Below are 72,089 nucleotides of genomic sequence, written 5' to 3' on the forward strand. Positions count from 1 at the left end.
TGTCCACATGTCTCCAAACTTAGAGTACATTGCAAGAAGAGAATTAGCCACATAAATGTCCGAGTCAAACCCAGAATGGACCGCCTCACCATGAATTCTCCTACCCATTTCCACATTCAAGAAATCACCACACGCCTTAATCACAAAAGGATACGTAAACTTATCCGCCTTCTGTCCAAAACACGACATTTGTTGATACAAAACAAGAGCTTTAACTGGAAGACCGTTGCAAGCATAGCCTCTAATCATAAAATTCCACAGGAAAGAATTTTTCAAGACGATCCCATCAAAGATCACCTGAGCGTCAGTCATATGACCACAATTTGCATAGAAAGCTGCGAGTTTGGTGGTTAGATAAGTATTATTTTGGATATTGCCAGAAACAATAATATAGGCGTGGAGTTGCTGGCCTTTAGTAAGCCATTTGATGTTGGTAAGTGATTGTAAAATAGCTCCACATTGAAGGGAAGAGAGTGGTTGTAATAGAGATTTGTCTACAAAATGAGCGTGGGTAGTGAACGGCGTTTTATTGAGAAAAGGTGGCCAGTGATGTTTGAAGAGCTTGCGATTGAGGCTAAGAACGCCATCCATCAATGAGAAGTTGAGCCCTTGGCCTGCTTCTTGAAGAGAATGCTAGAGTACACAGTGGAGGGTATTCCAGTTAAAAGATCACCTTTATGCACTCACACAGAAAGTTATGGGCTCTGCTTTGCCAAATTTCATTACTACCGTGGATAACTTAATAATAATTATTATGAGTAGGAAATTCAAAGGGAAAGAAAAGGAGAAGTGAGGAGAGAAAGAAAGAAAGAAATTTGAAGAATTTTGAAGATCTAAGGTTTGTGATCAATTTTTTCAAATAATTTTTAATTAGTTAATTATGTTGATTTAATTTTTTATTATATTGGAGAAATTGAATCAAGTAAATAATATTTGAAATACAGTGAATATTTAAAGTTAGAATAAATGAAGAAAATAATAGAAATAAAATTTTTGGTATCAATAGGAAATTTGTCCAAAATTCAAGTTAAGGATTAAAATGAAATTTTATTATTTCTATACGTTAAAATTGTAATTTAGACTAGATTAAGGATATTGAAATTCTTTTGAATTAAGGTGAAAATTTTAAATGAAAAAAAAATAGAGATGGCTGAAATTATATAGATTAAAATGAAAATTTAATAGATGTATATTAAGTTGAAATTATAAAATTTATAAGAAATTTGAAAAAAAAATATAGAGGGATTAAATTGAAATTTTAAGGACAAAAAGAAATATATTAGGATAGACATGAAGTATGGAGAAATCATTATAGAATACTTGGTGAATTTTAAACGGAGGATAAAGTAATTGGGTAATTATTAATCAATTGGTTTATAAATAAAATGCGAGAAGTAGAATTATTCAATTAAATAAAATTTAACAAGTTGTAAAAAATTGAAATTATAAATTTATAAAGTTAACTATAGTAATTATCACAGTAAAATGTGAGTTATATGAAATTTTAATAAATTTATAGAGTGAAAAAAAATTTGAAAAAAGTAAAAATCAATTATTTTCATATTGTTAGGTACCGTGTTAAATAAATTAATTAAATGATTTGGTATATGAAAATTATATATGAGATAGTTTTTTTTAGATTTATGAACAATTGTTTATTACTGTATGGATAGGAACTTATGAAATATATAAAAATTTCTTAAATATATATATGACCATGTAGATGAAATGGATACAATATGTGAATAGCGTGAGTAATAACTAATTTTCACCTCTAATTTATTTGATAAAAATTATGGGTTAATATAAGGTATAACATATCATATTTATATTTTGAAATATTACACTACAGTTATACTGATTTTTAAAATATAATAAGGTACTAATAGGTACGCCTGATAAGCCCCACTGTTACCATTATAGATTCGGCTTTTGAACCTGTAATATCCGGCTAAACCCCGGCACCGAAATTCCTACCTCCGGCGGAATCTCCGTTGGAATCTGGAATTTCTCGGATGTCGAAATTTTCTAGAAGGGTAAAATAAAGGTTTTTCAAAAATGTTTTTACATATTTTATGGTTTGATTTAGAAAGAAAATTGAGTTTTGAAAGAAAAGAAAGTTTTGAAGGGAAATGCCAGGTTCGGCCGTCGAAAGTGGCTCCCTTTTGCTGCCGCCGAATGTCAAGTTCGGCCGCCGAACGTGGTGGAGTTGTGGAAGCACATTTGGCCTCTGAAGGTGGTCTGGCCAGCCACCTATAAAAGGCCCAATGTCCGAAAATGGGCGAGTTTTATCTCCCTATTTTCAGGCAAAGGTGAGTTCTTGACCCTCCATGGTTGATTTTATGTTTTCCTTCAAATCTCCCAGAGTTTTTATGAGTTTTTACCGTGTTCTGAAGATTTTAAAGCTAAGATCAAGGTTTTAGAAGCTTGGAAACCTCAGGAGCTTGTTTCTCTACATCTCCAAATTTGGATCGCCTCTCCTCTCGATCTTCAAGAGGTAAGAGTAGATCCTTACCCTCTCTTATGTTTTAAGTAAGTAGTGTGGGGTTTTGATGTATTCAGTTTCAATGCATGCACAGGTCGAGTTTGGTATATGAAAAGTTTAAAATTGTATGTAAATGTATGATCATGTATGGGATTTATCAGGTGTGACAGGTTGTATGTTAGGCTTGTTACGGGTCCCGGCGACCTTAAGTCAATCTGGATCCTAGCGCCGGTAGCGGTCCGATTTCGGGTCGTTACAGAACCATACCGTTATTTAGTATTTCTGCCCTATCACCTGATCTAATTTAATAGTTCCAATTAAATTTACAGGGCCAAAATAATTTTAAATAAAAAAATAAAATAAGAAAAGATTAAAGAAAATAATAACAATAAAATTGTATCCATATAAATAAATATTATAAGAGTTACATATGCATAATTAAAGTGTTTTCATGGTTATTTTGATTCATTTATTTATATAAATTATTTATATTTTATTTGAATCATCTGTTTCACTTGAATTTTGTTTAAATGATTTAATTGAAAAAATTTGAGTACCACTAAACAAATTGTTTAGCGCATAGGAATTTATTATTTCTCACTCAGATTGTAGTTCCAAGGAGCAGAAGATCAAGATCTGTATTAATCCAACTAGTGTTACATCATATTTTGCAAATTTTGTTTAAAGTTGATTTTGAAAATATGACATATACATAAAGTTTTAGATATAAAATTGTATATGGTTGTGAATTAAATATATTTGAAGATTTTAATTTTGGTGTAAATATATGGTTATTGGTATAAGTTTTTGAGTTGAAATTAATAAGAAAGTATATGAAGTGTTTGATTTGAGTTGAAATTATATTGGTATTGAAAGAAGTTTGGGGGTTAAAGTTAGAGTTTATAGAAATGTGATTTTCCCATTCACAGGTGGAATTAAATCCATATTATAAGGAAAACTCTGTCGAATTTTTGATAAAAATATTTTTAAAAAAATTGCCATGCATTCATGATGTTGATTAAAATTATAATAAGAGAACCTCCACAGAATGTAACGTCTCCAACTCGGCTAATTAAATAGCCGGGTAAGGAGTGTTATACTTAGTGGTATCAGAGCCAAAGTTTTGTCTACTATAGGCAATATGTGGGTAAAGAGTTAGGTATAAGAAAATGTATGTGTCGTATATATTAAAGATATGATATAACTCTAATACAGATCTATTTTGTGGATTTTAATATTATAGGATGACTGAAAAACAAAGAAAATTTCTTCAAGTCGGAGAAGAGGTAGAAAGTCATGCTCCGACTGAGGCCATTAGCCACGCATTACCACAGGCTCCTCCTGGTGCTAAAAGGCCAGAGCAAGAGATTTTATTAGAGCAATTAACGGAGATTTTCAAACAGGTGGCCAGAGCAGTTAAGCCAGTTGTAGTTCCACCACCGGCTCCTACACCAGCAGCAACTAGGCTGCCTATTAATAAATTGAGGAAGTGTGATGCTACAAAAATTTAAAGGTGAAAGGAAGATGATGCATCTGCAACAGATTATTGGTTGTAAAGTATAGACAAGGTTCTTCAACAGTTACAATATTGTCAAGAAGATAGTCTAGTAAGTGCAGTATCACTACTAAAAGAAGAAGCACATCAATGGTGGGACACTGTAGCGCAGACGGTGCAACCAATATAGAGGACATGAGAGTTTTTCTTGAATGAATTCAGAAAGAGATATGTGGGAGACATTTATATGGAGGAGAGGAAAAGGGAGTTTATCTATCTGAGGCAGGGACGTATGACAGTAGCTGAATATGAAAGAGAGTTTATTAGACTGAGCAGATATGCCAGAGAGATGACTCCCACAGAGGAGGCAAAATGTAAAAGGTTTGAGCAAGGTTTAAACACTGAGATCAGGATGCTTCTAGTTGCCCTTCAGATTAGAAATTTTTCAACACTTGTGAATGCAGCCTTAAATGTAGAGAAAGTGAGGAAAGAAGACCAAAGTAGAAGGCAGAGGAGTCAACAAAAAAGAATTCACAGTCAGAATCAAAGTCAAGGACAGATGACAGCTTCACAGGGCTCTAGTAAGAGACAGAAAAGTTTTCAGCTTGCTAGGTCAAGCCAGTCTCAAAGGCAGAACCAAAAATCAGCTCAGAGTTTAGCAAGTAGGTTTGTTCAACAGACTACTTTTGTGGCCAATTCAAGGGGCTTAGGAAGAAGTCTTCCACCAGAGTGCAACCACTACAGAATGAGATATACTGATACTTGCAAACTGTTGACGGGTGCTTGTTTCATATGTGGCTCTATAGATCACATTATGAAGGATTGTCCTAAGAAGCAAACAGCATCAGCACCAGCAATAGAAAGAACTGCACCAATAACTCAAAAGATTAGAAGCAAAGGTAGGAGTGAGCTGACAAGTACCTCTAGTCAAAGAGTGTTAGAAACTGTGGATAGACCAGAATCTAGAGCACCTTCCAAATCCTATGCCATCAAAGCCAGAGAGAATCAGGATGCCCTAGATGCTATCATGGGTATATTTTCTATCTTTGGCCGATCTGTTCATCCTTTAATAGATCCTGGTTCTACACACTCTTATTTGCATGCCTATTACAAATAAAAAAGAACTAACATACTAGACCAGGATATAGTAGTAATCAATCCTCTTAGGCACAGTGTAGTTATCAGTAAAGTATTTAAAGATTGCCCCATTTTGATTTACAGTCACATTTTTCATGGAGATTTTATTGAATTACCTTTTCGGGAGTTTGATGTGATTCTAGGAATAGACTAATTATTTAGACACCGGGTTATAGTTGATTGTAGAAAGAAGAGAATCACACTAAAGACACAGGAAGGTGAAGAAATAATAGTTGTGGGCGAGAGATCAAATTTTCTCTCCAATGTTATTTCTACTATTGTAGCCATAACAATGATAAGAAAGGGTTGTGAGGCCTATTTACCCTGTGTTTTGGAGGCTAAGAAGGAGAAACCTACTATGCAAGACATATCTACTATTTGCGACTTCTCTAATGTCTTTCCAGATGAACCAACAGAATTACCGCCGGAAAGAGAAGTAGAATTTGCCATAGAAATTGTTCCAAGAACTACACCCATATCAATTGCTCCTTATAGGATGACTCCAACAGAATTAAAGGTGCAGTTGTAAGAATTACTCAATAAGGGTTTCATATGCCTCAGTATCTCTACCTGGGGTGCACTAGTGCTCTTTGTTAAGAAGAAGGATGGTTCATTAAGATTGTATGTAGATTACAAACAACTCAACAAACTGACCATCAAAAATAAATATCCATTGCCTCATATAGATGATTTGTTTAATTAGTTAAAGGGAGCGGGTGTCTTTTCTAAAATTAACCTAAGATTGTGTTATTATCAGCTCATAGTAAAGGAAGCAGATATTCCAAAGACTGCGTTTAGGACTTGATATGGGCATTATAAATTCCTTGTCATGCCATTCGGATTGACTAGTGCTCCAGCTGCATTTATGAACCTGATGAACTGTATCTTTCACCCTTACTTGGATCAGTTTGTTGTTATGTCCATAGATGAGATTCTGGTCCAAAGACAAAAGAAGAGCATGATAGGTACTTTAGGATTGTGTTGCAGACGCTGAGGGAGAAACAACTTTATGCTAAATTCAATAAATATGAATTTTGGCTTAATGAAATATCTTTTATGGGACATGTAGTATCTGTGGAAGGCATAAAGGTTGATTCTAGAAAGATAGAGACTGTCCTTACATGGAAGTCACTCAAGAATGTTACAGAAGTCAGAAGCTTATTGGGGTTAGCTGGTTATTATAGAAGATTTGTAAAAGGATTCTCTCAAATAGCTGCTCCACTGACAAGGTTGTTGCAGAAAAATGTCAAGTTCAAATAAAATGACAAGTGCTATGCTAGTTTTGATCAATTAAAGGCTATGCTCATAGATGCACCCATCCTTACACAACGAGTGTTAGGTAAGGACTTTGTGATTTATAGTGATGCTCTTAGTTGTGTGTTGATGCAAGATGGGAAAGTTGTTGCAAGATGGGAAAGTTGTTGCTTATGCTTCCAGACAATTAAAGCCACATGAAAGAAATTATCCCACCCATGATTTGGAATTAGCAACCATAGTCTTTGCATTAAAGATCTGGAGGCATTATTTATATGGTGAAATTGTTATATTTATATGGATTATAAAAGCCTAAAGTACTTACCAACTCAACAAGAGTTGAATTTGAGACAAAGGAGATGGATGGAGCTATTAAAAGACTATGATTGTATTATTGACTTATCACCCTGGCAAAGTAAATATGGTGGCAGATGCTCTTAGCATAAAACATTTAGATGCTCTTAGCATAAAACATTTACTTGCACTCAAAGCTATGAATGCTCACTTGACATTAGCTAGAGATGGAGTTATTATTGCAGAATTGAAAGTTACGCCCAGTTTGCTTCAACAAGTCCAAAAAGCTCAGAAAGAAGATAAAGATATTGCAGTGAAGGTAAGACAAATACAGGAAGGGAAAGACTGGGTTTGAAATTAAAGCCGATGGTTGCTTATATTACCAAAATAGAATATGTGGTCCAGTATTAACTGAGTTGAGGAAGAGTATACTTGAATAGGCTTATGTGGACTTATTTGATATTAATGGTGAAAACCTTAATGAAAAATTAATTTGTGGACTTATTTGATATTAGTGGAAAAGTTTGAAATTAAATAGAAAAATGTTATGGTTTGACTTTAGTCAAAATTGATAAAGGTAAACTTGGGTTTATGAATAAAGATAAGAGGCAAATGATCTTTTGTCTAAAGTGTAAAATAAAAAAAAAAAAAGAAGAAGAAAAGAAAAAATAAAAATAAAAATTTAATTTAAAGACATATGGCTCAATACTGGCCACTTCACCAAATGAGTTTTGTAAAAAAAAAAGAAAAAAAATAGAAGAAACCATCTTCTTTCCTAAAAAGAGGTGCCCTTCATACATCCACAGATAAAATTTCGAAGACGAAATTTTTATAAGAGGGATAGAGTTGTAACACACGAAAATTAAGCCGTAAATAGTAATACTCTCAGAAAGTGAATAGTACCACACAAAAGCTTCCGGTACTTTTACACACCAGTGAATAATACTATTCAAACAATGATCAAATAATTAATTTAGAATTAAAATAAGTCCATTAAGATGGTGAAAAACCTTAACGAAAAATTAATTTATGGACTTATTTGATATTATTTAAAAAGTTTGAAATTAAATAGAAAGTTGCCATGGTTTGACTTTAATCAAAATTAACAAGGATAAGTTTGGATATATGAATAAAGATAAGGGACAAATAATTTTTGGCCTAAAGTGTAAAATAAAAGAAGGAAAGAGAAAAGAGAAATTAAATTTTAATTAAATTTGATATTATTAAAAAAGTTTAAAATTAAATAGAAAGTTGTCATGGTTTGACTTTAATCAAAATTAACAATGATAAATTTGGGTATATGAATAAAGATAAAGGACAAATAATTTTTGGCCTAAAGTGTAAAATAAAAAAAGAAAAGAGAAAAGAGAAATTAAATTTTAATTTAAAGACATGCGGCTCAATGCTGACTATTTAACTAAATGAGTGTTGTAAATAATAAAAAAAAGAAGAAAAAGAATAGAAAAACCATCTTTTTCTCCAAAAGAAGTGCCCTTCATCAATCTTTTTGGTAAAATTTTGAAAACAAAATTTTTATAAGACGGGTAGAGTTGTAATACCCTGAAAATTGAGTTGTAAATAGTAATACTCTCGTAGAGTGAATAGTATCATCCGAAAGGCGTCCGGTATTTTTACCACCTGTAAATAATACTATTCAAATTACAATTAAATTAATTTAGAATTAAAATAACTACATTAAGATGGTGAAAAATCTTAATGAAAAATTAATTTATGGACTTATTTGATATTAGTGGAAAAGTTCGAAATTAAATAGAAAAATGTTATGGTTTGACTTTAGTCAAAATTAATAAAGGTAAATTTGGGTATATGAATTAAGATAAAGTGTAACGACCCGAAAACCGGACCGCTACCGGCACTAGGATTCAGATCGACTTAAGGCCACCGGAACCCGTAGTAAGCCTACTAAGTATCCTGTGTACCTGATAAAATCTCATACATGAACATATATTTTCATAAATATTTAAACTTTTCATATACCAAACTTGACCTGTACATTCATCATAAACTGTAAACATAAAACTCACACTAGAGCCCTCATCAAATGCTTTATTATGGTCAATATCACATACATCAAGTTTGGTTCAACATAACTCATTATGAAACCTTTTACATAGAAACATGTTCATTGGGATTTACAATATAAACTAGCCAAAGCACAAAACTAAACCATTATATGATACATGTCCACTACTATTCTATTACATAACATATACCATCAACCTTGGTGACTTCCCCGCTCTAACTCTGATCCTGCAAACCTGGGGGTTAGGGGAAAGGGGTAAGCTATAAGAGCCTAGTGAGCAGAACCATAAAAAAACAGTTTAAATAAACATATGCTCGCATGAAATGCATCACAACACAAACAATTCACATCAAGGATGGACTTGTCATCAGTAACCCTCTACATATCCAAATAATGCCCGGCCCTCGACGGAGCTTCTCAGGACTTCCTCTTAAACATAACATAACATGTCCAACTGTGCCAAGGGCGTAGAATGGGCAAGCCCTGGTCTTTCCCTTACATCGTGCCAGGGGCGTAGAATGGGCAAGTCCTGGACTTCCATATCATATCATATCATATCATATCATATCGTATCATATCGAAGGCTAGTGGGTCATCCAATATCCATCCACACCAACAGTAAATTATGCCATGCATCATATTCGTGAATTCTAATGCAAACATCTTATAAACATGGCAATCGTGATGCATGAACATTCTCAAAAGTTTGATTACTTAAAAACAGTAGATTAGTTTAGTTCTACTCACCTCTGGCTGACGCTTTAGCTAATACTGGAGCAGTTACCTCACTGCTGATCTCTTCGGTCTCTCAGGTCCGATCCTACACAGGTGGACTCAAATAAGGAACCAAACATACTCTAACAAAACTCTAAACATCTCCCCAAAAATCCCCCTAAAACTTCACAAAACATGCATATAAAACAAGCAAAGGAAGGCTGGGCAGGGGACTTTCGGCGGCAAGTTCGGCGGCCTAAGGTCCTTTACAGATCCGAAAGTCGGGGTCCTTCTGGGGCAGGTTCGGCGGCCGAAAGTTCTCCACAGATCCGAAAGTCAGGGACTTTCGGGGGCTGGTTCAGCGGCCGAAACTCCCTTCCAGATCCGAAAGTCCATTCTTTCGGGGGCAAGTTAGGCGGCCAAAGACTGCCTCCACAGGCAGGTTCGGCGGTCGAACCTTGCTTCGGCGGCAGAACCCGATTCTGCCCTATGCATTTCAGCCTCCAAAACTTTTCAAACTCTCACATCCTTTCCTCAAACATGCATACTTACTCCAACATGCATAAGGGGCATAAAAACTAACTTAAGCCCCAACAAACAACAACAAAAACATCACATAAGCATACATTAAACAAAAACCCAACTCAAACCCTATTGCTCTAGATCCAACCATATCATGCATTACTAACCCTTAACCCCTTTATAAAACTTAATTAAAAACATAAGAGAGGCAAGGATCTAGGCTTACCTCTTGGAGATCTAGGAGTGACAACAACTCCAACTTGGAGATGAGTCAAACGGTCTCCAAGGCTTCAAAACTCGGGTTTAAGCTTAGATCTTCAAAAACAAGATAAAAACTCATAAAAACATTGAAGGATTTGAAAGAAAATCATAAAATCAACAAAGGGAGGGCGTGAACTCACCCTTGCCTGAAAATGAGGAGAAAACACGCCCGCTTTTTGGACTGGGGGCCTCTTATAGGTGGCTGGCCAGACCACCTTCGGGGGCCGAAGAGCTCCCGTGGCAGCACCACTTTCGGCAGCCGAACCTGGGCTTGTCCCTCAAAACGTTTTCTTTTCATTTTTAAAACTTTAACTCAAAAACTTAACATTAACCATGAAAAATATTTGGTAAAAACATATTTTACCCTTCCAGAGGTTCCGATATCCGAGATTCTGGATTCTAACGGAGATTCCGTCGGAAGATTGAAATTCCGATGCCGGAGTCTAGCCGGATATTACATAAAAGGCAAATAATTTTTTGTCTAAAGTGTAAAATATAAAAAAAAAAAAAGAAAAAAAGAAAAAAAAAGAGAAATTAAAATTTAATTTAAAGACATGTGGTTTAATGCTGGCCACTTAATCAAATGAGTTTTGTAATAAAAAAAAAAAAGAAAAAAAATAGAAGAAACCATCTTCTTCCCTAAAAATAGGTGCTCTTCATACATCCTCCCAGGTAAAATTTCAACCAGGAAATTTTTATAGGAAGGTTAGAGTAGTAACACCCTGAAAATTGAGCCGTAAATAGTAATACTTTTCAGAAAGTGAAGAGTACCACACAAAAAGCTTTCGATACTTTTACTATCGCTTAATAATACTATTTAAATAACGATTAAATAATCAATTTAGAATTAAAATAAGTCCATTAAGATGGTGAAAAATCTTAACGAAAAATTAATTTATAGACTTATTTGATATTATTGGAAAAGTTTGAAATTAAATAGAAAGATGTCATGGTTTGACTTTAATCAAAATTAACAAGGATAAATTTGGGTCTATGAATAAAGATAAGGGACAAATGATTTTTGGCCTAAAGTGCAAAATAAAAGGAGAAAAGAGAAAAGAGAAATTAAAATTTAATTTAAAGACATGTGGCTCAATGCTACTTAACCAAGTGAGTTTTTTAAATAATAAAAAAAAGAAAATAAAAGAATAGAAAAAACCATCTTCTTTTCCATAAAAAGGTGCCCTTCATCCACCTTTTGAGGTAAAATTTTGGAAACCAAATTTTTATAAGATTGATAGAGTTGTAACACCCTCAAAATTGAGCTTGAAATAGTAATACCCTCGAGAAGTGAATAGTACTATCCGAAAGGCGTTCGTTATTTTTACCACCCGTGAATAATACTATTCAAATAATAATTAAATAATTAATTTAGAATTAAAATAAGTCCATTAAGATGGTGAAAAACCGTAATGAAAAACTAATTTATGAATTTATTTGATATTAGTGGAAAAGTTTGAAATTAAATAAAAAGATGTCAGGATTTGATTTTAGTTAAAATTAATAAAGGTAAACTTGGGTATATGAATAAAGATAAGGGGCAAATGATTTTTTGTCTAATGTGTAGAATAAAGAAAAAGGAAAAAAAAAGAGAAATTAAAATTTAATTTAAATATATATGGCTTAGTGCTTGCCGTTTAACTAAATAAATTTTACAAAAAAAAAAAAAGAAAAATAATAGAAGAAACCATCTTTTCCTCCAAAAAGAGCTGCCTTTCATCCATTTCCCATTTTCCTTAAAATTCTTCTTGTCAATTCTACTCCATTTTCTTTCAATTTTCACCCAAATTGCTAGTCCATCTCACTTAAGTCCCTGCCATAGTTAAATATCGGTAGGAGGAAGAATCAAGGAGAAATTTCAAGTTTAAAATTATGTGAATAGTGCTCATATTGTTGGATTTTTAAGGTAAGTTGGGATTTATATTAGAAAGAGATTTTTCTCATCATTTGTATAAGTATTTTCATAGAGAAATTTGAGTTTATTTTAATTTATTATTTTACGTATGTGTTGAAGAACATCTTGAATGAGGAGTAGAAAATTCAAAGGAGTAGGAAATTCAAAAGGGAAAGAAAATGAGGAGTGAGAAGAGAAAGAAGAGAAAGAAATTAAGAAAAACTTTAAAAATTTAAGGTTTGTGCTCAATTTTCTCAAATAATTCTCAATTAGCTAATTATGTTTGATTTGAATTTTTATTATAATGGAGAAATTGAATCAAGTAAATAATACTTGAAATATAGTGAATATTTAAAGTTAGAATAAATGAAGAAAATGATAAAAATAGTATTTTTGGTATCAATAGGAAATTTGGCCAAAATTCAAGTTAAGGACTAAAATGAAATTTTATCATTTCTATATGTTAAATTTGAAATTTTAGATAGGATATAATAATGAAAATTATAGAAATTACTTGGATTTAAAACTTTTATGTTAAAATTGTAATTTGGACTAGATTAAGGATATTGGAATTCTTTTGGACTAAGGTGTAAATTTTGAATGAAAAAAAGAGGTGGATGAAATTGTATAGATTAAAATGAAAATTTAACACATGTATATTAAGTTGAAATTATGAGATTTATAAGAGATTTGAACAAAGAAAAACATAAAGGGATCAAATTGAAATTTTAAAGGCAAAAAGAAATATATTAAGATGCATTATAGAATACTTAGTGAATTCTAAATAGAAAGTAAAGTAATTGGATGATTATTAATCAATAAATAAAATTATGAGAAGTAGAATTATTAAATCAAATAAAATTTAATAAGTTGTAAAAAAATTTGAAATTATAAATTTATAAAGTTAACTGTAGTAATTGATCACCGTAAAGTGTGAATTATATGAAATTTTAATGAATTTATAAAGTGAAAAAATATTAAAAAAGTAGAAAGAAATTATCATATTGCTAAGTATACAGTTAAATAAATTGGTTAAATGATTTGGTATATGAAAATTATACATGAGATAGTTTTTGTTTAGATTTATGAACAATTGTTTAGAGAAATATATGGGTAGAAACTATAAGTTTGAAATATATGTGAATGATATAATAGTAGAGTGATAATTAATTTTTACCTTTAATTTATTTGATAGAAATTGTGAGTTAGTATAAGGGTATATCATGTCATATACAGATTATGCAGTACTGCATCATAATTATTCTGATTTTTGGATACAATGAGGTATTCTACGTGTATGGCTAATAAGTTCTACCGCTACGGTTATGACTTCGATTTTTGAGTTATTAGTTATTTGATATTTTATATCCTACAAATATAGTTCTCTTATCTTATTTAACCGTTCTAATTAAATTTATAGGAATCGAAATAATTTTAAATAATTGAACAAAACAATAAAAGATTAAAGAACAATAACAATGTATCCATATAAATAAATACTATAAGAGTTACGTATGCATAATTAAAGTGTTTTCATAATTATTTTGATTTATTTATTTATATAAATTATTTATATTTTATTCTAATCATCTATTTCACTTGAATTTTATTTAAATAATTTAATTGAGAAATATTGACCACCACTAAATAAATTGCTTGGCATATAAAAATTTATTCTTCTTCGTATAAATTGTAGTTCCAAAGACAAAATATCAGAGTTACATTATTAGCTATTTTCAAGTATATTTTATAAATTTTATTTAAAATTGATTTCAAAAATATAACATGTATATAAAGTTATATGTGATAATAAATTAAATATATTTGTAGATTTTAATTTTGGTATAAATACACAGTCATTAGTGCAAGTTTTTGTATTGAAATCGTATTAGAATTAAAAAAAAGTTTGTGAGGTATAAAATTAAGTCCATATTATAAAAAAAGCTCTATCAAATTTTCAATAAAAATATTAAAAGAAAAACTATCATGCATTTATAATGTTAATTAAAATTATAATAAGAGAACTTTGACAGAATTCAATGTCTGGAGCTCGACTAATTAAATAGTCAGATAAAGAGTGTTACATCTAATTATATTAAAAAATTAATTTTAATAGTAAATTATAAAATTAAATTTAATGTTATTAATTTTCAAAATTAATTAATGAATAAAATAATTTTATTCATGTTTCTAATTAAATTAAAAAATACATAAAAATTAATTTTAATTACTGTCAAAATATTTAAATAGCCTAAATTAATAAAATTATTTTAAATTAAATAGCTATTTAATTTATTGACCGAAAATTTTTTTAAATTTTCAGCCAAAAAGACTACTTTGAAAAATTTTAAAAAGTTACAGTGGCCAAATCATAATTTAGCTTCATCTTCTTCCTAGGAAAATACCCTAGCTGCTGGCCCTCACTTTTCTACACAGTCGACTGCCGTCATCACCAGGCCCACTGCCGCTCATCGACCAGTAAGTCGCACAATTGTTTGTGCGTCCACGGTCAACTGAAGCAGCACTGGTAAGCCACAACTATTGGCGGTTAGCACCGGTAAGCCACAACTATTGGCGGTTCCTGCCAAGAGCAACTATAAAAATATCGTCAAGCAGATCGAGATGCCCGACAATGATCTCAGTAGCCACAGATGCTGCAGTTGTTCACGACATGCGAGGAACGTCGGCGATAGAGGTGCGACACAGTGATTTAATAAAATGATTGTCGGATCGATGTTCTTCAACCAAAATGATTTTCAGAAAATCAAAATTTGATTTTCTTCTTTCTTTTTATTTTTATTAAAATTAATTTAATAAAAAATTAAACTATTTAATTTTTAGATAAAAACAATTTCACAACAATAAATCTGAAAAGATTTTTTAAGAACACTAAATTTAATTAGCAAACAAAATTTAATTCAATTAATTCAATAATAAATATAATTATTTATTACACTTTCATTATATAAACTGACCGATTAAAAAAAATTATATAAACTGATATTTAATATAATTGTTATATTTCAATCGAATTGAATAGCGGAAGAAATATAAAAATAAAATTTAACATGAATTACGATTAACCGATAACACTAACAATATTAAATATAAAATAAATACTTTTCATTTTTTTCAGTAAAAATATAATAATATTCATTTTAATTGGGTTATTATTTCTATCGATGATAACCACATAAAATGATAATAGAAAAATTTTAGAATTATTTTAAGGGTTAAAAAAAAAAAATTTTGAGTGCTATCTCTCTGTCTTTTTTAAAATTTTAGAGACTTCAAAAATATCACCTAAAGTCTCGTAGAGATCCTTTTATACTTACATTTCTAGGATTTCAATATAAAAATAGTTATTTATTTATTTAACTAATTAAATAAATAAATTACAATTAAGATTCAAAACTTTAATGAACAGACTATATAAAATTTAGATAAAAATTTTAATTAAATCTTTACTTAATTAATTAGATTAAAATCGTAATTCTTTTAAATTATAATTTTATTGTAATGTCAATTTATATGCAATCAAGTATTACTTGATTTAGCTTCTTCTTTTATTTTCTCATAAAAAATTTTATGTGTGTGACTTATTAGATTTCAAATATGTTGGCAATAAATATAATTAAGTAATTAATTAATTTGAAAGTCAAGAATATTGTCTAACAACATGTCAAAACTATCCAAATATTTGGAATGTCAAAAATGGTTTGATTTAATCTTTCATTGCATGGTTTCTTATCACTTCATCACAAATATCTGATTTAACATTTAATACATGAAACATCTACAACGATAAATCATATTAGATTTATCTATTAGACATTGACCGATTGAATGAAATTCCAAATCTTATTTGCTAATTTCATTCCACCTTATACAAGGATTTCATGATCAATGTTAATAGAGAATAAATGGTGCATTCTCTAATTTAACCTGGGATGATGAATCATATCTCAATTATATAAATATCATCATATATTTCCTAATATATCCAATTCATCCCCATTTATTACTCATAAACTAAGTAATGCGTAAGATAAATCAAAATATAAAAGTCCCTATATAAGATTATTTATTAATTTCAAGCCGAAGAATCACTTACACGACCATCATATAAGTAATCTATAGAAACGAGTTATTTTTCATATGAATTTCTTAAGCAGGTCAGTTCAATGCATTTATTTATAAAATAAGCACTTATATATTAATTCTAAATATCTCACATATCTCAACCTATAAAATCAGTTTTCTCTAAAAAGAAAGAACATGATATGTATCAATTTCAACCGCTCTAATAATTATTCAATCATGATAATAATATAGACAAAAAACATTTGGAAACATTACATACAATAGGAATCTCACAATTATAAACACATTATAATTTTTTTGCATAGTAATATAGTGTCATAGACTTTATCTTTACTCGAAATTCAATTAAATTAACATTAAAGATAAATACTAATATTTATATAATATATTTAAATACTTAAAATATATAAAAAATAATATCTAATTACAACAAACAGATTGACTATAGGGTATTTTATCAAGAGAGACAAGAAAAGAGAGAGGTCGACTTCAAGGAGGGAGGAGAGGGAGTAAGGAGAAGAGAAAAGGGTAGTTGTACAAATGGAAAGGGTTTTGTTATGGTATATATATATATATAAGGCAATTCGATTTCTTTTCATTGATTTCGATTATTTAACTGAGCTAAATCAAAAGTTATAATTTTAAAAATTAATTATCGAACTAAATTGATCAGTTCGATTTGATTCAATTTGATTTTCTATTAAAAATTAAAAATTGTTCAAATCTTAAGAATAGAAACGTACAGAAATTACTAGCCAAAAAACTCTTTTAAATGACAATGGGCCTATCATTTGGGATAATAGAAAAAATCTTTTACAATATTATCATTTGTGAGAATTTATTATCTCTTAACTCACGTAAGAGTTTATATCGCTAAACATTAATGGAGAAATGGGCCATACTAACAGGTTTCAGTAATGGCCATATAAACTATGATTGTAGTATTAAATGAAAAATAATCAATAAATTATAAAAAAAATTATAACTACCAAAAAATTCATTAAATAGACAATACACGACAATATCTTACTAAAAAGAAAAAATAAAACCCCACAAAAGAGGAAAAAAAAACTCAAGAAGGAAAAAGGAATTCTAAAAATAAAGGGAGAATAACCCGACATTAAGGAGAGAAATAAAATCTATTAAGAGTTGATCTGATATTCATTTCAACAAAACACAAAAGTTGTAAAAAATTAGGAAGCCACCAATGAAATTTTGGACGAAAAACTCACTAATGGCAATTTAAAAAAAAATACTTTAAAAGAAAAAAATTGGAAAAATTAGATTAAGAAAAATAATTAATAAATACAAATCTTAAGTATTGTGAAAATGATAATTTGTTGTTTATGAATAAAATTTTATTATATTAAAATTAAATACAGACTAATATAATAAACTTTTGAATTAATAGTGGGACTAAATTGATAAAATTTAATCTAACAATATTGAATTTATTCTTAAAATTAGGCAATTTTAAATTTAAATCCCAATCAAGGTTAATAATGAAAAAATGAATTATTGAATTCTTTTATTTCTCGCATATATAAAACAAACAAACGAAAATGTCCCAGCTTTTTCATTTTTTTACCTTATTTAAGAAGTTTTAGAAAGAAGGAAAGGTAAAAGTAGAAAACAAATAATATTTTTTTATTCATTATTTTCCTTATTAAATAGATAAAAAAAATTATTATAACAAAAGATTCTGATCGGCAATACTATTCATTATAATAGCCGTTAACTATTTTAATAGTATATAATTCTTTAAATAATGATTAATTATAATCCACCTTTTAGTCACCATAATGTCATAAAAGTGAAAGTAAATAATAATATTTTTGATATTGTTGAAATTAAATTAATGATATGATCGAAATGAAACTGAGTTATGATTAGCTAAATATGCGAGAAAGAGAATGTGAGGCAGTGGGTGCCTACGATAACTATTCTGATACTCAAGTTAGTAAGGTGAAAAAGACGAGTATAATGTTTAGAACTCAAAAGTAGTTGTGCGAGAGAACATTGTACTTTTGCCTATATAATTGTCCTCCTTTTATACTGTAAGAAGATGAAAATAAATATATTATTTTCTGATAATCTGGTGATGATGTAACCAGCTCATTGGTAAGGGATATTCACTAGCTAATTGGTCAGAAATCTCGTGATCGCATGCGTAAAGGAGATCTGATGGATTGTAGTTATTAATGATAACTTCCTTATTGAGTCTTGAGAGGGCGAGTCTGTCCGACCTGAGGCCGATCTCTCCTGAAATGCTCGGGTCCTCTTTTCTACAGGTGGGACTGTGTATGGATTTATCAAATCCTTGCCATGCGGCTCAGTCTTATAGTGACAACTTACTACCTTCTTTATGGCTAATCTTATGTAGTATCAGAGATTCCCCCATTAGTCTTTGATTTTTTAGATTCGAAGGTGACAATTGTCTTCATGATCTGGATCATGTGGCTTGTTTATCCGGGCTGAGTGCACAATGTTCTTGCTTTCTTTCTACTTGCCTTGCCGACTAATCAGGTTCAAGATTTTGACTGACAAAAATTGATTCAAATGATATAGTAATGCCTTGACGAGTTTTCAGGCTCTCTCTAATACCAACTAACCCTTGGGATTATCCGGGCATCTTGTAATACCCGGCTAGACTCCGGCGTCGGAATTCTAACTTTCCGACGGAATCTCCATTGGAATTCAGAATTTCGAATACCGAAACCTCTTAGACGGGTAATATATGTTTTTACAAAATGTTTTTCATGATTTTATTGATTGGTTTTGAGTTAAAGTTTAAAAAAAAATAAAAGAAAAGAGTTTGAGGGAAAACAACAGGTTCGGCCGCCGAACTTCAAGTTCGGCTGCCGAAAGTGGTGCTGCCGCGAGAGCTCTCCTTTCGGCCCTAGAATGTGGCCTGGCCAGCCACCTATAAGAGGCCCTCAGCCCGAAAATGAGAGAGTTTTCTCTCTCCATTTTCAGGCAAGGTGAGTCTCTGCCACCCCTTGATGATCTTGTGTTTTTCCTTCAAATCTCTCAAGATTTTTATGAGTTTTTATCTTGTTTCTGAAGATTTTAAGCTTAATCCAAGGTTTTGAAGTTTGGAGACCTCCGGAGACCCTTTCTTCCCATCTCCAAGTTTGGGTCGCATCTATTCTTGATTTTCAAGAGGTAAGTGTAGATCCTTGCTTTTTTCCTATGTTTTAAGTAAGTTTTAATAAGGGGTAAGGGTTGAATATGCATGAATCGGTTAGGTCTTTAGTGTTAGGGTTTGAGTTAGTTGTGTTGATGAATGATTGCTTATATTTTGTTTTATAATTGTTTGTTGGGGTTTAGGCTAGTTTTTATGCCCCTTATGCTTGAAGAGTGTGTATGCATGTTTTGAAGGGATGAATGTGTGGTTTTGGAGAGTTTTGGTGGCTGAGTGCATAAGGCGGAATCAGATTCTGCCATTCTGGAGAACCCAAGTTTGGCTGTAGAAGCAAGGTTCGGTTGCCGAAGGCAGGTTCGGCCGTCGAACCTGCCTGTGGAGGCAGTCTTTGACCGCCTAACCTGCCTCCGAAAGCATGCACTTTCGGATCTGGAAGGGAGTTTCGGCGGCCGAACCTACCCCCGAAGGTTAGTGACTTTCGGATCTGTAGGGACCTTCGGCAGCCGAACCTGCCGCTGAAAGTCCCCTGCCCAGCCTTCCTTTGCTTGTTTTGTGTGCATGTTTTATGATGTTTTAGGGGGGTTTTTGGGGAGTTGTTTAGAGTCTTGATAGAGTTATGTTTGGTCCCTCATTTGAGTTCACCTGTGTAGGTTTGGACCCCAGAGACCGTAGAAGCCAGCAGTGAGTCAGCTGCTCCAGTGTCAATAAAGTGTCAGCCAGAGGTGAGTAGAACTGAACTATATTTTAAAATAACTAAATTTTTAAGCATGTTCATGCATTACGAATGCCATGTTATGTAATAGGTTGTTTGCATTAGAATTCACGAATATAATACATTGCATAATTTACTGTTGATGTGGATGGATATTGGATGACCCACTAACCCTCGAGTAGGTTATGATATGATACGGATACGGAAGACTAGGGCTGCCCATTCTACGAACCCTGGCATTATGTATTCACCTGTATAGGTTTGGACCCCAGAGACCGTAGAAGCCAGCAGTGAGTCAGCTGCTCCAGTGTCAATAAAGTGTCAGCCAGAGGTGAGTAGAACTGAACTATATTTTAAAATAACTAAATTTTTAAGCATGTTCATGCATTACGAATGCCATGTTATGTAATAGGTTGTTTGCATTAGAATTCACGAATATGATACATTGCATAATTTACTGTTGATGTGGATGGATATTGGATGACCCACTAGCCCTCGAGCAGGTTATGATATGATACGGATACGGAAGACTAGGGCTGCCCATTCTACGAACCCTGGCATTATGTAAGGGAAAGACCAGGGTTGCCCATTCTACGCCCCTGGCATAGTTGGATATGTTATGTTATGTTTAAGAGGAAGTCCTGAAGAGCTCTGTCGAGGGCCGGACATTATTTGGATATGTAGAGGGTTACTAGTGACAAGTCCATCCTTGATGTGTATTGTTTTTGTTGTGATGCATTTCATAAAAGCATGTGTTTATTAAACTGTTTTTATGGTTCTGCTCACTAGGCTCTTATAGCTTATCCCTTTCTCCTAACCCCAGGTTTGCAGGGTCAAGAATAGCTCGGGGAGTTGGCTAGAGGCTAGTATAAGCTTATGTAATAGAATAGTAGTGGACATGTAATATGTATGGATTAGATTTGTGTTATGCCACATGTTATGTTTTGTTAATCCTAGTGAATATGTTTTTATGTAAAAGTTTTAATAATGAGTTATGTTGAACCAAGCTTGATGTATGTGATGTTGACTATATTAGAGCATTTGATGATGGCTCTAGTGTGGGTTTTATGTTTACAGTTTATGAGGAATGTACAGATCGAGCTTGGTATATGAAAAGTTTAAAATTTTTATGAAAATGTATGTTCATGTATGAGATTTTATCAGGTACACAGGATGCATAGTAGGCTTGCTATGAGTTCCAGAGATCTTAAGTCGATCTGAATCCTAGCGCCGGTAGCGGTCCGGTTTCCGGGTCGTTACACATCTTCTAGCCCTTATGAGCTCGTTGTTCTTTTTTAGCCTTATCGGGCTTTTGGGCATTTTCCAATCCTATGCGAGTTCCTTGACCTTTTACAGCCCTCATAGGCTTCCTTGCATATTTTCAACCCGATGAGCTCCTTGCCCTTTTCGAGCTTCTAGGCATTTTCCTAGCCCTGACAAGCTTGTTACAAACTTTATTTGCTCACTTGGCAACCCGTCTTGCCTTCGTCGATCGTTAAAAAGTCTCGTTCGCCTACAACGAGCCTTCCTCTTTTGTAAAAAGTTTTAGATTTTCGAAACTGATTTGTAAGAGCAGCGACACACGCCCGTGATTCTCTTTGTGAGATGGGACCACTGCTCTCGATCACGTGGCATAGCTCATACCTGCCTTATAGCTTGAGTATCGAATGCCTTAGAACCTTCTCGTGAAGCAGGACTAACACCTAGTTGGTTGCCCTGGCGTATTCTTGCCTTGCGGTCTGGCATCACATGCCTTAGAGTCTTTTTGTGAAGTGGGACTAACACCTGGTAGGTAGGCTGACGTATACCTGCTTGCGGCCTGGCATGAAATAACTTAAAATTTTTTGTGGAGTAGGACTAATACTCGGTAGGTCGGCTTGGCGTATACCCGCCTTGAGGTCCGACATCAAATGCCTTAGAAATTTATTGTGAAGTGATATTAACACTCGGTAAGTCAGCCTGATGTATACCCACCTCGAGGCCTGGCATCAAATGCCTTAGAAACTTCCTGGAATTAATATCCAGAAGGTCGGCCTGGCATATACTCGTCTTGAGGCTTGGCATTAGATGCCTTTGTTGTGTGGGATTTATGCTTAAACAGCCTTGTGGCCTTTTAAGAATTTATTTTTGCGGATTAACACCCGGATTATATGCGGGACCCATGCCTAGAGTATATGCGGGACTCATGCCTGGAGTATATGCGGAACTCATGCCCGAATGGTCTTGTGACCTTTTATGAATTTGTTTTCGCTGATCAAGGCCCAGATTATATGCGGGGCCCATGCCTAAAGTATATGCAGAACCCATGCTCAGATGGTCTTGTGGTCTTTTATGAATTTATTTTTGCGGATCAATGTCCGGAATATATATGGGACCAATGTCCGGAATATATACGGGACCCATGCCCGGATGGCCTAGCGATTGCCTTATGTCCTTTCTTCTTGTCTCCACACTTTCATCCATCCAACGATTCTGGTTTTCCTATAAAAAAAGAAGCTTGAAAAATGCATAATAGTTTTATAAGATTTCCATAAATCACAAATATTTCTCTAAGGATAAAATAAAAGACTTGGTCGTCTGACTTTATGAATTTCAAAACTCGGAGTTTGACTTAGGAGCTGGACATCTGTGATATTCTCCTTATTGTCACCCCTATTAACACTCGGTCCTTCTGCATCACATGAATAACCCCCAATAGGTTCACTGTTAGGGGTGGTTTCGGGAAATGTTATCCCGAGCTCAGACCTCCTATCTTTTCTACTCTTTCTGATGAACTTTCGAAGTGTGTTGTTCCCTACTATCCTTTCGATCTCATCTTTCAATTGTCAGCACTCCTCCATTACATGTCCGTGGTCTTTATAAAAATGGCAGTATCTGGTCCTGTCTCATTTTTCAGCTTTCTTAAGATTGAATTTGAGAGGCCACATGATATTCTTGTCATTTTTCCTAATCCACATTAGAATATATGTTCGTGAGTTGTTCAATGGGATATATTTCTTATACTTACCTCAACTATTCATTCCTCAGGAGATCAGGTAACTTCTGTGGTCTCCCTCATAACCTTGCTTCTCTAGCATTTGGCCTTGCTTCTGACCCATCCTTTTATTCTCTTCCTATCCTTCCTAGCACCTTTAGGCAGCCTGTACCAGCTTCCAACTGGTGTCCTTAGGAATATCATCTGATGGCTTTCCTTCCTCGGACTTGTCTTTCCCTTTGGATTAAGTTTGGATTGCCTCTGTCTAAGTCCTTGAGATCTCTACAGAAATTTTCTCCCTCCCCTCATAACCATGAGTGATGCCTCTTCTCGAGCTTTATATTGCTCGAAAATAACCTGTAATCTTTTGACGTACTGGAGCATTTGCTTAATCTACAGAAACTTTCTCCCTCCCCTCGTAACCATGAGTGATGCCTCTTCTCGAGCTTTATATTACTCGAAAATAACCTACAATCTTCTGACGTACTGAAGCATTTGCTTGATGCTCAAATTGTTGAAATCTGTCTTGTTGACCATAGATGATGTATTTTGTCCACTATCAAGAGTGAAAAAAATGATAGCATCTTTTTAGTAGCAATCTTAGCTGCAGCTCGTGAATTGTCGGCCATTTATAAATATAAAAGAGAGTTTTTTTTTTTAAAAGAAAAGAGATAAGAGACCGGTTTTAATCCAAATGAATAGAGAGAATTTAATGGATCTCCCGGCAGCGGAACCAAATAATGTTGCTGAAACCAAATTAATGACGTGGCCGAAATGGAGCTGAGCTGTGATTGGCTAAACTGCGAGAAAGAGAACGTAAGGTGGTGGATGCCTACGGTAGCCACTCCGATGCTCAAGTCAGTAAGGTGAAGAAAGACGAGTATAATGTTTAGAACTCAAAAGTAGTTGTGTGAGAGAACAATATATTTTTACCTCTGTGATCATTCACCTTTTATATTGTAAGAAAATGAAGATAAATATATCATTTCTTAGTAATCCGGCAATGATGTGATTGGCTCATTCATAAGGAATCTTCACCGACTAATTGGTCAGGAATTCAATGATCGCAGATGTAAAGGGGATCTGCTGAATTCTAACTGTTAACGGTAACTTATTGAGCCTTGAGAAGGCGAGTATGTCCAACCTGAAGCTGACCTGTCCTGAAGTGCCCCTTTTCTACAAGCGAGAGTACATGCGAATTTATTAAATTTTTGACACACGGTCCTATTTTATAGTGACAATTAACTGTCTTTTTTATAGACAATCTTATATAGCATCAATTTTTATAAATTTATTATTTTTTTTTAGTTTTTATTTTTTTATATAAAAGTATGTACCTAAAAAAGTGTATATATAATTTCAAAATAAAAGTATATATCCTTTTATTTTCTCTCTAAATTAAAGAAAAATATTTGAAGAATTAATTTTCTTTCTTTTCTAAATAAAAAATAAAAATCTCTCATTTTTCTTCACAATTATTTTCTCTGCTTCATATTATCCACGTATCCAAACAGCTTGCTAAATTTAAAAGGAAAAAACTGTAAGTTTGGAATCCAGGACCAATCGACGCCCAAAATTAACCAGCATGGACAGGACTAGCGTGGCTGGACCCACCCTAAGCCAGGTCAATGACTGGTTGAGCCATCGAGGCGATGAGAGTACAGTCAATGACCAAATCGTATCTCTACATGTTTACCTACGAATCGAGATACTGAATGGGAGCCACGCCTCCAGGGGCAATTTTGTAACTTCTGAATCTCTGGGCCGATCAATTAATATATACACGCTACAAAAGTAAAAAAACGAAAACTAGAAAAAAATAAAGGAAAAAAGAAAAAATAACACGAAGGTTTCGTCTTTCAGACCAAGAACAACATAACACGAGCGAGAGAAATACAAAGATTTAGCTAAAGAAAATATTTAAGGGAAGATAAAAAACGGAGAGAGAAAAAAAGATAGATTTCTCTTTCAGCTGTTTTTCTTTTTTTTATTCCTTCTCTATCGATCTGAGTTTTGCGAATTTCTCTTTTCGAATTCTCAGCTCTCAAGGTTTTCCTCGCCGATCTATCATTTCAGCTCGTTAATTTTTCCTGGTAATTTTCCCTCACTTTCTATCTGTTTTTCTATTTCTCCTTCTCTTTCTCTTTTGGATAGAAACCCTAGGGTTTCAAGCTTATCCAATTAACGTTCTTTGCTTTCTTTTTATTTTCTTTTGGTTTAATGTGCATACGTGTACTTGTATGTCTTAATGAAACCCTACATTGGTTTTTTGTTGATTTCTTCTTCTGTTTCTTTGATTTTTCGAAGTTAGGGTTTTGAATTGGAGCAAAGGTTGAGAAAGTGGAAGCGAATTTCGCATTATGAGCATCCATAGCCCCGGGCGAGGGGAGAACTAGGGTTTCGAGTAATTTGGTTGCAGAGAGGGATTTCCATGGGCGATGGAGGTGTCGCTTGCATGCCTTTGCAGCATAATAGTATCATGGAGAGGTTTCCAATTCAAGACAATACGACAACCCTTTGCAGTGGAGGCAAAACTGGCAACACCACCGCTACTACGACCGCTACCACCAACAATAGCAGTAATAACAACAGCAATGGCAACGGTACCACCAGTAATTTCAACTCAAAGCCCAAAAAAGTTTTGAAGAAGGTAATTAAGGTCAAAAAGATTGTTACAGTGAAGAAAACAGTAGCCGAGAAGAGTGAATTGGGATCAGAGAAAGCAGCAAAGGTTAGCAAGGAGAAGGAAGCAAAGAGTAGTAAGGAGAAAGAAGCAAAGATTACCAAGGAGACGGTTGCAAAGAGTAGCAAAGAGAAGGAGGCAAAGATTAGCAAGGAGGCTGACAATGGTTCAAGTTCTGTTGATAACAAGGTGCAGAATACTAAAGAAGAAGTTGAAGAGGGTGAATTGGGAACTTTGAAGTGGCCACCAAAAGCAGAAGTTGAGAACGGAGAGTTTGTTCCATCAGAAAAGGCAAGGAGAAATGAAATTGAGAAGGGAGAGATTGTCGTTGAGAAATGGAGAAAAGTGGATGTGGAGAAGGGTGAGGTTGTTTCAGGTACAGGTAGATGGCGAAAAGGGGAATTTGGCAGAGAAGACATCGAGAAAGGAGAATTCATTCCAGATAGATGGCCTAATAAAGATGACTACAGTTACAATAAATCATCCCGTGGCAGGTACGACAACAGCAAAGAGCGTACCCCACCTTCTGGAAAGTATTCCAGTGAAGACATTTATAGAAGGAAAGAATTAAGTAGGAGTGGTAGTAATCAGCATAGTAAAAATACTTTTAGGTGGGAGGGTGGTCTGGAAAGGAATATAAGAATCAGTTCAAAGATTGTGGATGAAGAAGGTTCTTATAAGGGTGAATACAGCAATGGCAAGAATCATGGAAAAGAGTACACTTCTGGTAACAGGTTGAAGCGATATGGCACTGAGTCTGAAAGCAATGAGCGCAAACATTATGGGGATTATGGGGACTATGCCTGCTCCAAAAGCAGGAGACTTTCTGAGGATTGTGCTCGCACTGCTCACTCAGATCACTATTCACGTCACTCTTTGGAAAGGTTCTATAGAAACTCTTCCTCTTCTTCTTCTTCGAGAATATCTTCATTGGAAAAATATCCCTCCAGGCATCATGAACCCACTTTATCTTCCAAAGTAGTTTATGATAGGCATGGACGCAGTCCAGTTTTTTCTGAGCGGTCCCCACGTGATAGAGTCAGGTACTATGATTACAGGGATAGGAGTCCAGTGCGTCGCGAGAGATCCCCCTATCGGCGTGAGAGATCACCTTATGGACGTGAGAGATCACCTTATGGACGTGAGAAATCACCATATGGACGAGAGAGGTCTCCATATGGACGTGATAAATCCCCATATGAAAGAAGCCGTCATCATGATTATAGGAGAAGTCCTACTCATTCAGAGAGGTCCTCCCAGGACCAGTATCATGATCGCAGGGATCGAACTCCAAACTTTGTGGAGCGCTCCCCACATGATCGAGCTAGACCCAGTAATCACAGAGAGGCAATTCGTAAAGGTGGTGGAGCAAGTGAGAAACGGAACTCTCAGTTTGTTAATAAAGGTCATGAGGATAAGCTTGGCCAGAGGGACTCTGTTGCAAGGGATTCAAAATTGGCAGCCAAAGAATCTCAAGATAAGAATGAAGTGCATGATAATAATGTATTGGAAGAAAAAAAAGAAAATTCTGAGTCTCACAAAGAAGAGCAGTCCCAGAGTCCAACCATGAATAAGGAAGAGTCTCCTCGTGTTGATGGGCCTCCTCCTGAAGAGCTACTATCTATGGAAGAAGATATGGATATATGTGACACACCACCTCATGTCCCTGTTATGACTGATTCCTCCACGGGAAAATGGTTTTACCTTGACTATTTTGGCATGGAATGTGGGCCTTCAAAATTATGCGACCTTAAGACCCTCGTGGATGAGGGAGTTCTTGTGTCGGATCACTTGATCAAGCATGTGGATAGTGACAGGTGGGTAACCATTGAAAATGCAGTTTCACCATTGGTGACTGCAAATTTCCCATCAATTACATCAGACACTATTACTCAGCTAGTGAGCCCCCCAGAGGCACCTGGTAATCTATTGGCAGATACTGGAGGTATAGGAAAATCAGGTATTCAGAGTGGTGAGGAAGTGCCAGTAACTTTGCGACAATCTCTGGTCAGCATCAGCGACAGTTCTTGTCTGTCTGAATCCTTGGAAGATCTCAACATTGATGAAAGGGTCGGAGCTCTGTTGGGTGGTTTTACTGTTGTTCCTGGCAGAGAACTGGAGACTATCGGAGGTATTTTGATCTCTTATGTTTCTTTGTATTCTCCCATATTATTAAATAATGTTCCTGTGTTATTGTTGATATAACCATGTGTGTGAGTGAGTGAGTGAGTGAGTGTGTGTGTGTGTGTGTGTGTGTGAGTGTGTGAGTGTGTGTGTGTGAGTGTGTTTATTATCTGGGGGAGATTTCTTATACTGTTTTTCCTATTTTTGGATTATTATCATCTTTGCAGAAGTTCTGCAAATGACATTTGAGCATGCACCATGGGAGAAATGGGAAAAATCAGAAGGTAAAATGTTTATATTTTTCTCATTCTTTCCTTGGATTGACTTCTTGTTGATTCTCTGTTGACATTTTTTTAAGGAATTTTTGCTGAGTTAACATTTCCTTTTTTCGCAATTTTGGGGATGTGTATTTAGGGTGTTAGGCATTGAGTTTGGGGCCCAAAGAAGTGCTTTTTTGAAAGCACCATTTTAGATGCTGTTGAAAAAAGCAGTTTGGGAAAAGCTGATCTGTTATTTTGGTGTTCTTATGACTAAATTTTGTCAAAAATAATTTAAAATTATTTTTTAATATTTTCTAAATAGTATGTTTTAATAAAGTGCTTTTCTCAATAGTAGGTACTACAACAATGCTAAACAGACCCTTAGTCAATTAAGGATTCAGTTTTTGGTCCTGTAGTCAAATGATATTCAAGTTTTATATGTTGTGCTGTTTCAGAGTCGTTGAGATGGTGTATTAATTTTCTGGGCTGTAAAGTGGCATTCAGCGTTTTGTCAATATTGGAACTGAAAATTTAATACAATAAAATATGCAAGTTAGGATGTTTGGCTGTTTTGGCCTTGTTATGAAGTTTTCACTTACTTGGTCTGGACAAGACCTCAGGTGGTTTCTTGTGCCATTTTTTTATTTATTTCTTCAATCTGTATGATCTCTTGACATCTCTTGAGTTACCTTCTTAAATGCTACACTCTCTTGCGAATTTATTAGAATGCTAGCGATTCAAAGTTGGCAGAAGGCCAAAATGAGGGCAATGCAGTTGTACTATGCTATTCAGTCAAAATCTTCGTTGGACAATGTTTTGATCTAATAAGATTGATTGAAGAACATTTTGTACATAATATAACATAGAACATTACTTTCTTTTTTTTCTCCTCTAGTAGTCACACGTGAATCACAAGATACTTAATTCATGACTACTGACAAGTGTCTATTCTTGTGTGCACAGGTTTCACTTGGAATCAAGCTTGTATATCAGAACAACATGGTGAAGATAATGATGAATTATCGGGATACTCTGAAATGAAAGCTAAAGATGCTGTTGAAATGAGATCTAGTGCGATTTCTGAAAAAGACCAAGGCTCTGTCTGTTTAGTTGACGCGGCTGATTGGTTTTCTGGCCGATGGTCATGCAAGGGTGGAGACTGGAAGAGGAATGATGACACTGTCCAAGATAGATTTTCCAGAAGGAAACTTGTTCTCAATGATGGCTTTCCATTATGCCAAATGGCAAAATCAGGGTCTGAGGACCCTAGATGGCATAGAAAAGATGATCTTTATTATCCTTCTCAAAGCAGAAGACTTGACCTGCCTCCTTGGGCTTTCTCCTGCCCAGATGAGAGGAATGAATGTGGTGGTGTCAGCAGACTAACTGTTGCTAAGCCTCCCATTCCTGTTGTTAGGGGAGTGAAAGGAACTATGCTACCAGTGGTCAGGATAAATGCATGTGTTGTCAAGGACCATGGTTCATTTGTTTCAGAGCCTCGCACAAAAGTTCGAGGGAAGGACAGGTACCCTTTGAGGTCTGCTCGGGCATATTCTGCTGCTAATGATGGGAAAAGATTGACAGCAGAAGGCGATTTTCATTCCAAAACTGATCAAGACTCTCATGGTTCTTGGAAGTCAATTTCATCCATTAACATTCCTAAAGATCGTCTTTGCACGGTGGATGACTTACAGTTACATTTGGGCGAGTGGTACTACTTTGATGGTTCTGGGCATGAACGAGGGCCATCATCATTTTTAGAGCTTCAGGTCTTGGCAGATCAAGGTTCTATCCAAAAATGTAGCAGTGCTTTTAGGAAATTTGATAGAGTGTGGGTTCCAATTACCCCTGCCACAGAGACTTCTGAATCCACTGTTAAACTTCAAAAGGAGAATCTTGCAGTATGCGGTGATTCTTCAGCAAGTCTTTTACAATTGCAGAGTGCTGCCACTAATGAAAGCAACTCAAATTCCATTTCGTTTCATAGCCTGCACCCACAGTTTATTGGTTATACACGTGGGAAGCTACATGAATTGGTAATGAAATCTTACAAGAGCCGGGACTTTGCTGCTGCCATAAATGACGTTTTGGATCCATGGATCAATGCTAAACAGCCTAAGAAGGAGACTGATAACCATATATACCGAAAATCAGGTATGCATAAGTTCATGAAAAACTGGCCTTTCCGAAATTATGAGTGTAATTGTAATTTCACGTATGAAGTACAAAATAATAAACCTTTTAACATCTTACTAGTGCATTGCTGTGGGACAAGCAACTGACTAAGTATTCAAATAAAATAATGCCTATGTGAAGGTTCACTTGGTCCTACTCCTACCCTTTCATTATTTATTACCTTTTTTTTGGGCATGCCTATGTACCCCTTCTTTTTGGATGAGTGTGAAACGCTGAAACGAATCCCGAGTATAATGTGGACCAAGTATGAACCTATCCAATAGGCACCAATTTCACAACTTCCAGATTTTCTGAGATATGAAAAGATTATCTATATATATATAATATGTTCTCTTTTCAGGGCAGACCATATATGTTATAGTTTGTTCATTTTGCTTTTACATTATTTTTGGAAGGATGGAAAGTTTTGAGAAGGTTCCTACTTTCCTTTTTCTGGAAAGGGAAGCAAGAAGGGGATGGAAAATGAATGAAAGATTCTGCCCTTGGGCCTCTAATATTTTTCCTCTTAAGTTTGGAGGGGTGAAAATAGATGATATTTCCATTTCCCCCCACCACAATTTTGCACGTGAAAGTCTTAAGGACCATTTTGTAAGCGGCAAAGAGTTCAAATCAGCCTGTGAACTTTTCACCGAGTCTCAATAAGCCTAATTTAATCTTTTTGGTTAAATAAAACCAGAAACTTTATCTTTAAATTCAAACAAGTCATGACCTAATAAGATATTATTTTTTTAATAATAAAATATATTTGTTTTGTATTTGTAAATATTAAAACTATTTACAATTTTATAAAAAAAAAACTATTTACTATTTTTAAATAAAAAAATTAAAATACAAAAATTCAAGAAGAAAATAGTAGATAATTTTTTGATATTTAAAAATTATAAAAATAAAATTTTATTATTAAAAAATTTTTCTAGTAAAAATATATTATAAAAGTAATATTTTTTATTAGGTGGGAATTATTTAGACTTTACTACAAAGTTTAGGATTTTATTTGGCTAGAAAGATCAAATTGTTGTTATATGAACATTGATAAAATATGAGGGGCTTATTGCACCTTTTTCCTTTTATAATTTATTGTCGACAAAATAATTGTTTGCATTTTCATTTCTCTCATTTCTTTCATTACCAAGCGGTGAAAGTTTGTTAGACTCCTTACTTGCATTTAGATCAGAGGTTATGGTGGAGCATGTGCTGGCTGGAAAGGCCTTCAAATCCATCCCCCTCCTCCAAGGCTGTTTGTAGCTTTTATGTATTATGTTGTAAAATGAGTTTTTATGATTATTATTTCCTTGCTTTCAATTGGTAGCTCTCCTTGGCTTTAACAAAAGCTCTAGATGCATTTAGTTGTTGTTAAGGATTATGTTTTTTTCTCCTTTCTTCCTCTCTCTTCTTCCCTTGTATACTTGCATGTGTATCAGAGTATGATTGCATTTACAAGGCTTATGTACATTTATACATGTGCATGTTTTCCTCCTGCTGCTTTCAGAAGGCTATGTATAGGATCTCATTGTGGTCATATCTTTGCTTATTGCCTAGCTTCATGCTCTTTTTTACTTCCTTTTCTGATTTCTTATGTATATATACTTTCTTTTACTTGCACACTCTATTCATAATTTATCTTTCTTGGTACTCTGGTTAATTGTAGAAATTGATGCACGTGCTGGCAAAAGAGCTAGGCTGCAGCTTGATGGAAGTGATTATGACTATGACATGGATGAAGACTTGCAGACCATTCAAAGGGATGATGCTAGTTTTGAGGAATTGTGTGGTGATGCTACTTTCAACGGAGAAAGTAGTGCACCCTCAGAGACTGAGTTGGGAAGCTGGGGTTTATTAGATGGTCATATGCTGGCACGAGTCTTTCATTTTCTGAGATCTGACATGAAATCTCTTGTCTTTGCTTCTTTGACTTGTAAGCACTGGAGAGCTGCTGCCAGCTTTTACAAGGACATCTCAAGACAAGTTGATCTCTCACATTTAGGTCCTAATTGCAGTGACTTGATCATGTGGAATATCATGGTAAGTATCTTGTATGTTTTGCTTGGGATGCTATGTCCTGGATTTTAATTCTTTGAGTTACTTTGCTATTTGTTGCAGAATGGTTATAACAAAGAAAGGATAAATTCAATGGTGCTGTTGGGTTGCACAAATATTACTTCGGGATTGGTTGAAGATATTCTTCGCACTTTCCCTTGTTTATCTTCTGTAGATATTAGAGGTTGCAGCCAGCTCAAGGAGTTGCCCCTTAAATTTCCTGATTTGAGCTGGATCAGGACTCGTGGTTCACGTGGTATTGATGTCTCTGAGGATTCATATTCTAAAATAAGGAGTCTTAAACAGATCAGTGAGACTCCTACATTTTGTAGTGATGCAGATGATTTTGGTGAGCTAAAAGAGTATTTTAACAGTGTGAATAAGAGGGACTCAGCAAATCAATTATTCCGACGGAGTTTGTATAAGCGCTCGAAGTTGTTTGATGCTAGAAAGTCATCATCTATTCTATCTAGGGATGCCCGTATAAGGCGGTGGGCCATGAAAAAATCTGAAAGTGGCTATAGGAGGATGGAGGGATTTCTTGCTTCAGGTTTGAAGGACATCATGAAGGAGAATACCTTTGAGTTTTTTGTGCCCAAGGTACAGTTAATGATTTAATTTTATGGAAATATCTAGTGCTATGTAATTTCTCAAGTTCTTATTACTGTTCTCTATTCCTTATTCAGGTGGCAGAAATTGAAGATCGTATGAAAAATGGTTATTATATTGGTCATGGTTTAAGGTCTGTCAAGGAGGACATCAGTCGGATGTGCAGAGATGCAATTAAGTGAGTCTTTTACATACACACAGAGATGGAAACAGAGATTGTTGCCAGTGTATTGTAGGACCAAAATAGAATAGGGAAAAAACTACACCATTATGGACAAAGTCTTTCTTTCTTCATAATATGTGTTGTATCTTGTGCTTGCTTTACTTTCTCATTTATTATTATTTGCTGAGACATTCACTTTGTTCTAATTATTACTTGTATATGCTTTTTGTATGCAGAGCCAAGAATCGGGGTGCTGGAGACATGAATCATATCATTACATTATTTCTCAAACTCGCCTCACGTTTGGAAGATAGTTCTAAGTTTTCTTATGAAAGAGATCAGCTGATGAAATCATGGAAAGATGATTTGTCTGCAGGGCTAGGTTATACTCCCATGAAATATAAGAAGAAGTTAATCATGGAAAAGAAGAACACTATTAGGAGTAATGGCACTGGCTATGCAAATGGTAGTTGTTATTATGGAGAATATGCATCTGATCGGGAAATCAGAAGACGCTTATCCAAATTGAACAGAAAATCTATTGATTCAGGAAGCGAAACTTCTGATGATTTTGACAAGTCCTCCGAAGATGGGCGGAGTGATAGTGAAAGCACTGCCTCATATACAGGAAGCGACTTGGATTTCCGGTCAGAAGCTCGAAGTATGGAGTCCATAGGGGAGGGATTCTTTATGGGAGATGAGGGTTTAGATTCCATAACAGATGATCGTGAATGGGGTGCTCGTATGACAAAAGCAAGTCTGGTTCCTCCTGTCACTAGAAAATATGAAGTTATAGATCAATATGTTATTGTAGCAGATGAGGAGGATGTTCAAAGAAAGATGTGTGTTTCTTTGCCTGATGATTTTGCTGAGAAGCTTGATGCACAGAAAAATGGCACTGAGGAATTGGATATGGAGCTTCCTGAAGTCAAGGACTACAAACCTCGAAAACAGCTTGGTGATGAAGTTATAGAACAGGAAGTTTATGGAATAGATCCCTATACCCATAATCTTTTACTTGATTCGATGCCTGAGGAATTAGATTGGCCTTTGTCCGAGAAGCATTCGTTTATTGAAGATATGCTCCTTCAAACTCTGAATAAGCAAGTCAGAAACTTTACCGGCTCTGGTAACACTCCAATGATGTATCCTTTGCTGCCTGTTATAGAAGACATTGAAAAAGCTGCCGAGGAGGAATGTGATGTGCGAACAATGAAGATGTGTCATGGCATCCTTAAGGCCATAGCTAGCCGTCCTGATGATAATTATGTTGCATACAGGAAGGTATTGAGCATCATCCACATATTGCATGGGTTTACTACTGTTTCTTTGACCCATTCCTTGTTCATTATTCTGATTTTATTTCCTTCTCCATCTTTTATTTTTAGGGGCTTGGTGTTGTTTGCAACAAACAAGGTGGTTTTGGAGAAGATGATTTTGTTGTGGAGTTTTTGGGAGAGGTATGGACGCAAAGCAGTCAAGGAATTACTTATTAAGAGTGTTTTATAAAATTTATATTTTTGTCATACGTTCAGAATTTCAGTCTATTTCCTGTCTGATTAGGGAAGTAAGTGTGTGGTGTCTTGTCTTAGTTGCTTTTTAGACCCCATCTCCAACCCTCATGTAAAACATAAATGTAAAAAGAAAATGGAAAACAAGCACAAACGAGAATTTGTTGTGCAAATATCTACATGTTATGTGAAGCCCGATAATTGTCACCATATTTCAGATAAGACCATATGTGATATTTGATGAAGTAAGCAGTCAAAGTATTCATGATCTCTTGATCCTGCAATTTCAAGTGAATCAGCATAGTGAAGTTTTAACCTGGAACATTATTCAGAAGTGGTTTTTATTTTAACTTGCTAAATTTTGGTATGAAATTTGTATGGAAAGTATTAACTTTCAATTAGAATATCTGGTGCTGGTATTAAAATATACTATTATTATCTATTGTCTATTGGCAAGGATTTGTATTTTGTTAGGTGATAACCATTCTTTATTTACTTTATTTGCTTACATTTGTTGCTGGTTTCTTGTTATAAGTTCTCAAGTCTTAACTCTTAAGGTGCTGAATCTTCTTGTTCTCCTTTTTCCACTTCAAAATTAACTTTGATAGGTTTATCCTGCTTGGAAATGGTTTGAGAAGCAAGATGGCATCCGATCTTTACAGAAAGATAATAAAGATCCTGCTCCAGAATTTTACAACATTAATCTTGAGAGGCCTAAGGTTCTTTACATCTAAACTAACTTTGCTATATGTTTTTCACTTTGTTTCTTTACATTTTGACCTTATTTGTTGTTATCTGACAGGGTGATGCTGATGGCTATGATTTGGTGGTTGTCGATGCCATGCACAAGGCAAACTATGCCAGTCGAATTTGTCACTCATGCAGACCTAACTGTGAAGCAAAGTGAGTTTTAATCTTTTATGTAGTGCATAAAAGCAATTTGTAAATCAGTGTTAGACTTTGCCTATTGCCTTTTGTACCTTCAAATGCATGGAGCTAGATAGAAATTGGAAATATAATGGAGCTATGGATGATGTTACTTCGCAGGACTTAGATAATTTTATCAGCTTTTACTGCTGGAAACTTGCAACAACTAACAATTTGTTATTTGTTGCATGAATTAATGACCTTTTTAGACGGTGTCATGTAGCATATTTCTATAAGTTAGAAGACTTATGTTTTGCTCTTGTTCTTTTTGTTTGTCTCAATTCTGTTCCCCTGAATCCTGTCTCCTTTTGTAATTAATTAATGTAAGCCTGATTTGTTGTTCGTCATTGACTCCTTGGTCTGAACAATTTTTGTCATGTTTGTTTGGTGTTTGGAGTCACCACCTGTCTGTATTATGATGTAAGATTGCTTCTTTCTGAATGAATTCAGCTTTTCATGAAGGTCTGGCATCAAATTTTATTTCTATCATATGTTTCTGCTTCAGATTATTGTTTCTTGGTGAACCTGTCTGGATTAGGATATCAGATTACATCTTTTTGAATGAATTTAGTTTTTCAGGAAGGTCTGGCATTTAATGAAATTTCTGTCTATTTTAATGTCATATGTTTTTACTTCAAATTATTGTTTCTTAAGCTTACGAATCCTGCATCTTTTTCTAAAATTTTTTGGTTTGAATGAAGTATTTTCTTTTTGAAGACCTCTTGACTAATGGCAATTAGTGGCAAACACATCTGAGCTTCTAGTAGAGTTCAATGTTTGCAAGGTTTTGGTAATTCATCATGTTAAATTTCTTGAACGCAGAGTTACTGCTGTAGATGGTCAATACCAGATTGGAATTTACACTGTACGGGAAATTCAATATGGCGAAGAAATCACATTTGATTACAATTCTGTGACAGAGGTGCATGTCTTTTGCCTGTCAGTCTTGTTTACAATACACATGCACGCACACACACACATATATATATTTCCAATTCCTTGTCTTGCAATTGATGATTGCTCCTCAAATTGCAGAGTAAGGAAGAATATGAAGCATCTGTTTGTTTGTGTGGTAGCCAAGTTTGTCGGGGCAGCTACTTAAATCTGACAGGTGAAGGGGCTTTCCAAAAGGTACAAGATTACAAGAGAATTTTCTTTGCTGTTGTTATCCCTTTCTTTTCCTAGCAGTTAAACCTTTATATTTTATGTGCAGGGTGCGGCTAGTTATATATCAATAGCACTTTCTGCCTTAAATTTTCAAAGTAATTTTATTTTTGCTAACCATATACGACTTTTTTCAGGTGCTGAAGGAGTGGCATGCCATGCTGGATCGACATCATTTGATGCTTGAAGCTTGTGAACTAAATTCTGTATCTGAAGAAGATTATCTTGATTTGGGGAGGGCTGGTTTGGGGAGTTGTTTGCTTGGTGGGTTGCCTGATTGGGTGGTCGCATATTCTGCTCGTCTGGTGTGTCTATGCTGCCATATTTTAAAGATTTGTGATTAACCTTTCTGAAAGATATGTTTGCACTATTCTCTGTTCATTTCATTACCTTGACTCATCCAATCTTATGATAGGTGAGGTTCATAAATCTGGAGAGAACAAAGCTTCCTGAGGAAATTCTGAGGCACAATTTGGAAGAAAAAAGGAAATATTTCTCAGATATTTGTCTTGAGGTTGAAAGAAGTGATGCTGAGGTTCAGGTAAGTGCTTGTGCCTATGATGATGTCCTCATAAAGTGTGATGGACTATGCTTCCTGTTACTTTGTGTATGCTCATCTTGTTTTTTGTATGAGGCAGGCTGAAGGTGTTTATAACCAGAGGCTTCAAAATTTAGCAGTAACACTTGACAAGGTTGGTCCTATCTTTAACTTGATATGGGTAACACATACTTTCTGTCTACTATAGTCCTACATCTGAAGTCAAATTCCGAATTGATGGTTATTCATCTTGATTCTTGATATCTCTGATTAGCTTTGTTCTTTTAGATATCCTCAATGAAGGGAAAATTCACTAACTGGTTGTTGGCATGGATGTTATGCATAGGTGAGGTATGTGATGAGATGTTTATTTGGTGACCCAAAGAAAGCTCCACCTCCATTGGTGAGGCTAAGTCCTGAGGAAACTGTTTCTTTCCTCTGGAAAGGGGAGGGATCACTTGTTGAGGAGCTTCTTCAGTGCATGGCTTCTCATGTGGAAGCTGACATGCTTAATGATCTCAAGTCCAAGATTCGTGCACGTGATTTATCAGAATCTGATAACATTCAGAAAGAACTTCAGAAGTCATTGTTGTGGTGAGCAACGTACATACCTTCACTTTGTTCATCATGTTTATGCTTTAGTATAACGTGAATTTCATGGAAATCAAATTCTTCTTCTGCAGGTTGAGGGATGAAGTCCGAGCTCTTCCGTGTACATACAAATGCCGTCATGATGCTGCAGCTGACTTGATCCATGTGTATGCTCATACAAAGTGTTTCTTCAAAGTTCAGGTGAGTCATTTTGATACTGGTCCTCCAACAGCTTTTATCTGCAACATCTTTCTTGAAACTATTATTTTCAGCACCGTATGTTCAAATGACTTCATGGTTAATTGCAGGAGTACAAAACTTTTACTTCTCCACCAGTTCACATTAGTCCGCTCGACTTGGGTCCCAAGTATGCTGATAAATTGGGAGCAGGTATCCATGAATATCGAAAGACATATGGTGAAAATTATTGTCTCGGACAGTTGATATATTGGCATATACAGACTAATGCTGAACCAGATTGTAGTCTGGCTAAGGCAAGTAGGGGCTGCTTGTCTTTACCTGAAATTGGTTCCTGCTATGCCAAGGTTCAGAAGCCATCACAGCAGCGCATTTATGGTCCAAAGACTGTGAAGCTTTTGCTGGAAAGAATGGTAAGGCTTATACGTTTTGCTGCTTAGTAGTTTCTGTTGAAGATATTCTTGTCCCCATCCCATCCCTGCCTTGGCTGAAACCGCCAGAGCACAACACCTGCATCTTTACAACTGTTGAATCTCTTTGCTCTTCTTGGATCACTTGGGAAAATTATCATGGAGAATGTTTCCAAACTTGTGTTTTTTTGGAACTTCCTTAGCACTCTGTTTGATAGGAGGTGTAGAGTTTAAGGTTTTTTAAAGTATGGTTTTATAAGGTAAGGGTTTTCATGGTTTTTAAACTTTAATAATTTTTTATTGTTTGGGAATGAGATAAGATTTTTTAAAGTATTTGAAGGTTTTTAAGAGAAAACTTTCTCAATCCACCAATTTAGTGGGTTGAAATTGAAGGTTCTTAGAGGTTTTTAAAAACCTCCAAAAACAATCTTACTTTAAAAAACTCACTTTCTCCCAAACACATCAAAGTTTTTAAACCTTGAAAAACCCAATAAGAGTGTAAATAGAACCAACAAAATAACCTCCTCCCAATCAAAGTGTAAATAGAACCAACAAAATGATGTTCAGGACACACCAGTGAAACCCTTTGGTTAACAAGCAACTTGTACAAACCTAGCCCAATCGTGTTGTACTTTCCTGGCTACACGGTGTGCTATGAACTCTCCCCAGTATCTTTGAATGTCCGAGTTTAGAAAAATTCAGCTGTGTCTAAGATGAGCTTTCTAATTTTTCTTAGTTATGTGATTAGTATGGTTGCTTATCTGCTAGTGTCGTCATATTTACAGGAAAAGTACCCCCACAAGCCATGGCCCAAGGACCAAATATGGTCGTTCAAGAGTTGTCCGAAAGTTATTGGGAGCCCGATGCTGGATGCTGTATTGAGCAATTGTCCTTTAGACAGGGAGTTGGTCCACTGGTTGAAGCATAGACCAACAATATACCAGGCAGTGTGGGATAGATGAAGGCAAGGCATTTGGGAAAGCTGCAGTAGGATATTGTTAGGCAACAACCACTTTGTACTATGTTTTGGAATGATTTCTCAATTTTAAGTTCACAGCTACCCCTTTTTGTGTGGGAGTTGGTAATCATTCCAAAACATCCAATTCCTTTGTGCTGCAATTCTCATTCTTATGTACAGTTCCTTTCTCATTTCTCTTTGTAATTTGTAATTCATTACATGGTAGTAAAGCATTTTTTCCTGCTCTCTAATTTAAATGAAAAATATGAAAAGAAGCTAAATGCCAGAGCTTTGTGTTTGCTGAACTGTTGATATCTAAATTAATCTCGCCACAGTGCTTTTTATGACGGGTCCGCAATGGGATGGACGAAACTGTGGGTTAAAATCTGGGGAATTCAATTCAGACGAATCTGTGCAAGAATTTGTTTTCTTAAATTAAATAGTTAAATAGTGGAGATACTTAAATTGAATTATGAAAAATTGTAATAAGTTTAATTATGAAAAATTGAAATGAATATATTCATCTTAATTATCAGATTTAAGCCTTATGCCTATTGGAAGTTACACCTTTTATAGAGAGCTTAATGGTTAATTTTATTATTATATGTTTATTAGAAAGCTTAATTCAGTTAATCTATTTTTTTTAAAATGCAAATTAATCAGAGTTTGAGCTAATTCTACTATAAAATCAAAAGTTTCGAATTGATATATATATATATATATATTTTTTATACATTTCTTGACATAAAAACTCAAGATTTGACCTATGAATCTTGTTCCTATAAATAACCATTCTATTGAGGTTTGAACAACCATTCGATTGAGGTTTGTTTCCTTAGATGCTTGATCTAGTTGAGATTGAATTGCATCTTTTCAAGATACCTGATGACTCAGATTGTTGGGTCTTAAAGTTGCTTACTTAGACATTCTCAGGAATTACCGTTTCGACTCTATATACTAGTGGAAATGAGGTTTTCTCTATTGCTGTTCTTGGAGTTATTCTGTAAAACCAAAGAATAGGAAGTAATTCCTTGAGTTAGATGTCTTTACCTTTATCAAGCCTTTTCTTCAATCTCTGGAGGATTATCCTATTTGTAATCTCGGTCATGCCAATGGTCTGTGCTCCTTTTGTGTCCTGCATCATTGTAGGCTAGTAATATCCTTGTCTGAAAGCTTATTGGGCAATCGTTCGAGCTCCTTCGTGGCTTCCACAGTCCCTTTCATGAATATCATTGAGGATGCTCTTGCCATCCTCTTTCGATATACAACACAGTTATGGTTGGGTTGAGTATCTCCTGTACAACAACTATTTATTAACACATATCTAGAAGATTTTCTTATTACCTGTTTGCCTGCTAAGTCATCAATTGGTAACTCATCCTCTATCAAGAATCTATATACTGGAGTCGTCCATGTGTTTGCTACTTTAATTGTAAGTCATTATAAATAATTGATTTGCATATACCTATTTCTTTGATGATTTGAGTGCCATGATCACTGACTTATACTCGACTGTATTGTTTGTGGCGGTAAATGTGAGCTTTGCTGTGTACCACAGTTTAAATTCCATCTGAATATGCAAAAGTATTCCAAACCTAGAACCCTTGGCTCCACAGGCTCCGTCTGCTCAAACTTGCTACTCATCCACTATGGGATCAGAAACTTCAAGCGGTGGCATCATCTTTGTGACAAAATTAGCTAAAGCCTGTGCTTTCATCGCACTTCTTGAAACTTACCTGATGTCATCGACTGATAACATGACGGCCCATGTGGACAGTAGCCTTGAAAGTTCTGGCCTATGGAGCACTTTTCAAAGAGGAAAATTTGTCCTTATCTCAATAGTGTGAGACTTGGAAAAAGGTCATAGTTTTGTTACCGACATCATAACTATGAAAGCCAGCTTCTGCAGAGGGGGCAGTTCAACTTTGCCTCTTTCAGGATCTAGCTGGCGTAAAAGACTAGGCTCTAGGCTCTAGTCTCCCCAGTCTTCTCGTACAAGTACTGAACTTATTGTTTCTTGCATTACAGATAAGTATAGAACCAAAACCTCATCTTTAATGGGCGAACTTAGCAAAGGAGGGGATGACAAGAAAAATTTTAAATTTTGAAATGCCTCAATACACTCTTCCCCAATACAAATTTATTTTTCCCTTTTAATGCTTTAAATAATATGAGACACTTCTTGGCCGAACATGATATGAATCGCCCTAGAGTTGTCACCTGCCCATTTAATTTTGAATACCATTAATGCACTTAGGTGCTTCCATGTATTATATTATTTTAATTTTTTTAGGGTTAGTCTCTATGCCTCTTTCAGAGACTATGTACCCTAAGAATTTACCATCTTTTATCCCAAAAATGTATTTTTTAGGGTTGAATTTCATACCTACTTTATCTAACACATTGAAAACTTACCACCATGTTATCAGCGTACACCTCAATCGTGGTTCTGACCAAGTATTTGAAAATCCGGACATGAGCCTTTGACAAGTTGTTCCTGCTTTCTTTAACCCAAAAGGCATTACCTTGTAGTAAAAGACCCTTCATCTATGATGAAGGCAGTCTTCTTGGCATCTTTGGGATTCATAAGGATTTGGTGATATCCTAAAATTGCATCAAGGAAAGAAACCACCGCATAACCCGAGATAAAATTTACCAATCTGTCTATCGATGGGAGTGGATAATAGTCCTTTGAATATGCTTTATTTAGGTTGGTGAAATCTACGCACATTCTCCATTTTTCATTTGATTTTTTGACTAGTACAACATTCACAAGCCACGTGAGGTACTAGACCTCTTTTATTAAACCTGCACTCAAGAGTTTATTAACTTCTTCCTTAATTACCTGCTGCCTCTCCGGAGCAAACTTCCTCTTTTTTTGCTTGATCGATTCAATTGAGTCATCTATAAACAATTTATGGGTGATTAGGCTCGAGTCTGCACCTATTACATCTTCAAGATACCATGCAATGGTTGTTATTTTGCACTTTAGTAGTTTCACTAATTCATCTTTTATTGTACTACTTAATGCAGTTCTAAAAGTACCTTTTTATCTGCTTCCAAGAGGACCTCTTCTATTGGGTCTGTTGTGTAATACCCGGCTAGACTCCGGTATCGGAATTCCTACCGTTCGGTGGAATCTCGGATGTCGGAGACCTCTAGAAGGATAGAACCATGATTTCATAAAATGTTTTAATGTGTTTTATGGTTTTAAGCAAGATGGAAATGAGTTTTTTTTTTTTTACATTAAAACAACCTTGGAGAAAAACCCAGGTTCGGCCGCCGAACCTCAAGTTCGGCCGTCGAACATGCATGCATTTCGGGTGTGCCTTAGGCCCCCGAAGGCATAAGTGAGGGAAGTCCAGGTTCGGCCGCCGAACATGGCATGCATGCGGAGGCACATTCGGCCCCCGAACGTGGCCTGGCCAGCCACTATAAAAGGGTCCCTTAGCCGAAATGGGCGAGCTTTTCTCCCCATTTTCGGCCAAGGTGAGCTCTCCGCCGTTCCTCACCAATCTTTGAGTTCTTCCTTCAGATCTTTCAAGCTTTTCACTAGTTTTCATCTTGTTTTGAAGATTTCCAAGTTTTGAGCAAGTTTTGAGCTTGGAGACCCAAGGAAGTTGGAAATCTCCCATCTCCAAGTTTAGGTCGTCTCTCTCTCGATCTTCAAGAGGTAAGAGCCAATCTTAAGCTCATTGCATGTTTTAAGTAAGCTTTGAGTAGTTTTATGGGGTAGAAATGCATGTTAGGTTATGTTGGAGTTTATGTGTTAATGTTGTGTTTTTGAACAATGTGGATTGCCAATGCATGTTTGATGTGTTGTAGATGAGGTTTTAGGTAGTTTGAGACCCCTAGGAGCTTGTATGCATGTTTTGGTTGAGCTAAATGCATGATGGTTTGAGTTAGAGGCATTTGTGCATGTTTGAACCAAGTTTCTGCCCTTTGGGAGAAACCAGGTTCGGCAGCCGAAAGGACTTTGGGCCGCCGAACCCTCTTGTGGAGGCAGCATTCGGCTGCTGAAGCTTGCCCCCGAAAGAGGACTTTCGCCTCTGTCTGGGAGTTTCGGCTGCCGAAAGTGCCGCCGAACATGCATGAGTTTCGTCTCTGTCTGGGAGTTTCGGCCGCCGAAGGTGCCGCCGAGCCTGCCTGACTTTCGGCTCTGGAGGGACTTTCGGCCGCCGAACCTGCCGCCGAAAGTGCCCTGTCCAGCCTTCCTTTACATGTTTTTGCATGATTGTTTTGAGGTGTTTTAGGGGGTTTTTGGGGGATGTTTTTAGAGTTATGTTCTAGTTGTTTGGTTCCTCATTTGAGTCCACCTGTGTAGGTTCGGACCTGAGGAACCGAGGACCCCAGCAGTGAGTCAGCTGCTTCAGTCACTGTCAGAGCTAGCTAAGGTGAGTAGAATAAACCTTTACGATTTAAATTAAATAAAGGGAAAATTACTTTTTAGTCCCTCAGGTTTAACGTAATTAACACTTCTGTCTCTCTATTTTGGCGACCCAACACTTAAGTCCCTCACTTTCTCTTCCGTCCAAATTCGCAGTCCTTCCGTCCAAAATAGCCATTTGGGACACGTGAATTGACAAAATTAACCCTCACTAAACCCAAACCCAAATACCCCTTCTTCTTCTTCTCCTCCTTCTTCTCCTTCTTCTTCTTTCTTCTTCTTCTTCTTCTTCTTCCTACCCTCTTTTCTGCAACTTCTTATTCTTCTTTTTCTTCTTCTTCTTCTTCTTCTTCTTCTCCTTCTCCTTCTCCTTCTCCTTCTTCTTCTCCTTCTCCTTCTCCTTCTCCTTCTCCTTCTTCTTCTTTCTCCTTCTTCTTCTTCTTTTCCGGCTACTCTTACTCTTGAGACATGCAGTTTAATTTGTTTGCTGTCCTATGTAACAACCATTAAGAACCCAATTGCATATGGAAGTTTCTATGTGCATTTACGTGTATGTGTCCCATAGAAGGGCCATCAAGAGCCCAGCAGCATAGTTCAATTAAAACCAACAGAAAGATAACAAGGAGAATTAAATTCCAGAGCTCCAAATTCCAAAATTGGAAACCCAGAACAAAATCTAATACAGTAACTGTTGGGACTTCTTAAACAATATAAATTACGAACATAAAAACCATTACACAAACAAAGAAACCACAGGAAGACGTTAATCTTTTTTACATTTCCAAATACGGAAACCCAATTGAATATCCATACCAACCCCAAGAATACCAACAATAGAAACCAAACAAAAAACCCATAATTCAAATCACGTAATTACGCAAATATAACAACAAAATTACCCAACAAGGAAGGGATTGAAGGTTCCCTGAACAGGGAAATCGACGACTCCACCAACAGACTGCAGTATTCTACGATGTCTAAAGCCATCTCGCATTTTGAGCTGATTCAACTCAAGCCTTTGACGGGGAGGAATCCCTCTCTCAAGAGTAAGAGTAGCCGGAAAAGAAGAAAAAAAGAAAAGGAATTTCACATTAAGAGAAGGGTATTTTTGGAAAAATTATCACCTCTCACTTTTGACTTTTTGACCAAACGGTTTAAATGGACGGAAGGACTATGAATTTGGACGGAAGAGAAAGTGAGGGACTTAAGTGTTGGGTCCCCAAAATAGAGGGACAGAAGTGTTAATTACGTTAAACCTGAGGGACTAAGAAGTAATTTTCCCTTAAATAAATTACAAGTTTTGAGCATGATCATGCATCATGAATGCCATGTGATGAATTAGGTTGTATGCATTAGAATTCACGAATATGTTGTATTGCATTTATGATGTTGATGTGGATTGGTTATTGGATGATCCTTTAGTCCTCATATGATATGATGATGTTACGGCATGATACGGTATGGAAGTCCAGGTTGTACCCATTCTACGTCCCTGACACGATGTAAGAGAAAGTCCAGGTTGTACCCATTCTACGTCCCTGGCACATTGGAATGCTATGTTATGTTATGTTAAGAGAAAGACCGGTTGACCCATTCTACGTCCCGGCACTTTGGAATGTAGAGGACTATTGGTGACAATACCATCCGAGATGTGATTTGTTGTGATGTGTTGCATTACATGATGGCATGAGATTTTAAATGTTTTATTATTCTGCTCACTGGGCTCTAGTAGCTCACCCCTTTTCCCTAATCCCCCAGGATTGCAGGTACGGGCTAGGCAGAGAAGTCAAGAAGAGTAAAGTCATGTGTTGTAATAGATAGAAAGTGGACATGATAAATTGTATAATAATGTAATGTTATGATCGGTTATGATATGTATAAAGATATTGAGGATTATAGTTTGTGGTTGACCCTATGTGTATGGTATCCCTTTTATTACATGATCTCAGATGATTTTGATGTAGATGTTAACCAACTCAACATATGTACGTTGCCCGTTGGGGCATTGATGAGATCCCACAGAGAGATCAATGTTTACAGTATGTTTATGTTCAGTGCATGCACAGGTTGAGTTTGGTATACGCGAAAATGTATGAAAGAAAAGTTTTTAATTTTTATGTATATTGTGGATCATGTATGGGATTAAACAGGTTTACAGGTTACATGTCAGGCTTGCTACGGGTCCCGGCGGCCTTAAGTCGACCCGGATCCTAGCGCCGGTAGCGGTCCGAATTTTCGGGTCGTTACAGAATGGTATCAGAGCCCTAGGTTCATATGGTCGGACCTAGAGTGTCGGGCTCATAGAGGTTATAGTAGGTCAAGCACAATAGGAAGATCATGTCCACTAGGATAGGATGTGGAGTCCTGTCTTGTTTGATGATGTGAAATGCCATGATTCTATACATGTGCATTAATGTTATGATATGTATGTGATGAGGGTTTATGTGTGCCCACATGAACCATATGATGCTAATGTTTGCTTGCTATGTGCTGGTTTTCAGAAAACAGGATGAGGGGAACTCGTCGATCATCAAGATTGACTAGAGTGCCACTTGAGGATGAGGGCACGAGCGCCCGTCCTCCTGCATTGCCTAGGGCAATGTCACGTAGATCAAGCAGAGAAAGAGTGTCAAGGGACCCTAGAAGGTCTTTTGATGCTAGCAGAAGGGGGACAGATAGAGGAGGAAGTTCTTCAGATGTGAGGGAGGTTATGGAAGAGGACCAGAGGAGGGATGGGAATCTGGATGTTAGCATGACGGAAGAAGGGACAGGGGAGTCACAGGGAGGCGTTCAGGCCTCGGGGTATGGTTTTCCACCCCATTATCCACCCTTTCCACAGGGTTCAGGGTATCCGATGGGAGGCACGTCGGATTACTCCAGCTTTAGCCCCACCCTACCTACATGCCTTATCCACCTTTCTATCCACCTCAGCCACAGTACCCAGCTTATCCACCCTCACCCTTTTATCCTCACCCTGCAAACCCCACCTTGGGGAATGCTGCACCCCCACCTCCACCACCTACAGAACCAGCAGCCCTAGTTACTCAACCTCCTAGATCTAGCTCAGCCAGTGGGAGCAAGGTCAAGATGACTGACTACATGAAACTGGGTGCTCCTCAGTATGAAAAAGGGGATGACCCATTTGTGTATCTTGAAAGGGTTAAAGTGATTACAAATGAAATTGGGCTGATGACAGTAGAGCCATTCAGATGGCAGGGTTCACGCTCAAGTGCAAGAAGGCGCGAGAGTGGTTCAAGAATTATGTGAACCCGAGAGTGGACAGCATGACTTGGGAGGAGTTTGCAAACGAGTTTGCAGGATGGGCTTTTCCCGATAGTTCAAGGGAGCTGAAGATGATAGAGTTTGAGCAGTTGAGGCAGACAGATGAGATGAGTATAGAGGAGTTCACAGACAGGTTTTTGGAGCTGTTGCCATTTGCAGGGCAAAACCTTGACACAGACCAGAAAAGGTCAAGGAGGTATATCATGAAACTCCACTCTAGATATTGCTTCTTGATCCAGTCAGCAGATAGGGAGAGCTTCCATGCCATAGTGGATATGGCCCGGAAAATGGAGGCCAGTGCCATCATTCAGGGGACAGTTAAACAGTCAGTGGCACAGCCTTATGGTTCTAAGACCCCAGGCTCTTCTTCTTTTAGTGCAGCAGCTTCAGGTAGCAAAAAGTGGAGTAACACCACTAGGAAGCCCAAGAAGAACAAGTTTTGGAACAAGGTTAAGTCCAGTCTGGGACTAGGGAGTGGCTCAAGCTCTAGTGCTGATAATGCAGTTTGTGCAAAGTGTAGTAGACCACACAGGGGAGCTTGCCGGGCTGGGACAGCAGCCTGCTTCAGATGCGGGCAAGAGGGACACATGGCTCGGGAGTGTCCTAGGGCAGCTTTTGGAGCACAGTCTCAGCAGACAGCTTCTGATAGTGTGGCTCAACCAGCAGCTCCAGCCGTGACTTAGGCCAGTGGCAGAGGCAGAGGGAGAGGGGCAGCCTCTTCTTCAGCAGGTTTCAGAGGTGAAGGTCCATCAGCTCCAGCACGGATCTTCACAATGACTCAACAGGAGGCAGATGCATCTAACACCGTGGTGGCAGGTAACTTAGTTATTGGTTGTTCAGATGTGTATGCCTTGATGGACCCTGGTGCATCTCATTCTTTTATTGCTCTGAGAGCCGTCCAGAGGTTAGGGTTGATGATCTCTGAGTTAGAGTGTCCTCTTTGGGTCAGTGGACCCAAGTGTGATCCATCAGTGGCAGAGTCAGTCTGCCAATGCAGTCCAGTCTTTATTGAGGGAAGATGCCTTTCCGCCGACCTTGTGGTTCTAGACTTGACAGATTTTGACGTCATTCTAGGGATGGACTGGTTATCTACCCATGGTGCTACCTTGGACTGCAGGGACAAGATAGTCAGGTTCAGAGGTCAGGATGGGTCAGAAGTTGTCTTCAGGGGAGACAGGAGGGGTACACCTAGAGGTCTGATATCAGCTCTTCAGGCTCGTAGGTTGCTTAGGAAGGGATGTCAGGGGTATTTGGCTCATGTGAGAGAGCTTAGCAGTCAGGTTAGAGAGCCCGCCTCGGTGCCAGTGGTTAGAGAGTTTCTAGACGTCTTTCCAGACGAGCTGCCAGGTTTACCACCTGCTAGGGAGATAGAGTTCGAGATAGAATTGATGCCTGGAACTCGACCGATCTCTATCCCTCCCTACAAGATGGCTCCAGCCGAGCTGAAGGAATTGAAAGAACAGTTGCAAGAGCTGGTAGACAAGGGCTTCATCCGACCGAGTACCTCACCTTGGGGCGCTCCAGTTTTGTTTGTAAGAAAGAAGGATGGATCCCTTAGACTTTGTATCGACTACAGGCAGTTGAACAAAGTCACTACCAAGAACAAGTACCCATTGCCAAGGATCGATGATCTATTCGACCAGCTAGCAGGAGCGGGTTGTTTTTCCAAAATAGATCTGAGATCGGGGTACCATCAGCTGAGGATCAGAGAGGAAGATGTGCCAAAGACAGCTTTCAGGACCAGATATGGGCATTTTGAGTTCCTTGTAATGCCGTTCGGGTTAACCAACGCCCCTGCAACATTCATGGATCTTATGAACAGAGTGTTTAGCCAATACCTGGATCACTTTGTTATTGTCTTCATAGATGATATCTTAGTGTATTCCAGGAATGCAGAGGAGCATGCCCATCATCTGAGGTTGGTTCTGCAGACCTTGAGGGAACATGGCTTGTATGCCAAGTTCTCCAAGTGTGAGTTCTGGCTGAGGAGCATTTCATTCTTGGGGCATGTAGTGTCAGAAAATGGAATAGAGGTGGACCCCAAGAAGATAGAAGCTGTGGCTAACTGGCCTAGACCCACATCAGTGACAGAAATCAGGAGCTTCTTGGGTTTGGCAGGTTACTACAGGAGGTTCGTTCAGGACTTCTCAAAGATTGCAGCTCCTCTGACTAGACTAACCAGGAAGAATCGGAAGTTTGTGTGGACCGACCAGTGCGAAGAGAGTTTTGAAGAGCTTAAGAAGAGGTTGACTTCAACACCAGTGTTAGCTCTGCCATCTAGTGATGAGGACTTTACAGTCTTTTGTGATGCATCCCGTGTGGGACTGGGTTGTGTACTAATGCAGAATGAGAGGGTGATTGCTTATGCTTCTAGGCAGCTAAAGAAGCATGAGTTGAATTACCCCACACATGACCTTGAGATGGCAGCAGTAATCTTTGCACTCAAGATGTGGAGGCACTACCTCTATGGGGTAAAATGTGAGATCTTTACAGATCATAAGAGCCTGCAGTACATCCTGAGTCAAAGAGATTTGAACTTGAGACAGAGAAGGTGGGTAGAGCTGCTGAGTGACTATGATTGCAAGATTTAGTACCATCCGGGTAAGGCGAATGTTGTGGCAGACGCCCTAAGCCAGAAATCACTAGGCAGTCTATCCCACATCACGGCAGAGAGGAGACCAGTGGTGAAGGAGTTTTACAAGCTCATTGAAGAAGGTCTACAGTTGGAGTTGTCTGGTACAGGTGCTATAGTGGCCCAGATGAGAGTGACACCTGTGTTTCTATAGCAAGTGGCTCAGAAACAGCATGAGGACCCAGTGTTAGTAAAGATTGCCAGGACTGTTCAGTCAGGCAAGGACAGTGAGTTCAGATTTGACAATAAGAGGATCCTCCGCTATGGGAGTCGATTGTGTGTACCAGATGACATAGGGCTAAAGGGAGACATTATGAGAGAGGCTCATAATGCAAGATACAGCATTCACCCCGGAGCCACCAAGATGTATCAAGATCTGAAGAAAGTTTATTGGTGGCCAGCGATGAAGAAAGAAGTGGCACAGTTTGTGTGAGCCTGCGAAGTGTGTCAGAGGGTGAAGCTGGAACATCAGAAGCCGGCTGGAATGCTTAACCCGCTACCTATTCCAGAGTGGAAATGGGAGAATATAGCTATGGACTTCGTAGTGGGGTTACCGGTGACGTCCAATAGATTGGACTCCATATGGGTGATTGTGGACAGACTCACCAAATCTGCTCACTTCATCCCTGTCAGGAGTGGCTATTCTGTGGACAAGTTGGCACAGGTGTATGTAGATGAGATTGTCAGGCTGCATGGGGTTCCTGTTTCAATAGTGTCTGATAGAGGGCCCCAGTTCACCTCCAGGTTTTGGCGGAGTCTGCAGAATGCCATGGGTACCAGGTTGGATTTTAGTACTGCCTTCCACCCCCAGACGGACGGACAGTCCGAAAGGACCATCCAGACTATCGAGGATATGCTTAGAATGTGTGTGCTGGACTTTCGCGGTTCTTGGAGGCAGCATCTACCTTTGGTGGAGTTTGCTTACAATAACAGCCATCATGCTAGCATCGGGATGGTTCCATATGAAACTTTGTATGGAAGGAAGTGCAGGTCACCGATTTGCTGGGAGGAAGTTGGAGAGAAGGCCTTGGCAGGGCCTGAGTTAGTAGAGATCACCAGCAGGGTGGTACCCATAATCAGAGAAAGGATCAAGACTGCTGCAAGCAGACAGAAGAGTTATGCAGATATCCGCAGAAGGCAAGTAGAGTTTCAGGAGGGGGATCTGGTATTGCTCAAAGTGTCTCCAATGAAAGGAGTGGTTCGCTTTGGGAAGAAAGGTAAACTAGCCCCACGATACATTGGACCCTTTGAAATCTTGCAGAAGATTGGGAATGTGTCGTACAAGCTGGATTTACCTGCTTCAATGGCAAGAATCCATCCGGTTTTCCATGTTTCTATGTTGAGAAAGTTTGTGTCAGATCCGGGCAAGGTTCTTAGTGAGTCTGATGTGGAGATCCAAGAAGATCTCACTTATGTTGAATAGCCAGTACGGATCATAGACACCCAGATCAGAAAGTTGAGGAACAAGGAAATTCCGATGGTGAAAGTCCTTTGGAACCACCACAATATGGAGGAATGCACTTGGGAGACACGGGAGTCCATGCTCCAGCAATACCCTTATCTTTTCTGAGGTTAGTTCTTTGTGAGTTTTATGTGCTTTGTATGCTTGTTATGTGTATGCCATGCTATGTGCTAGTTGAGGAACATTCGGGGACGAATGTTCTTAAGGGGGGGAAAATGTAATACCCGGCTAGACTCCGGTATCGGATTCTCCTATCGTCCGGTGGAATCTCGGATGTCGGAGACCTCTAGAAGGATAGAACCATGATTTCATAAAATGTTTTAATGTGTTTTATGGTTTTAAGCAAGATGGAAATGAGTTTTTTTTTTTATTACATTAAAACAACCTTGGAGGAAAACCCAGGTTCGGCCGCCGAACCTCAAGTTCGGCCGTCGAACATGCATGCATTTCGGGTGTGCCTTAGGCCCCCGAAGGCATAAGTGAGGGAAGTCCAGGTTCGGCCGCTGAACCTCAAGTTTGGCCGCCGAACATGGCATGCATGCGGAGGCACATTCGGCCCCCGAACGTGGCCTGGCCAGCCACTATAAAAGGGTCCCTTAGCCGAAATGGGCGAGCTTTTCTCCCCATTTTCGGCCAAGGTGAGCTCTCCGCCGTTCCTCACCAATCTTTGAGTTCTTTCTTCAGATCTTTCAAGCTTTTCACTAGTTTTCATCTTGTTTTGAAGATTTCCAAGTTTTGAGCAAGTTTTGAGCTTGGAGACCCAAGGAAGTTGGAAATCTCCCATCTCCAAGTTTAGGTCGTCTCTCTCTCGATCTTCAAGAGGTAAGAGCCGATCTTAAGCTCATTGCATGTTTTAAGTAAGCTTTGAGTAGTTTTATGGGGTAGAAATGCATGTTAGGTTATGTTGGAGTTTATGTGTTAATGTTGTGTTTTTGAACAATGTGGCTTGCCAATGCATGTTTGATGTGTTGTAGACGAGGTTTTAGGTAGTTTGAGACCCCTAGGAGCTTGTATGCATGTTTTGGTTGAGCTAAATGCATGATGGTTTGAGTTAGAGGCATTTGTGCATGTTTGAACCAAGTTTCTGCCCTTTGGGAGAAACCAGGTTCGGCAGCCGAAAGGACTTTGGGCCGCCGAACCCTTTTATGGAGGCAGCATTCGGCTGCCGAAGCTTGCCCCCGAAAGAGGACTTTCGCCTCTGTCTGGGAGTTTCGACCGCCGAAGGTGCCGCCGAACCTGCCTGACTTTCAGCTCTGGAGGGACTTTCGGCCGCCGAACCTGCCGCCGAAAGTGCCCTGTCCAGCCTTCCTTTACATGTTTTTGCATGATTGTTTTGAGGTGTTTTAGGGGGTTTTTGGGGGATTTTTTTAGAGTTATGTTCTAGTTGTTTGGTCCCTCATTTGAGTCCACCTGTGTAGGTTCGGACTTGAGGAACCGAGGACCCCAGCAGTGAGTCAGCTGCTTCAGTCACTGTCAGAGCTAGCCGAGGTGAGTAGAATAAACCTTTACGATTTAAATTAAATAAATTACAAGTTTTGAGCATGATCATGCATCATGAATGCCATGTGATGAATTAGGTTGTATGTATTAGAATTCACGAATATGTTGCATTGCATTTATAATGTTGATGTGGATTGGTTATTGGATGATCCTTTAGTCCTCATATGATATGATGATGATACGGTATGGAAGTCCAGGTTGTACCCATTCTACGTCCCTGGCACATTGGAATGCTATGTTATGTTATGTTAAGAGAAAGACAGGTTGACCCATTCTACGTCCCGGCACTATGGAATGTAGAGGACTATTGGTGACAATACCATCCGAGATGTGATTTGTTGTGATGTGTTGCATTACATGATGGCATGAGATTTTAAATGTTTTATTATTCTGCTCACTGGGCTCTAGTAGCTCACCCCTTTTCCCTAATCCCCCAGGATTGCAGATACGGGCTAGGCAGAGAAGTCAAGAAGAGTAAAGTCATGTGTTGTAATAGATAGAAAGTGGACATGATAAATTGTATAATGATGTAATGTTATGATCGGTTATGATATGTATAAAGATATTGAGGATTAGAGTTTGTGCTTGACCCTATGTGTATGGTATCCCTTTTATTACATGATCTCAGATGATTTTGAAGTAGATGTTAACCAACTCAACATATGTACGTTGCCCGTTGGGGCATTGATGAGATCCCACAGAGGGATCAATGTTTACAGTATGTTTATGTTCAGTGCATGCACAGGTTGAGTTTGGTATACGCGAAAATGTATGAAAGAAAAGTTTTTAATTTTTATGTATATTGTGGATCATGTATGGGATTAAACAGGTTTACAGGTTACATGTCAGGCTTGCTACGGGTCCCGGCGGCCTTAAGTCGACCCGGATCCTAGCGCCGGTAGCGGTCCGAATTTTCGGGTCGTTACATGTTGGTTCTGGTTTTGTGTGAGAATCTAGCTTCTCTAGTAAATCAATTGGCATCGTTACTTTCCTTAGGCTTTTGGCAGAGTATCTATAACACTCTTGTGCCGACTTTTGACTATCTCAGACTGCCACCAATCTAGCTGGAGCTAACAACTTTAAACACAAAGAACCCATATTAATTACAATCCCATGGCTGTTTAGGACCGAGAACCCCGAGTATAAAATTGTAAGCAAGTGGAATGTCTACCACTGCGAACTCTGCATATACTTCCCATTTATGCTTTTTATCCTCTAACATAATCGGGAGGTTAACGGTGTCAAGTACTGTCTCAGTTTTATCTCCTAATCCTACTAATGGGTAGGAGACTTTGGTGAGATTACTTTGATCTAAGCCTAATTTATTGTACATTTTAAGAGTAAGAAGGTTGATAGAACTACCTATGCCTATAAGAATCCGCCTTACATCATATCTGTTCAACCGGACCTTATTACTAACTGGTCATTGTGTAACGTCTCTGTTACCTTGTCATTTGGTTTGAAATTCACCTTCTGCCTCGTCTATGGTTTCTTACTCTATGGATAGAACATCCTTAAGGGCACGCTTGCTTTTCTCCTTATAGTCTCTAGGTCCAATTGCAATCACATGACTGACCCCAATGGGCTCATTTTTAATAGAATTTTCTAGTATTCTTACTTAAGATTCAGGCCTTCTATCTTCCCTGTCCTTTCTGGCAAACTTTCAGAGGGTGCCATCCGTAATCATTATTTCGATTTCATCTTTTAATTTTCGGCACTCTTTAGTCGTGTGCTCGTGGTCCTCGTGGAAATGACATTATTTCATCCTGTCTTACCTGTTTGCCTTATCAAGGTTCAGCTTGGCAGTCTATCTAACCTCCTTATCATTTTTTATGATCCGCATGAGAATATGTGTGTGTGAATCATTTAAGGGTGTATAGTTTCTATACTTACCTCGGTTGTTTCTGTTAGGAAATTCAAAGATTTACTGCAACCCAAACACGCAACGGAAAAATTAAAATCTCTGATTTCCTTTCCGAGATCCGTGTGCTTCGTTTAATTTGAAATGAAAGATAAGCTATTAACCTGTTAGATTCGACGAGAAGATACAATCCCAGAATCAAGCTGCTGCTTTTTCAACGAACACCCGCTATGATATCCACACGAATGTCTCTTATCCTTTTGGAGTGCTAGCTCACACTGATGGATAGATTATGTACTCCACAATCTGCAACTGTTAGACTGAATTTTTTAAAAAACGTTCACCCCACAATTCGTAGAAGGAGTTTTTATATGTTTCAGTCTTTTGTTTTCCCACAACTCTTTTCGTAAAAGAGTTGTGTTTAGAACCTACTATCACGATCTCACATATACTGAAATATCTTATGTGATAGAGTTGTGTTCATAACCAACTACCACAATCTCACAGATAATCAAATATCTTATGTGATAGAGTTGTGTTCATAACCAACTACCACAATCTCGCAGATACTCAAATATCTTATGTGATAGAGTTCTTTATCTATAATAGTTACAGATACACTGCAGATCCTTTTAAATATTATTATCTTATAATAAGAAATAATTAATATTAATAATAATAATACTTTATTATTATTAATTATACTAATGGGCCTTTAGCCCATTAATATAGCACATCAACAACGTTCTTGAGTGTGACCCAATAGGCTCACATTAATTGGCAATATGCCCAGTCCCACAAGGCTCATAAATCATAACCGGCCCCTAGCAAGACATTATGACTACCCAACTAATATGGGGATCGATAGTCTGATAAAGACTAATAAATAGAACATGTATTAATCCATTTGTCACACGATATCTAGTTTGAACATAAATCATGGTCAATGTCAAACTTATAATGTTCAAACTTATGATTTCTCGATCTCTAAGTACACTGATAAATTCAAATCATATTGATCACACTATCAATTCATTTGAGCACGGCCATGCATTTCTCAGTCTCACTTATCAAGGGGCCCAAAAGATATCTCTCTCAAAGAGAGGGACAAATTCTATCTTGATTGTTTAATATCCTCTACATAATTTCTATTATGCTCAATCATAACCTTTATGATTGTCCGATTAAAGACAATGTTTGGTTATGTCAAAACATAACGGTCCTTATGTTGGAAACTATGATAATCTCAAGTCAAATGATTAAGACATAACTACTTTGAGATCCACTTATGACAATAACCCATGTAGTGATCTCAGTGCGGGTCCATCCAATACTTTATTCTCTAACAAGTATCTATGATTATTGAATTATATCAATATATACATAATCATCTCATGATTATCAATCAATAATCATACTAGTTATATTTTATTATTATCAATATAATAATAAGTAACCAGGGATGTTAATCATTATTATGTAACATGCAAACAAATAATAATGATAGTAAAAACCTCTTTTATTAATAACCAAAACGACATACAAAAAAGTCCAAGATAATAGCCTAAGGCAAATACACTAACAATGTCTCCCATGTGAGATGGGATAGCTCTTCTAATCCCCTTTATAGCATTGCCTCCCTGGTTTGTGGGTTTTATTCTGGTTAAACTTCTTATCCTTTCTCAACGCCTGGGCTTCATCATCCAGCCGTATGTACTTTTCAGCCTTATTCATAAGCTGCTGATAGGTGACTGTTGGGTTCTTAATTAAGAATCCATGGACTTTATATTCTGAATTCTTTTTTTTTTTTTAAGGCTTCACAAGTTATTTTGTAGTTCAACTCTTCTATTTGTATTACTTTAGCATTGAAATGTGAGATAAAACTCTTTAAAAACTCATCCTCATTTTGCCATATTTTTTGTAAGTCTAAGGAGAGTTTTTTCGAAGGTATGCATGTAATAAATTTAGACTTAAAAAGTGTAGCGAGGTGATCGAAGTTATTAATTGAACCTAGACTTAGATGTTGGTGCCATTTCTGGGACAAATATGTAAGAGTGGATGGAAAGACCTGGTATAGCACGAAGTTGTTGACATCCTAGAGTTGCATTATGGTTCTAAAGATGGCCAGATGGCTTCCAGGGTCTGCCTTCCCATCATACTTATCCAAATTGGAAAGCTTGAACTTTAAGAGGAAGGTTTGTGCCAGAATTTCTTTTGACAAGGATGAGGCATCGTCTAGGCCATAGTCCTCTTCCTGCTCCTTCTGATACCTTTGAATAACACGTATCACCTTCCAGTCAACATCCTTTGGAGCTTTATTCGATGATTCTTCATCCTCAATCTTGGCCTTCTCCTTAAATTGCATGTGAAACGCCTCTGTTCGAGCCTTTGGTGTCTTGATGGAAGCTTCTTCTCTCATTCTAGGGGCCATGAAAGAGGCTTTCTCCCAAGCCTTATACTGCTCAAGAGTTTCCTGCAGCTTTTTGATGTACTTCATCATATGCTCATTATTCAGATTATTAAGATCTATCTCAACTACCATTGGAGGAGTATCTTGTTCACTTCCAAGTGTAGAAGAGATGATGGCTCCCCTATTAACAGTAGATTTGGCTACTGCTCATGAATTTTTAGCTATTTAGAGATAAAAAAAGGATTTTAAATGAGAAGAAATAAAAGATTATTAGGCCAAGTTTATCCCAAATGAGCAAGAGAATCTACGGAATCCCGATAATAGAATCAAATGATATTACCAAAAATAATTTGTTTGTGACCTGGCAACCTGCAAAAGGAAAAAATGAGGTGGTTGGTGTTTAATGGCAGCCACTCTGATACTCAAGTCAATGATCTTTTCTAAATAGGCGAGTATAAATGAAAAGATTGAGTTAGTAGATTTGAGTATTAGAATTCGTATCTTAAATTTTGCGTTTGTTTTGCTTTTGTACTGTGATAAGATAATGTTAGTAAAAGATTTCTGTGAAAATCCGACTAGAATCAATTAGGAGATAAGAGATCTAGTGATAATAGGTATACTATGAATTTATTTTATAATGTCTTTTAACTGTTACAAAATACTCTGAGAGGCCCGACTAACTCTTTGGAGTGAGTCTTTTGCTAACTCAGACATCTTTCATCCGTTCCACTGTGTTTGCACATTAAAAGATTAAGTCTCAGTGCCAAAATGTCATAATTTATAAGGGTTCTACCACATGGTATAATGCTATGTGGACAATGTATTATATGTTTAAGCCGAACACCTAGTCATATCAAATATCTAGAATTTTTTATTAATAAAAATGGTATAGTGCTTTAATTTCAATTTTATATTTAAAAGTAAATATATTTTATATTTAAAAGTAAATATATTTTATATTTATTATATATAAAAATTAATGTAAAATAAACATCTGTTATAATAAAAATAACAGATATGAATATTATATATTAAAATATTTTATTAAATATTTATATTGAGACTATTTTCATATATAAAAGTCTATTTAATATTAATAATATCATATAAAATAAAATATCATATGCTTTTAATTATAAAGTTCTGTTTTTATATATATATATGGGAAAATTAAGTGAAAATAATGAAATCGAGAAAAAAATTATTGAAATAAAAATATTTTTTAAAAATCATTTTAGAGACTGCATTATTAAAATAAAAAAAAAAATCATTTTTAAAAAGATCAATGAGTGTTTGGTGGTCCGGTCAATGATTTGATGTTGATGTGCGTATTATTACATTTTTTTGGTGCTCAAGTATGTATTTAGACAGCCTAGTCTGATTTGGTGCAATGATTTAAAAAATCTATAATTTATTTGAAAATTTAATTTCAAGTTTCGACTCCACATCTCATGTTTAAAGGAAAATATATATAATCAGTCCTTTTAATATAATCATTAAAATATCTAAAAGATGACCGGTCATACCTTTAATTAATACATTAACATAGAAAAAAATAACTTTTTTTTTTTTTTTTTTTTTTTTTACAGTTTTACAAAATCTAAATGAACAAAATAATAGTAAATAAAAAAGAGTAACGAATGAGTGATGCTAATTTAAAAAAGAAAACCATTATTTATATTTTATTAATTATTTTTTTTATAGATTAATATCTCTTAAATATTATTTTAGGTTCTATTATCTTCATTTTTGCTAGGTTTATAAAAAGAGATTAACTAATTTAATTTATTTCTTTTCTGTTAGCCTCCATTTGGAATTAAATTTTTTATTAGAATCTAATACAATTGAATTTTTTATAATAATTTTTTTATTTAAAATTGAAGAATTTAACATTTTTAACTAAAAAAATTATTCATTGTAAAAAAGATTAAATTCTTTCATAATTTTGTAAAAATTTATTTGAATTAATTTCTTGTAAAATAAATTATGCCAAATGGAGGGTTAGTACCTAGACAAAAGATGCACCCATCTTGTGGATATCTTGATAACTGTATTTTCAATTATTTAAAATTAAAAATTTGAGATATAAATGTGAATTTAAAAAAATATGTAAAAAAGTTTGAGGTGTAAATATAAATTTACAAAAAGATTTAAATTATTTTATTTAATAAATAAAAAATATAAATTAAAAAATAATAAAAATATCAAGTAGAATAATAAACCTCAAATTTTAATTAAGATTAATTTGAGTTTATGGTTAAAATAATGAAAAATCTTAAAGTTGAATTTAATTGTTTAAAATAAAAAATTTAAAATACAAACAGATAAAAATATTTAAATTATTTAAATTAATGGGCCTTTATTTTTAGTATTAATTTATTTAAACTCTAATATAAGATCTCTATTATGAAAATAGACATAATAATTAATCATATGATAAATTTTTTAAAAGAAACTTTTAAAAGTGAATATTTCAACTTTACATATAATCCATAATATTGGACTAATCATTTGCAAAGTTGAACCCAATTAGCATTTATGCTGCTTAATTCAATTCTTCCAGTTTTGATAAATTAGATCTTTTAAAAAAAATTAAAAATTTTATTTAATCTTTAAATTGAATTTGAGGAAATTGACATAATAAACTAGGTAATTAACTAAAGATTTCGTTTTGTAATTAGATTTTTTCTTCCTTTTGATCATGTTTTATGTGGAAATTGATGTAATATAATGATTGTCCAAAATAAGTTATGAGTTGCCACTATAAGATAGGATTACGTGAGAAGAGTCTGATAAATCGATACGTGGTCCACTTATAGAAAGGAAGACCTGAACACCGTTGTACTCGATTTTTTTTTATCAAGACTTGTCCTTTCCTGAAGAGGTCAAGTCTTCACAGAAAATTACCATTAGTAGACATAATCCAGCAGATCTCCATACGCCTGTAATCACGGGATCCCCGACCGATTAGCCAGTGAGATCCATTATCAATTAATCGACCACATCATTATTGAATTTTTAGGGAATGCTATAATTAACTTTCATTTTCTTACGGTATAAAATCTAACGATCACAACAACAAAGATACACGATTCTTACACAACTGCTCTTAAATTCTAAAAAATTCTATACATTCGCCCTTTCTTTTTAGTTTATTGACTTGAGCGTCAGAGTGGCTGTCATACGTGCAAACCACCTCACATTCTCTTTCTTGCAGGATTGACCAATCACTACACAACTCTATTTCGGGCATATCATTTGATTCCGTTGCTAGAAATACATTGAATTCTCTTTATTTATTTGAATAAAAACAGGTCTCATATCCCTTCTCTTAAAAGAAAATCTTTATTTCCTCTATCTTGAAATGGCCAACAATTCACGAGCTGTTGCTAAGATTGATGCTAATAAGGGCGCTATCATTTTTTCCACTCTTAGTAGTAGATAAAACACACCATCTATGGTTAACGAAATAGATCTCAACAATCTAAATAATGAGTAAATGCTCTAGTACATCAAAAGGTTGCAAATTATTCTCGAGCAATATAAAGCTCGGGAGGAGGCATCATTCATGGCTCCTAGGGGAAGGGAAGATGCCTCTGTTCACACCCCCAAGGATTCGAACAGAGGCGATCCAAAGGAAAGGCTGAATTCGAGAAAGAAGAGTCATCAGACGATGCTCCGAAGGATATTGACTGGAAGCTTGCACGGGCTATGCAAAGGTACCAAAAGGAGCAGGAAGAGAACTTTGGTCTGGATGATACCTCACCTCTTTCAAAAGAGATCTTGGCGGAGCTATTTCCCACTAAGTTGAAACTCCTGAATTTGGACAAGTACAATGAGACAGTAGATCCTAGGAGTCTCATGGCGATCTTTCGAACGACCATGTAACTTCAGAATGTCAATGATTTTGTATTGTGCCGAGTATTTCCATCAACACTCACATGTTTAGCTTAGAAATGGTACCAACATCTGAGTCTAGATTTAATTTAGAACTTTATACAATTTGCTATGTTATTTAAATCTAGGTTTATCACCTGTATACATCCTAAAAAGCTCTCATCTGACTTATGGAAGATCTACCAAGGAGAGAGCGAGTTTTTAAGAAACTTTATCTCACGGTTTAATGTAGAAGCAATACAAGTGGGGGAATTAAATCATGAGATAGCATGTGAAGTCTTGAAGAAAGAGACACACAACATCAAATTCATGGATTTCCTAATCAAAAACCCAGTTGCTACGTACCAACAGCTAATGGACAAGGTCCAGAAGTATATCAGGTTAGATGATGAGGTCTAAGCATTAAGGGAGGACAAAAGGATGAGTCAAAAGCAAAACCAAAAGCTAGAGAGGCAAGGATATGAAAGAGACCACAGAAGTTACCTAGTCTCCCGAATGAGGGATGACCGAAGTAAGTGTAAGAATTATACTCCATTGAATGACCCACGAACATACATTCTAATGTTGATCAGGAAGAATGCCAAAGAAATCAGATGGCCTCCCAAGCTCAATCCAGAGAGCGCCAAAAGGCGAGACAGGACCAAGTACTGCTGTTTTCACAAAGACCATGGACATACAATGGAGGAGTGTTGACAGTTGAAAGATGAGATCAAGAGATTAATAAGGGATGGCACACTTCGAAAGTTTGCCAGAAAGAATAAAGAAGAGAGAAGGCCTAAACTTGAGGTAATAACTCTTGAAACTCCTCCCGACAGTGAACCTGTAGAGGGTTATATATGTAATTACAGGAGAACCCAACATTCGCAAGGAAAAAAATAAGCATGTCGCAAAAGATGTTTTATCAGTCGAGCAGGAACCATGGACCAAACAGAAAGTAAGGTTCAAACCTACAGATAAGGCAGTAGGATTTTTTCAAAATGATCCGCTGGTTTTCAGCATCCATCTAATAAGTATGAGGTGAGGTGAGTCTTGGTAGATATAGGTAGTTCCGTTGATCTCCTCATCCTAAAGGTTTTTGATAAGTTGGGCTTAGATAAGAATAACCTTATTAAAGTCTCCTATCCGTTAGTAGGATTAGGAGATAAAATCATGGCAGTGCTGGGCACCATTAACCTCTCCTTTGTGCTGGGTGATGAGAAGTATAAGCGGGAGCTCTATACGGGGTTTGCGGTGGTAGATATCCTGGTTGTGTACAATATGATACTCGCTCGCCCGGTTCTAAATTGTCATGGTATAATATTAACATGGGTGCTATATGTCTTAAGCTATTAGCTCCAGGGGAGATTAGCTATAGTCCAAGGTAACCAGAACTCGACCTAAGAATATTACAGACACTCTACAAGAAATCTTAAAAAAGCGGCGATACCCATTGACTTGCTAGAGAAGCCTGATTTCCACATAAAACTAGAGCTAGCAGACCTAGTAGAAGAGATCCAGTTAGGTAAGGATCAAAAGGTACAGTTTGGTACTACGTTAATTGGTGAAATAAAAAATCAATTAACAGAACTACTAAGATGCAGAGTGACCACTTTGGCTTGGTTTTCAGAAGATGTGACAGGGGTGGACCCGACTCTTATCACTCATAAGTTGTCTATCGATAAAATAATAAAACCGGTACAATAAAAGAAATAGAAGTTTGCTTGGGAGAGACATCAGGTGATTAAGGAGGTTAATAAGTTATTGATGCAGGATTAATAAAGGAGGTCAAGTATCCTACATGGCCAGCCAACATGGTACTTGTAAAGAAGACCAATGGGAAATGGAGGATGTGTGTGAATTTTATCAACTTGAACAAAGCATGTCTAAAGGACCATTACCCACTCCCATCTATCAACAGGTTAATGGACTCGACCTCGGGTCACGCAGTGGTTACCTTTCTTGATGCCATTTGAGGTTACCACCAAATCATGATGGATATTAAAGATGCAAAAAAGACTGCGTTCACTATCGACTTAGGAGTATTCTGCTACAAAGTGATGTCATTTGGACTAATGAATGTAAGGGAAACTTACCAAAGGCTAGTGTCAGGTATCTTCAAAGACTTGGTGGGGACAACAGTTGAGGTGTACGTGGTGACATAGTGGTAAAGAGCCGATCATTAGAAGATCATCCAAATGATATCCGAAAAATTTTTAATGTACTGGATGAGGTAGGTATGAAACTAAACCCTGAAAAATGCACCTTTAGGGTAAAAGCTATGAAGTTTTTAAGATATACAGTTTTAGAAAAAGGCATAGAAACAAATCCTGAAAAAATTAGTGCCATCCAAAATATGGAGGCACCTAAAACCATTAATAAAATACAGAAGTTGAATGGGCGGGTCACAGCTCTTGGCCGGTTTATCTCATGCTCGGCTAGGAGATGTCTCCCATTCTTTAAAACCTTAAAAGGCAAAAATAAGTTTTTGTGGGAAAAGAATGCGTTGAAGCATTTCAAAGTTTAAAAATCTTTTTATCATCTCTCCCTTTGCTAAGCTTGCCCGTTGAAGGCGAGAATTTGTTTCTGTACTTATTTGTGATGCAGGAAATAGTAAGCTCAATACTCATCCGTGAGAAGAATGGAGAGCAAAGCCCAGTCTATTATGCCAGCCAAGTCTTGAAAGGGATAGAACTGAACTATCCTCCTCTCAAAAAGTTGGCATTTGTAGTCCTGATATCAGCCACAAAGTTACATCCATACTTTGAGTCACACACCATAGAAGTTAGGACAAATTATCCTTTGTGAAAGGTTTTACATAGACTGGAGCTTTCAAAGCGGTTGTCCACCTGAGCAGTAATATTGTCAGCCTTTGATATCAGGTACATCCCAAGAAAAGGCCATGAAAGCCCATGCAATAGCTGATTTTATTGCAGAAATGACTCCACCGTTACAACCTTCAGAATTTCCTGAATCAACCATGGAGGAATGGAAGGTTTAGGCGGATGGAGCTTGTATAGCTGTGGGTTTTAGAATTGGGATCCTCTTGCAAAGTCAAACCGGGATAAGGCTTTGTTACACGGCAAAACTCGCTTTCAATGCTACCAATAATGTAGCCGAGTATGAGGCTGTAATAATGGCTTTAAAAATCATAAGGAATTATGTATACAGAAATCTATTATTTTTAGTGACTCACACTTGGTTATTAATCAGTTCCAGAGATAATTTAAAATTTGAGAACTGAACTTCATCAAATACGAGAAAAAGGTTCGCTCCTTAATGGAGAGGATCAAAGACAGACAGGGCAACTGCGAGCTTCACCAGATGGCTAGAGGTGATAACGAAGAGGTCAACTTTCTAGCCAAAATTGTGACATCAGGTGAACAACATTTAACTCAACCATTTCAGTTTGAAGAGCTACACACTTCAGCAACTAATGAATAAAATTCTTTTCCCATAAAGAAAGGGGAATTATGGATGACACCCGTGTATAAATTTTTGTCACAGGATGATCTTTCGGCTAATGAATTGTTGGCCAAACAAGTAATAAGAAAATCATCCAAATATGCATTAATTGATGGTTGGTTGTACAGGAGGTTCTCAACTCAACCATGGCTGCATTGTGTTAAGGAAGAGGAGGGACAGATAATCCTAAAGGAAATTCTTGAAGGTGATTGCGATAGCCATGATAGAGTACGGACAATTGCCTAGAAAGCATTCATACAAGGGTACAACTGGCCAATGATAATGCAAGATGTGAAACAGCTTGTCTAAAAGTGTCGAAGAGTACATGAAAACATTTCAAGGACCCTAGGAGAGATGTAAGTAGCAATTGGAAGCACCTGCCCTTTCTTTTAGTGGGGGATAGACATCCTTGGCCCATTCCTGAAGGCAGTCGGGTTGAGAAAATTTATGATTGTGGTAGTGGATCATTTCAGCAAGTGGGCTGGGGCTGAGGCTAAGGTAGTTCGGTCAATTACCACCCAACAAGCAATCTCTTTCGTCAATAAGAACATCTTCACTCGGTTTGAAATTCTAAAGGTAGTAATCACTGACAACGGAACTCAATTTGTGAGCTCTAAGTTTAAAGATTTCTGTAAGAAATGGGAGATTGACTTAAGATTCAGTTCGGCCTATTACCCATAGACCAATGGAATGACCGAAGTTACAAATTGGACTATCTTACAAGGGCTAAAGAAAAGACTCGATAAAGCCAAGGGCAACTGACCTAAGGAATTGTCGCACGTACTTTGGGTGTACAGCATAACCCTGAGAATAGCCACAGGGGAAACACCTTTCTTGTATACGGGGCTGAGGCAATAATATCCGTGGAAATCCAAGTAAGGAGTTTTAGGAAACAACACTGAGATTTTAAGAAACCTTGAAGAAATGCAATTCAATTTGGATCAAGCCGAATGTTTACGAGAAAAGGCCACAATCAGAATGGCAATTTATAGGAATAAAATGACTAGAATGTTCAACAGTAGAGTCAAGCCACGTGCTTTTAATGTTGGGGACTTAGTCCTTAAAAGAATGGATGCAACAAGCGGTAATGCTAGGTCTAGTAAGTTGGATGAAAACTAGAACGACCATTTAGGATTTTAAAGGTTATTCGTCCGGAGTCTTATAAGCTGGCCAAGTTAGATGGCCAAGTCATTATCTACTCCTGGAATATTTATAATCTGAGGAAATTTTATCAATAATAGTTAACGAGGTATTTTTTTATGTGTTGTGTTCTTCAGGGACAATGGACAATGGACAATGGGGTCGCTTTTCTCAAAAAGGTTAAAGAGCATTCATTAAAGGCCACAAGTGGGTTCCCCCAAGCCACCTAATCCGGTTGTTACTCTCACTAAATAAGGTATCTTATACCAGGCCACAAGGCAGGTTTCGTTAGGCCATAATATGAGTGTTAGCTCCATTAATCAAGGCATTCTATGCCAGGCTACAAGGCAAGTTTCGCTAGGCCACCTGATCCGGGTGTTAGTCTCTCTAAACAAGACATCGTATGCCAAGTCACAAGGCGGGTTCCATCAAGGCATAATCCAAGTGTTAGTCTCGCTAAATAAGACATATTATACCAGGCCATAAAGCGGGTTTCACGGGCCACCTAATCCGGGTATTAGTCCAACTGAACAAGTAATCTTATGTTAGGCCATAAGGCATTTTCTGTCAGGCCATAATCCGGGTATTTGTCCCATTAAATGAAGCATATTATGCCAAGCCACAAGGAGGATTTTGCCAAGCCATCTAATCTAGGTGTTCGTCCCTCTAAATAAGGCATCTTATGCCAAGCCACAAGGCGGATTCCACTAGGCCACCTAAACTGAGTGTTAAGTTCTGTAATCAAGGCGCTTTATGCCAAGCCACAAGGCTAGTTCCGCCAGGCTACCTAATTTGAGTGTTTGTCCCGCTAAACAAGGAATCTTATATCAGGCCACAAGGCGGATTTCATCAGGCCATAATCCAAGTATTAGTCCCGCTAAACAAAATATATTATGCTAGGCCACAATGCGGGTTTCACTAGGCCACCTAATTCGGGTGTTAGTCTCGCTAAACAAGACATCTTATGCCAAGTCACAAGGCGAGTTTTGCCAAGTCACCTAAATCGAATGTTAAGTCCCACTAATCAAGGCGCTCTATGCCAAGCCACAAGGCAAGTTCCTCCAGGCCACCTAAACCGCGTGTTAAGTGCCGTTAATCAAAGCACTCTATGCAAAGCCACAAGGCAGGTTCCGCCAAGCCACCTAATCCAGGTGTTAGTTCCGCTAAACACGGCATCTTATTTCAGGCCACAAGGTGAGTTTCGTCATGTTATAATGCGAGTATTAGTTCCACTAAACAAAGCATATTATGCCAGGCCGCAAGGCAGATTCTGCCAGGTCACGTAATTTGGGTGTTAGTCCCCTTAAACAAGGCATCTTATGCCAAGTCACAAGGCGGATTCCATCAGACCACCTAAACCGAGTGTTAAGTCCCGCTAATCTAGGTACTCTATGCCAAGCCACAATGTGGATTCTGCCAGGCCACCTAAACTGAGTGTTAAGTCCTGCTAATCAAGGCACTCTATGCCAAGCCACAAGGAGGGTTCCACCAGACCACCTAAATCGAGTGTTAAGTGCTGCTAATCAAGTCACTCTATGCCAAGCCACCGCTAGGTCACAATCTGGGCATTATTCTCGCTAGCCAAGGCATTTTTATACCTAAGCCACAAGGCGGGTTAACGCCAGGCTCAATGACTGAGTATTAGTCCCATATTTATGAAATTTTTACTAAGGGTTTTTATGCCTAGGCTGTAAGGCAGATATTCGCCAGGCCAAATGACTAGGTGTTGGTCCCATTTTTCAAAGCTTTCAAATTATTTATAGCCACTAGTTAGGCTAGTAACCGGGTGTTATAGTTGAATGTTAACCCTTTAGCAATTTTTTAGAAATTATTCAATTCTGGTTTGATAAAAGTGGGATGAGGGTTTCAAACAAGTATGGTGCATGTAAACACAGTGAAAATAACAACAAGATATGAGGAAATATTTTTCATTAAAATAATAGAAGATTACATAAAAGGAGGAATATCTTCAGATTCCTCCCCCCAAGTCTCTATTACATTAGTGTTTTCTGCATCTAATATATTATATGCAAAGACCCGATCAGTGGGATTTTCCTTAGCTTTTCTCCCTTTCTCTTGCTCATCCTTATTGCCCTCCTCCTATGGAAGATGTCATCTATACAGGAAAAGTCTTCAGAAGGGAACCGCTTCTCTAACTACCTTCTCGACCTTATTCTTACAATCAATCTTGTAAAATCTAACCCACTCTCTAAGAGTTTTCGCACTGGGAATCGATAAAGAGCTAACATCATGAACAGCACAAAGCCTTTTCATAAGTTTAATATAGTCAGGCTAATTGTAGTCCTCAGCCAATACACAAAGCTGGATAGCATGTTTCCCGATCACTTTCGCACCTTCATGAAGATCCGCCTTCAGCTACTCGTAGACCATGATGGTATCCTCTGCATGGATTTGGCCGTCCATGCGAATGCTTGGATATGGAGCGTAGACACAAAAGATTTCTTAAGATATGCATGGAACGATGAAATCAGGAGCATGAATGGGAACGTCGAAGGAAGAGCTCGAGGCAAAACTTCCTCCAGAGGAAGAAGAAGAAGAAAAGGAAGTATTCCTATTTATTTCTATAAAAGGAAAATTACATAGGAATTAAATTGAAGCAAAGGAGTGCAAATGGAAAAGAGGAGTGGTCGATTCTTTTCTAAAGCACAAATATTAGTTGAGAACAAAAGTGATTTTTGGAAGGGTTTTTATACGATGGCTTTATCGGTAAGTTTTAAATGCAGCTCGAGAAAAAAGGTAATTGTCATTTATGGGTAGGAGCAGTCAAAATGACGCGAGTATAGGAGACCAATCTAAACATGCCACGTGTCTCAGATCGTGAAGACAACTGTCACCTTCGAATCTGAAAAATCAAAATCCAATGGGGCACCTCTGATATAATACAAAGATTGTCCAAAGTAAGTAATGAGTTGTCACTATAAGATAGGGTCACGTGGCAAGAGTCTGATAAACCGATATGCAATCCCACTCTTGGAAAGGAAGATCCAAACACTGTTGCATCCAGTTCTTCATCAAGACTCGCCCTCCCCTGAATAGGTTGAGTTTTTATATAAAGTTACCCTTAGCAGGTGCAATCCAACATATCCCCGTTACGCTTGTAATAGTAGGATCCCCAATCGATTAGCTGGCGAGATCCTTTATCAATTAGCCAATCACATTATTGCTGAATTTTCAAGAAATGTTATAATTAACTTCATTTTCTTACAATATAAAAATTAACGATCACATAGAAAAAAGTATACAATTTTTACACAATTACTCTTGAGTTCTAAACAATTCCATACATTCGTTCTTTCTCTTCAGTTTACTAACTTAAGCGTCAGAATGGTTGTCATAGGTGCCAACCATCTCATATTTTCTTTCTTATAAGATTGACCAATTACAGTATAACTCTATTTCGATCACATCAGAAACCACAATATAATTCAATATTATGTTTCTCTGGATTTAATTTAAAAATTAGATAAAATATTAAAATATTGACATATTTATTAAAATTGAAAAATTAGATTAAATCAGAGAGGGATTAAATGGTTTGGCATTTTAGGTTATTATGCCTTTTTATATACTACTAAACGATTATTATTATTAAATTTTAATTCTTGTTTTTTTCAATGTGAGAAATATCATAATTATGCAAATTCATTCATGGTTTAATAAAATATCAATAGATTGAAAAAACTCAAGCATTTGCGAGAATTCACCGTTATAGTTAATTTTTTAAATTTTATATTATAAAATCGAACATTCTTTATTTGGTACGATTGTAGTTAGATTAAATTTTAAAATTTTAAAATAAATTACAATATAATTTTTAAATTTTGATGAAAATTTTAAAATAAATTACAACTTAGTTCTTATATTTTTAAATTAAATAATTCAGTCTCTCACATTTTATTATATATACAAATTAATGCACCGTCTGCTATATCTATCTACATTACTGTAATCTTAATAAAAATACCAAAATGCTGCTTATTATAATTAAAATTAAATATTTTTATATTTATTTTGCTATATCTATTATATATAATTAATATAATATTATATTTTTTAAAAAAATATTAAAAGATAAAATTAAACATCTCAATCATAAAAATATAAAACAATAAAATTAACTTTTTCAATCACATATAAAACTATGAAAAATTTCGTTAGAGTAAGGGAGAATGTCCTTCAACTGAATTCTTTTGGCTGGATTAATTTGCTCTCGGCTGGATCGTCTTTACTCATTTTTTATATCTCTTCTTCATGAGAACCAACTTCCGGTGATTTTGACCTTTGGATTTTACCGCCTTCAAAATCAATCATTCTTCCTGCTAGCAGTATGGTATGGCAAAGTTTCTAAGAAGACTAGTATGGACTGCAAATGGACATAGTTCTGTGTCGAAGGGATCAAGAGTTGAACTCACAAAAAATGGTCAATTAATACTTAAGAATCTACAGGGCCAAGTTATTTGGAAAGCTGGCTCAACCTCAACTGAGGTTGCTTATGCTGCAGTGCTTGACACATGTAATTTGGTGCTTGGAAACAAAAATTCCAGTTATATTTTGGAGAGATTTAAAAATTCCACCGACACTGCCAACTCAAGTATTGAGAATTGGAGCGATTCTATATTCAAATTAGATGTCAAGTAACTATTAAAAAGGTTCTAACTTCGCTTCCTACCAGAAGGTAATGTTGTGCTTAAGCCTACGTATTCTTGGGCTTTTTGTAAAATTAGGATCGGGGCTATTTTTATTTTCGAATTTAGAGTTGGAAAGATTTTATTTGCGATTTTGGAGTTCGATTGCTATGTGGCAGCAAAAAAGGACGCCTGACGCCTCTTTAATAAGCGCCAGAGCTTGGCGCCACTTTAAGTGGCGCCAGGTTTTTTTTTTTTTGAAATGTGGTTTGGCGCCACTTAAAGTGGCGCCAGACATTTTTTTTTTAAATTGTTTTTTTTATTTTTTAATTATTAATATATTATAATAAAATATTTATATTATATTAATTTTTTTATTTATATTATATTTTTATAATAATAAATATTTTTTATAATTTTAATATATTAATATTTAAAAAATTTTATTATTAATATTTAAATAAAAAATTACTGGAATTATATTTCAGGATTATAAAATTGATATTATGTTGCGATTAGATGTATAAAAATAATTCAATCATATCGTATATATTTATCGAGTGATAAATTTTTTTATTATTTTAATATATTAATACATTAATTCTGCAATTAAATATTATAAATATTTTGTATACGTTTAATGTTATTTTATAACTTTACAAAATACTAAGCGTAGTTATAAATAATTATTATAATTATAAATAATTATTATATTATTTTACTATTAGATGTTATATGAGAATTGAATTATTTATAATTTATTAAAAAATAATTAATTAATCTAATTCAAAGTAAATTAATTAAATTTATTATATTTGATAAATTATAAACAATCAGGTTATCGCAGACAACATTTAAGTGGTCTATAATAATATTTTATAATTTTAAATAGTAGTTAATAAAAAGTAAATTTAATTTTTATAATTTTAAATATTAATATTTATTTATTTATTTTTATAATTATAAACAATAATGTAATTTAAATAATTAATAAAAAATAATAATTAAATATTATATACGATTACTTGATTATTTATAATTTATTAAATATAATAGATCTAATTAATTTATTTTGCGTTTAAATTAATTAATTAATTAATTTTTTTTATAAATTATAAACAACTCAGTTTTCATATAATATTTAATAATAAGATAATATAATAATTTTAAATATTTTATACGAATTATTTATAATTTATTAAAAACAAAAAATAATTAAATTAAATAATTAATTCAATAAAGCCATCTTATACAGATTTAATAGCAGTATAATATTATAATTCTAAATATTTTTGCATGGAATCACTTTACTATTAATTTTTATAGTATTCTTACATATTAAAAATATTTTTATAAAATATAATAATTATTTATAACTAGTCTTAGTATTTTGTAAAATTATGAAATAACATTAAACGTGTATAAAATTATTGATACTATTTAATTACAGAATTACTGTATTAATATATTAAAATAATAAAAAAACTTATTCATCTAATCGCAACATAATATCAATTTTATAATTCTGAAATATAATTTCAGTAATTTTTTATTTAAATATTAATAATAAAAATTTTTAAATATTAATATATTAAAATTATAAAAAATATTTATTATTATAAAAATATAATATAAATAAAAAAATTAATATAATATAAATATTTTATTATAATATATTAATAATTAAAAATAAAAAAAAAACAATTTAAAAAACAAAATGTCTGGCGCCACTTTTAAGTGGCGCCAGACCACATTTAAGAAAAGAAAAAAAAAGCCTGGCGCCTGTCAAAGAGGCGCCAGACGTCCTTTTCGGCTGCCACGAACCTCAAAATCGCAAATAAAATCTTTCCAATCCCAAATCCGAAAATAAAAATAGTTTCAACCCTAATTTTATAAAAAGCCCCGTATTCTTATTCTCTACCTATTGAAGAAAATACGGCCTTGTTGACTTTTATGGAAAAGCAACCACACATATATTTTTAAAAGAGAAGATGAGATGGAGAGAGATTAGAAAGAGAAGAATATAA

General features: G+C 36.1%; 2 protein-coding genes across 5 annotated transcripts in view; one reads left to right on the forward strand and one right to left on the reverse strand.

The window, feature by feature from the left end:
* The window catches only part of LOC110629666 (pentatricopeptide repeat-containing protein At3g12770), a 3,194-nt gene extending 2,472 nt beyond the window's left edge, over window positions 1-722 (reverse strand). For both annotated transcript variants that reach the window (XR_002490259.2, XM_021776747.2), the window contains exon 1: window positions 1-722. This exon is cut by the window's left edge and continues 1,565 nt beyond it. Coding sequence is in view for 1 of the 2 variants with exons in the window: in XM_021776747.2 (XP_021632439.2) it covers window positions 1-591 (591 nt within the window). In the remaining variant the exon portion in view is untranslated.
* A 24,115-nt stretch (window positions 723-24,837) lies between these two features.
* On the forward strand, window positions 24,838-39,709 carry LOC110630310 (histone-lysine N-methyltransferase ATXR3). 3 transcript variants are annotated; one of them, XM_043949778.1, is made up of 20 exons: window positions 24,838-25,128; window positions 25,343-27,849; window positions 28,070-28,126; window positions 29,066-30,256; window positions 31,947-32,320; window positions 32,399-32,935; window positions 33,022-33,122; window positions 33,344-34,391; window positions 34,496-34,567; window positions 35,227-35,337; window positions 35,421-35,521; window positions 36,368-36,467; window positions 36,581-36,676; window positions 36,847-37,014; window positions 37,125-37,250; window positions 37,348-37,401; window positions 37,594-37,841; window positions 37,931-38,039; window positions 38,147-38,449; window positions 39,232-39,709. In XM_043949778.1, exons 2-20 carry the CDS (start codon window positions 25,467-25,469, stop codon window positions 39,406-39,408), a joined length of 7,356 nt encoding a protein of 2,451 aa, XP_043805713.1. In that variant the 5' UTR covers window positions 24,838-25,128; window positions 25,343-25,466; the 3' UTR covers window positions 39,409-39,709. The 3 variants fall into 3 exon arrangements, 2 of the variants coding, with proteins under 2 accessions (XP_043805713.1, XP_021633431.2); XM_021777739.2 differs by having other exon boundaries at window positions 25,347-27,849; XR_006348275.1 differs by lacking the exon at window positions 39,232-39,709 and having other exon boundaries at window positions 37,536-37,841; window positions 38,147-38,445.
* Window positions 39,710-72,089: the final 32,380 nt, after the last annotated feature.

Source organism: Manihot esculenta, chromosome 13 (assembly GCF_001659605.2).
Source record: "Manihot esculenta cultivar AM560-2 chromosome 13, M.esculenta_v8, whole genome shotgun sequence".
NCBI lineage: Eukaryota > Viridiplantae > Streptophyta > Magnoliopsida > Malpighiales > Euphorbiaceae > Manihot > Manihot esculenta.

Coding starts and splice junctions, on each gene's coding strand:
- LOC110630310 (XM_043949778.1), top strand. CDS start 25,467: ATGGGCGATGGAGGTGTCGCTTGCATGCCTTTGCAGCATAATAGTATC. Junction 30,257..31,946: donor CCATATATACCGAAAATCAG/GTATGCATAAGT, acceptor GGTTAATTGTAG/AAATTGATGCACGTGCTGGC. Junction 37,842..37,930: donor CTTCAGAAGTCATTGTTGTG/GTGAGCAACGTA, acceptor CTTCTTCTGCAG/GTTGAGGGATGAAGTCCGAG.